The sequence below is a fragment of the Pleurodeles waltl genome, chromosome 8 (assembly GCF_031143425.1).
Source record: "Pleurodeles waltl isolate 20211129_DDA chromosome 8, aPleWal1.hap1.20221129, whole genome shotgun sequence".
Classification (NCBI taxonomy): Eukaryota; Metazoa; Chordata; class Amphibia; order Caudata; family Salamandridae; genus Pleurodeles; species Pleurodeles waltl.
The window spans coordinates 493,104,069-493,176,157 of record NC_090447.1 but is presented as its reverse complement, the minus strand read 5'-3'; positions in this window follow the sequence as shown (position 1 = coordinate 493,176,157).

The window sequence follows — 72,089 nt, the reverse complement described above, 5'->3', positions numbered from 1 at the left end:
CGCCAGGGTCAAAATGACCCCCATAGTGTTAGGTTAGAATAGGCTGTTAGTTTAGTTAGTAGTAGTGGGGGCATGGCGGTATCATACTTTTTATAACTGATTTTTATTATGTGTGTGTGTGGATGATGTTGGGGTTTTGGTGTTTTAAAAAAATATATATAATATAAAAATAAAAAAAAATATATATATATATTTGTTTTGTATAAGATAGTATGTGTTTAGGTTAGTATATGTTGTCCTCCATGTGTCCCGTCTTATAAGGGGGGTGGCGGGTTGATGTTTAGATCGTTTTGTTAAATGTGATAAGTAAGTTTAGCTTAGGTTAGTTAGGGCCAGTTGTGGGTAATGTATAGTCAGATTAGTTTAGGTTAGGTAAGGTGTTTCCCCTGGTTTTAGCTTCTGTTTTTACTGTTTAATAAATATCTAGGTAACCCTTTACAGTATGTGTCAAATGCTTGTAGATCCGGGCCTTGGCATGAGTGAACAGTGTCTTTTTTGTATTAGCTTTTGTGTCCCATTCTGCTACCAATTCCCAACTGAGCTGTTACATTGGCAGCTACACTAAAGCTACTTAGATGAGATTCGGCCATCCATTGCACCCACCACTCACGGTTACTATGGATCCCAAAGTGTGGTTAATTTGTAATGTATGTTTTCAATGTCACATACTTTGCTACCAGATTCGGTATTGAGGACATTGTGGTAAGTCTGCCTGCAGCCTGATATCCAAGCGAATCCTTATAAGGTTAGTGGTAGTATGCTCTCATGTAGTATGGAATACATAACTCACACCTATCATTTGTTACAATGTTCAGCCCGGTGACTTATCTGTAGGGAAACTCATACACAACCATTCATGCTGTATGGTGTGTGTTAGGTACAAATTGGGTCAAATGTCACATACGTAAGTTTTGGCTTGAAGAAAAAATTGAAGGCACTATTTTCTGGCTTGGACATCCCTTGAGGAAGCGTTATTGTTTCCAACACAGCATTATGGTGTATAGTTTCTATTTTCCTCAGAACTAACCCTCAGGAAGGGCAGATAATGGTACAATCCAGACCACTGTGCATAGTTATTAGCCAAGATTCGTTCAGGTCAGGCGTATTGACAATCAATAATCATTGACCTGAGGTAAACATCACTGATGGCCATTACGGTTGATGTGTCACATTACACAGAGACAAAGTAGTTGTGTAAGTGTTATTTATTTGAAAATGCTGTAGTGCTGTATGTACATTGTCCATGATCGTGAGTCTATTAGTGTGACATCTTCCATTGTGATCCTACACAAGTGCAAAAGAACATGTCATTGGACGTGCTTGGGTGAAGTGTCTGACAGTGCAGAGGGACAGGATTTGCAGGTAGTGAGAGACAATCACAGGGCAGGGTGACAAGATATACAGTGGGTTGAAGAACAGTGCTTGAGTACAGTTGCTGCAAAACTGGCATGTTACAAAGCACAGGACCTTGGTAATAGGAGGCCATGTGGCAGGGACTAGTGCTACCGGGTACTCTTACGGGTGAAGGTGATCTGTTCCATGTCTTCATCTTCTGATGTGTGTGTTGTCTCCTCTGCCCTTGGTGGTGGTGGTTGTGAAGGGGCAACACACACCTCAGTGTTTGAAGACGTGGAGTCAGACATCCCTATTAAGGGCAGTACTGCAGCAAGGAGGAGCTGCTGGTTCTTAAGAATAGCACCCACATCACGGTGGTAGGCAGCCATGTCAGCCCTGAGGGGTTCAATATTGCATTTGTGCACGAGTTGACAGGATTGTTGTTGTAGGTGTTGGGTCAACTCTATTACAGCTGTGCTGATTTCCTTCAACCTTTTTTCAAGTTCCTGCAATATTGTTGTTCGACCTTGCATGGCTGCTGCCTGTTCTTCAGTTGACATCATTGCACGAACGCACCGCCTCAAGGCTGGCTGACATAGTTTGCATCCCCATCTGCACATCCTTGGCCAGCTCCCGCTGTTCTCCAACTACAGTTCTCTCCAAGCTGGTGCCAGGGTCGTCAGAGTCCTCAGCTGTGTTGGAGCTGGCAGGTCATACAATTGGGGTGGTGGGTGGGTCCTCCGTGATGGCTGCTAGTTCGGGGCTCCTCCTTGTGACTGAAGGTGGGGTCTGGAGGGTTCAAAGGACATCTTGGAGAGTCTGCTGGCTGATGTTTGTCAGCTCATCATCCATGTCATCAGGGTAGTCCTGGACAGGCATATCCACAGGAGAGTCATTGTCCTCTGCAATGAGATATGGTACAATTAGTGTGTCTGTGTTGTGGCATTTGTATTGTGACATGCCTGCCTTCCGATTATTTTAACATTGTGATCTTGGTTCCTGTTCATTGTTCCTGTCTTTCATTTTAGCATTCTCCCAGGCCTATGCCCCACATGCATGTCACATGTATTGTGGTCAGTTTGTGGACTTGTCAGCATCACATCCTCTAGGTGTTGGTTCAGGCCAAAGTGTGAATTGCCACCTTCTTGTCCTACTCAACCCTCCATCTACTTCCATTCTCATGGTGAGGCCTTTCACTGGCTGTGGGTGTTCTGATGGCACTAGCACCACACTTAACAATCTGGAACTGCCCCAGTCTCTGATCTTTCACATCCACCTATATGTTGTTGAGATCTAGCATATACTATTTATAGCATTGTTATGGCACGATATGGATGTCAGCATTGGTAATGTGTACTGCTGATGTTGGGGAATGTGTGCTACATTGGATTGCACTGATTGTCCTAGCTGTGTTCCATTTCCTCCTCTGACTGTGCTGGTGTATCTCTGTAACCAGTTACAGGTGTCCTCCCCCTCAATGCTGTTGTCTGAGCTGTATGACTTTTGGGATGTTGCATTGTGACCCAGGCACAGGGTGGACCCTGACATATGCAGCATGGGTATGACATTAGTGCTGTGTACCTCCTAATGTTTATGACAATGGCTGATGTTTGTAGCAACTATGGACAATCACATTTGACAGGATTGGGACATTTGTATTGTTTCGGGGGATTGATAAAGTTGTCATCATGAACCCTCTAATTTGGGTTTGTTTGATCCATGGGGACGTTACTGCCATTAGCTACTTGACCTGCACAAACAGCCGAGGTGGTTGTGGCAACTGTTGTCAATGTTAAATTCTACTTGCAGATATGGCCAGAGGTTGTTAATTGGGCCCTAGTTAATGTAGGGAGAATACTGGCTGATGAGTGACGGGCTGCCAGTTTTACGTTGTACCCTACCCTCCTGGCCTGGCTTTGCCTTTCCAACATCCTTGGCATGGCAGCATACCCCTATGCAAAGGTTGTTGGTGTAGTGTACTATTGTGCCCCAGGTTTCCCCTGTACAGCCCATGCCCCCGTGCCGTGCCCCTTTAGCCATGCCACTCCTTGAATATAATGACTTCCATGCATTGTGTAGTAGGGATGCCCCCCCCCCCGGTTGCATTTAACAATTCGGCATTTCATTTCCCTATGCGACTTACCCTGTATCTGTGTTGTCTCCTGGTAGTCTGCGCTGTCCTGTCCTTGGGTCCCTGTGACGATCTCCTCAGGGATGACGCTGCCACCATCTCCTCCATGTGGTCCAGGGCCTCCTGCGGGGCTGGACTCCCACCTCCAGTCTGCAGTGCTGCCTTCCTGTTCCTGGTCATCTTTTCCTTGGTCCTGGGCTTGCAGTCATGCCAGCGTTTCTTGCACTCAATGACTGTTCTCCGTGCTTCTGCCACACTGTTGATCTTGTCAACAATTTGTTGCCATATTGCCTCTCTCCTACTAAATGGCAACTTTGAGGTGACAAACAGTTGGTGCTGGTGTTCTGTCACCTCTTTCACCATAATTTCCTGCTCCTCTGCACTGAAGCGACACTTTCTTTTCTTCTTCCCCCTGTCCTGGGCCTTGTGTGGGTCCTCCTGGCTGGTTCCTGGTCTGTTGTCATCTTCCTGGGGTCCGTGCAGGCATCTGGGATCCATTTTGGCTCTCCTTAGCACATTTTGCTGTGTTTGCGTGACTTTTTGATGCAATTGCGCCAAAAAACAGCGCGTATCCGGTTTGCAACATCATAAACTGGCTCACAGTAACTTTCGGCGCATTAACATCTTTTACCTTTACGACGTGATGCATTGGTTTGAATAAAAAAAAATGACTCACACATGTGGTTTGAGCCGCCGTGCGCCAAAGTATAAAATTGACGCCCGCACGGCAGAAAGAAATGGCGATAGCCGGCGGTAATATTTTGGACGCAAAACTGCATCGCGCAGTTTTGCGTCACAATGTATAAATATGGCCCTTAGTTCTTTTAAGAGAAGAATGCCTTGCTTATCCCTCCTGACGTTTTTGGGAACGACCCTCTGTAATATTCCAAAAATCTTGGAGCACAGGATATCCATCTATCTATCTATCTATCTATCTATCTATCTATCTATCTATCTATCTATCTATCTATCTATCTATCTATCTATCTATCTATCTATCTATCTATCTATCTATCTATCTATGCCCTTAGGTAACTATAACTTTCACCCTCACCATGCACTGCTAATTACTCCACAAATTAAGGCACTCATGACATAATTGATAACATTATTGATAATATCAAGGTAATATTTACAATAACAATTTTGACAAAAGACTGTGCCTCGCGATGAGATGAGTTATGGTTACCTTAGGACATGAGCTATAGTTACTGGAAATAACTGTAGCTATACCTAGTGAATTTCTGTGATATGATACTTTTAAAATGTGAGCCTATCTGTAGCATGCCTGTAAGCTTTGGTTTCCTAAGTGAATTTATAAGTTTTTTAAAAATTATTTTTCCTAACCATAACGTTCCCGGAACTAACGTGTATAAGTTTCATTACTATATGTTAATCCAACCACCACCGCACACGGCCTTAGGCCGTGTGTGGCGGCGGTTTGCCACAGTGAGTGAGTGCATGAGGGTGTCAGTGGGTCTGTGAGTGGGTGTGCAAGAGTCTGAGTGGGTCTATGAGTGGCTGCCTAAGAGTTTAAGTGCATGTGTGAGTGGGAGAAAGAGATTGAAGGAGAGAGAGAGAGAGAGAAAGAGAGAGAAAGAGAGTGAGAGAGAGAGCTAGAGAGTTTTTAGGCTTTGATGGATAATATACCTAGAATGAGATATTTCTGTACAAATTGAAAAGAAAACTGTGTATTTTTCAATTAAAAAGAGTAAGATCACCTTTCAGCATGAGCCTTAAACATTTGCAGTTGAAAAAAGAAATGAGGGAAATGACTACGGTTACACTTGGAGTCGAGCTCTCGCCTCTCAGTGTGAAGGTTTGTGACCGTCACCATTATGCTTCCTACATTTCTTTTAAATATTTTTTGCTGGCCTTTACAGGCTCTATGGGACTGCGGAAGACAGATGAAAACTCAGAAAACTGTCAGAAAACAGAGATATGTTTGCTGTGATTTGGCTGCAGCTGGAAAAGCTGTAGGCAAGCCACAGCAAACAGCTATGTCCCAGGTGTGGGGGATGGGTGCCCTCCACGTTACAAATAAACCTTGCCCCCGGGACTTGGCCTACCTGGGGGCTTGAAATAGAAAAAGCGCAGAAGCCCTTGCTTCATTTTTTAATGAATTTTCATTGGATCTGCCGTGAATTGTGGTGAAAATTTAAAAAAATGCTTTTTAGTCCTGGGGGTGTCCTTTTGGAATTCTAACACCAGAGCTAAGAGGTGAGGGTGTTCGTACTCTGGCCCCTTTTCTATTTTGTATTCCTTTTTTCTGGAACTCAGCTGAAGGCAAGTCCCAAGACGGCTGCTAACATTTCCTTGTTGAAGTGTTGGCAGCCAATCGAATCTCAACACGAGATCGGGAGGGATTGCGAATCCTTTGTATCCCTATAAATACAAATTTGGATTTTCTAAATTTTTCTCAAAAACTACTGAACAGATTTACACCAGATAACAAAACGTGCTCTTTCTGGACCAACAGCTACCTTCCTGCCAAATTTAGTTTAGTTCCATCCAGTACCTTTGGCACTATCGCTGTTCAAAATCCCTATAGAAAAATGAATGGAGAAAATGCATTTAGGGACCCCCCTTTTTCCGGGCCCGAGAGTGACGGATCACCCCAAAACTTTCCATACAGCAGTTGAAGTGAGCGTTGTATTTTCCAGGACTATTTTGTGAAGATTGATCAAACAACACTAAAGCTATTAGCAAAACAAAAAATGCACTTTCTATAGAAGCTAGGTCCTAACTATAACTAACTAGCGGTGACTGCCATTATGTATATATATTACCTAGTGGCGGTCGCCATATAAATAACATACTGGCAGTCGCCAGTAGGTAGTTATAGTTAGGACCATGTTTCCATAGAAAATGCATTTTTTGACTTGTCAATATCTTTGGTGCCGCTTGATGAAGCTTCACACAATTACCAGGACATATTTAAGAGCACCTTAGCGCCACTGGAACGTCACATTTTGTGATACTCCACTAGTGATAACCTCTGCTCAATATTTACAAGGAGGTGTAATGCCACTTTTTGTAGCGTTACGCCTCCTTCTGAGTATGGGCCCCTCCAATGCAGTTTTTTGTATTAGAGGGACATGCAATGGGTGTTGCTGTGGGCGTGCCACAGCAACACCCATAGCTTTTGACGATGCCTCAGATTTACGAGTTGTCGTAAACCTGAGGCAGCACCAAAATCTAATGCCACCCCAGGGGTGGCATTAGCAAGGCACAATGAGGAGGAATTCTTTTACTTCTCTTTGTTTTTTGCTTTTTCTATGCATGCTGCATTCTGCAGCATGCATAGAAAAAGCATAATGCCAGAAATTATTGTTTATGTGTGGGAAGGTGTCCCTTCCTTCCCATAAACAATCATTTGAAAATGACGCTTTGGCACTTTCTGCAGCACACACAGAAGTGCCAAATCGCCATTAGTGATTGTTTATGTGCAAGGAGGGACACCTTTCCGCACATAAACAATCACACCCCTCAAAGCAGACATCCTTGCACAATGGTGCAAGGTTGCCTGCGTTGGCAGCTAAATTATGTGCCAGTGCAGGGGACAACACAGCGGTGTGCCATATTCAATTAAACACGGCACATCCCTGCATTGTGAAAATGATGGAGCGCAGCGCAGCCAATTTGGGTGCAGAATCGCAGTCCGTCATTTTCCCTTATATATGGGCCTTACTATCGAAATCACCTACAATCAGTAGCCAAAGAGTTTTATTCTCTTTGTCTTTCTTGAATATATGATTGTTCTGGAAGATCAAAGTGAAACTAGGAGAGAATGTCCTTGACATTTGAGCTAGCATTGAAATGTAATCCTAAAACAATAGAGAAAATTATTTTCTGTCTGAATATTTTTAAATTTCCATTTAAATCAGGTGCAATTGATATTGCGATACCTCTTTTATGATTGATGTCCTCTACACGTCGGAATGGGTAGACAATTAAATGTAGAAGAGTCAGCTAAGAAACTGGCTGTAAGCCACGTTTCTTGTAGTCATATTATCGGCAAACTTTGTTATCTAAGGAAATGTAGTTTTCTTTTATCGTATCTTGCAATATTTTAGGAGAAAATAGAAATATTCCTGCTAAACTTCGCGTGAGCTCCAGGTAAACAGTTTATTATTGCTTAGCACCCTTGAGAGCCATGCCCATGAGATATCTTTCTTGGACCCTGGCCTAGTTGTTGCTGTTTTTGAGTTGTAACAGATCTGCCGAGTGTGCTCACTTTCACTGACGGCGCAAGGTTGCGCAAATGCAGTAGCTGGTCAGGAGGCAAATCATTTGAGCTAAATAAATCCATGAGAAAAGAAAGATTTGTATTATCACATTCCCCTCTAATGACAGTATGTGCTTCTATTGTGATTGGATATACATCATAGTTATTCATCCTAAAGAAATCAACAGATAAGCAAATAAAATCAGGATCCATACTAGACCAAAACTCCGCTCTTGTGTAACTAGGGTTAGCCTTATCAGGAAATGACACTCTTTTTATTTCAGGTGTGTGCTATATGGTGAACGAAAACGTTTTGCAGTTGAAAAAAGAAAGGAGGGTTATGACTACGGATACACCTTGTGTCGAACCCTTGGCTCTCAGTGTGAAGGGCTGGGACCTTCACCATTCTGCTACCTACATTTAAAAAAACAACTTTTTACTGCCCTTTACAGGCTATCTGGGACTGTGGATGGAAACTCTGCATGCAGGGAAGACAGATGAAAACTCCGCTTTCTGCCAGCGGGACCTGTTTGACAGGTCCCGCTGTCAGTAAGCGGAGTTATGTTTACCTTGATTTGGCTGCAGCTGTCAAAGCTGTCGCCAAGCCGCAGCAAACAGCTATGTCCCAGGTACACTGGGACATAGCAGGAGCCAGCCCTTGGGGGTGAAAGTCCCCAGGGCCATCAGTGGCTCCTTGATGGGGGGCTGCGTGGCCCCCCTCCAATATGGAAGAAGTCTCAGGGAGGTGGCGGTCCCCAGGCCTATAGGGTCAGAAATGGATCATTATTTTTAATAAAGCCCTGGCAGGTGATGGTCCCCTGTACTGTGGTGGGGAGGGGGGGCTGGGTGCCCCCATGGTTTCATTGTTTAAACTCCAGTAAGGTGATAGTCCCTGGGGCTGCGAGGGGAGCTGCGCAAAAATTTGTGATGACATTGCAAATTATCAGCAAATTTATAAAATAAAATGAATAAAATGGTGTAGAGGGTCCATTGGAAACTCCGTGGGAAAGAGATGAAACAATTGCTTTTGCAGGCAAGGAGTTGCATATTTAGCAGCTCCCTTTGTGAAAAAGCATGCCAGCTCCCGCAGGAGGCGGGGGGAGGGGAGCGGCCCCATTACTTAAAACAACTATAACTATAACTGTTGAATTTCTCTCGTTTTGTGCGATTGAATTCAGAAGCTAACTACAATGTCCCTGTAACCTTCTTTTTTTTACGTAAAAAATAAATATATATATATATATGAAGTCACCTACAATCAGTAGCCAGAAAGTAGAAAAAAAAATGTTCTCTATTGTTTTAAGATTACATTTCCATGACTGCTCAAATATCAAGGATATTCTCTCCTAGTTTTATTGTTGATGTCACTCTGAGCATCCGGAACAATCATACTCAAGGAGTTGAGTATATGATTGTTCTGGATGCTCAGAGTGACATCAACAATAAAACTAGGAGAGAATATCCATGACCGTTGAGTGGGCGTGGAAATGTAATCTTAAGACAATAGACTAAAATGTTTTCTCTAGTGTCTAAAGGGTAGACAATCAAGTGTATAAGAGCCAGCTAATCAATTGGCTGTAATCTACGTTTATTGTAGACATATTGGGCCCCATTATGACCCTGGCGACCGGCGGTAAGCTGGTGGTAACACCGCCAACAGGGTGGCGGTGTTCCGCCAGCTATTATGACCGTGGCGCAATAGCCACGGCCATACCGCCGGCCCCTGCAACATACCGCCAGGCTTCCACCTGGCGATCATAATCCCCAGGACAGCGGTGCAAGCACCGCTGCCCTGGGGATTATGAGTCCCCGACCGCCAGCCTGGCCACAGCGGTAAACACCGCCATGGAAAGGCAGGTGGCAAGGGGGACTTGGGGTGCCCCTGGGGGCCCCTGCACTACCCATGCACTTGGCATGGGCAGTGCAGGGGCCCCCAGGCATAGCCCCATCGCGCATTTCACTGCCCGAATTTCAGGCAGTGAAATGCGCGACGGGTGCTACTGCACTTGCTGCACATCAGCATTGCCACCTGCTCTATTATGAGCCGGCAGCAATGTTGATGTGACTTTTCCGCTTGGCCAGCGGATGGTAACACTGTTACCGTCCGCTGGCCCAGCGGAAAAGTCGTAATAGGGAGCCAGGAATTCTGGCTCCCGCAGCCTCAGCCGTCTTTTGTAATGAGGGCCACTATCTGCAAACTTTGTGATATAAGGAAATGTAGTGTTTTCTTTTATCGTACCTTGCCAAATTATAGGAGAAAAAAAATATTCTTGCTAAACTTTCCATGAGCTCCAGCTAAACAGTTTATTACTCCTTAGCACCCTTGGGAGCCATGCCCATGAGGTATCTTTCATGGAACCCTGGCTTAGTTGTTGCTGTTTTTGACTTGTAATCGATCTGCCAACTGTGCACACTTTCACTTTTACTTATGGCACAAGCTTGCACGAATGCATTAGCTGGTTTGGAGGCAAATCATGTGAGCTAAATGAATCCATAAGAAAAGATCGATTTGTATTATCACATTCCCCTCTATTGACAGTGTGTGCTTCTATTGTGATTAGATGTACATAATAGTTATCCTCCCTAAAGAAATCAACATATAAGCAAGTAATACCAGGAGCCAGACTAGACCAAATCTCTGCTCCTGTGTCACTAGGGTTACTCTTATCAGGAAATTAAACTCTTTTTATTTCAGCTGAGAGTTATGGGGTGAACGAAAACATTATCAAGACTCAAATATGAGAACGGAGACTCTTCTTGGCAATCTAAAGTCAGTATTTTCTAACTATCGCCACAGGGAGAACAAAACTACGGATTGCACCTCAGCCCTGCACAAGCTGCCACTACGGTTTTTCTCAAATGCCTGTTCACAGACAGACCTTTTAAAGCACATCAGAACATTACTTCATTACACATGATCAATAATAGACAACTTTCAAATTTACAGATTAGAATGGAAAAACACTGGAAAACCCGTGACCCCATAACCCCGAATTCCTAGGCTTAGTCATTACCCTCTCTTTATTATACGTTCAACAAAGGTTTATGATTGAGAATTCTGTAACCTACGAATGCGTACATGCTCTTTTGCAAAGTTAATTTATTTGAAGTGTGTGCTGACAGCATTGGGTGTCCAGGACTACTGAGTATTTGGAATTTGGTTTCTTCCCTGCACCAATTGTAAGTTGTGCACCTGGGTGCTTGGGGTTAATTCATTTATGTATCCATTGTCTAATCAGTCTGCAATCTGTTTGTAGTCACAGAGAGTGTCCCGGGGACTCATGTGCTGATGTCATAAATACTTGCAGGTTGGTTAGACATGAGTTGGCCTTTAACAGATGCCCCTTTCATTCCTTATTCCACTACATCCTTGAATGAACCTTTCACCTTGCTCCTGTCAGTGGGTGTGAGGCCTAAAGTAGTTTCTGATTGTGAATATTGGTGTAGTTTCTACTTGGGCCTGATGTTGCATGATGTTTTCACATTTCATATTTATGGTAGTGTGCTTATTTTTTATATTTCTTACAACATTCCCCCCTCTAGTTGATATTTCAACTACCTTAGCTATATCTTGGTCTGCCTTTGGTAGCAGATGATACATGTTGCCTTTGAATCCACTACTTGTGTTGGTGTCCTAATTGAAAACATTCCTCCTGCCTTAGTACTTATTCTCCTAACATATGCTAGTATTTCCTGCATTACACATTATATTAGAAGTAAGATCACAGTCATTGGTGACAGAGCCCCCAACTGTCTCAACATCCAGGATGGTAGTTTTGAAAACCAACCTCTGAACCATCTATCTGGGGCACCTCTTTCATCTGTCATTTTGGTTTGTAAATTATGCAGAGTCTGAATTGCTTCTGACAAAGCTCCATTCTCTGCATCATTTGCTGGAATAAACATGTAGCACAGGGTACCTATCATCTTACAAACACCCACTTGCATGGCCTTCATAAGATCCAGTACATAACGGTGTTGCAGCACATTTACTGTAGTGTGCTTATTTTTTACATTTTCTACAACATGAGGAAAGAGATGTTAACAGTGGAATCAAATGTGGCAAGCTTAGGATTTTATTTCTGTTCAACAGTGTTACTCCTGCTCTGAAAAGAGAACTAAATGGCTGTGGAGGTTTCAGTTACCGGTAGCGGTTTTGCTATCGTAGTTTAGCTTTCTTCTCTTCTTCTTTAGGAAGCAATAGATGAAGACCTAATTGTCTGGAAATTAACAGCCAGAAGATTAAGAATGGACCTTCTTTCAGATTGAGTTAATCCTGGCAGAGGTTACATACATGTTTTTCTTGCAAAAAAATACAAGAATGTTTAGCACAAGCTAGGTTTCCTTGATTTTCACATAGCGCTGGAATTCTAGCTCTGTTCTGCTTCTGTCTGTACATAGGGTCCGCTGATTCTTTTGTAGGAACTAATAAATCACACATAGGCATGTCATTGTTGTGTCCCCCCTCCTTTGAAGGGCAACTCTTACCCTACCCTCAATCCCGAACTCCGTACTCCCTCCACTCAGCTCACATTAACTAGTCACATATGAAAAAGAGAAAGGATCTGCCCAGCTTCTCAGGCAGCAAGGCCAACCTCTGAAACTCACCATCGCTTATGCCCATCCTTGTGACTGGGCAAATTCCAGGATGGGTCGATGTATGGGATCAAACCTAGGCATCAGGGAGAGATAGGGATGCTATTTGCCAGATGCGCTCCTGCTAGATGGGCCTGTGCATAGGTATGAGCACACACAGCTGCTTCCACGAGAAAATGAAGTAATTTCATCATTATTGCAGCCCAGACAGTTCCTCAGCTGTCTTCCACCTTCATTCAGCTCCCGATTTCCTCATAGCATTCCATCTATGACTGATTCCACCTATGAGTGATTTTTGCTGATGTGTGCTGTGGTAGGAAGAAGCAAAAAGTAAACGCCAGTTTAGCAAACCAATATATAAATACATTTGTCAAAACGTCCTTTTATTAATATATGTATGTATATTTTGCTTACATTTTTTCTTGAGGTGTCCAAGACATTGGCTAACCTGCAATACCTCAAGATGTTATTAGATGTTTGTCTTGAGATAGATCTCAATTCCTCTTTCTTTGTTTAACAAATCCCAGTATTTTTCTCTCAGAAAATGTTGTTAAATTAAGTAAAGCATCCCTCTAGGTGTCAGTACAGTGTAAACTAGAATGACAGCCTAGTGGATTTTTTGCACATGCCATAGACATGGGTGATCTTCAGTACAAAGAGAAAGTGCATGACTAGATTGTGCTTCCAGAAGTGCCTCGCTACTGGGGAGTGTGTCTGTCAGACTGAGTTTCATAGCATTGGTTTTCAAATCTGGGTTGGAGGATCACTAGATTACAGGAGCAGGCATTACTGACAAGGCTCAGAAGAGCTGTGGATGGTCAAGTCCTGAGCTGTCAGAGAGCTCAGCTGTGACTGATGTCAGAGCACTGGCAGTATTATAGAAAGCCTAGGGCAGACTTCTCCAACAAGCAGCTTGTGAGCTACTGGTAGCTTTCCAGCTACCTTTGTGTAGCTGTCCTATGTACAACCCAGCCTACTAAATTAGAAGCTTTTGTTTGGTTGAATTAATATTTTATAAAGCAAATTAAATAGTGCATATTTGACAAGACAGAAGTCCTCATCTTCAGCTCCACCCCCTCCACATGGGATGACTCCTGGTGGCCTACCACTCTCAGAGCCGCTCCGACTCCCACCGACCACGCATGCAACCTAAGATTCATCTTGGACTCCTCATTATGCATGACCCAGCAAGTTAACACCATCTCCTCCTCCTGCTTCAAAACCCTCTGCATGCTCCAAAAGATCAACAAATGGATACCCACCGAAACCAGAAGAACAGTCACCCAAGCCCTCGAAAGCAGCAAACTGGACTACGGCAATGCCCTCTACGCAGGAACCACGACCAAACTCCAGAAGAGGCTACAACGCATCCAGAACGCCTCCGCATGCCTCATCCTGTACATCCCCCACCACTGCCACATCACAGACCACCTGAGAAACCTGCACTAGCTCCCAGTCAACAAGAGAATCACATTAAAACTCCTCACCCACGCTCACAAAGCACTGCACAACACCAGACCAGAATACCTCAACAGACGGCTCTCATCTACACCGGACCCGACATCTCCGCTCCGCCGACCTCTCCCTCACAACCGTCCCATGCGTCTGCAGAACTACAACTGGTGGTAGATCATTCTACCTCACCACCAAAACGTGGAACACTCCTCCCACCCAACTGCACCAGACCAAAAACCTCCTTACCTTCAGGAAACGTCTCAAGACCTGGCTGTTTGAGCAGTAGCAGCACCTCACTCCCCTTCCCCCCCTCCTCTCAGTGCCTTGAGACCCTCACGGGTGAGTAGTGCGCTTTACAAATTCCTGATTGATTGATTGATATGAAAATGTGTGTAGCTTCAAAACCCATAATTTCCATAATTTATTTAAAGGAAACATCTAAATCATGATTCATGCAGCCTTGAGAGACTTATTATTGATAATATTACATTGGTGCCAGGTGGCATTGTAGCTGTGTCTATTATGTATTATTCCAAATTGAATAAGCCTTTTTTACATTACTGCTGGCAATACTGCACTCTGGTGATTACAGCTGGTAATCTTGCATTGGGCAGCCACTAATGTAATCTTGACTGATGTGATCAACACTAATATTAGTAGCTCAGGATGATTTTCACTGAACATACGTAGCTCTTGTAAGTGACAAGCTTGAAGAGCCCTGGCCTAGAGCAACAGGGTTAAAGAGATCTCCATAGTTCGGTTGAGTCCAACTGGCTGTGTGGTGTTCCCACCAACAGTTCAGCTAAGGCCCATATGTAGAGTTTGTGTTCAGATTTCTGAATTTTCTGGATTTTATATAAGCACAGGTGGTTAGGTTCAGCCTTGATAAAGAGGCTCAGACTTTTGCAGAGATTGGTTGAGTTTCCAGACATCTTCCACTATGTTCAATGCTCTGTTGCAACTGTTTGAAAGCTACTGAGCACAGGCCTCTAGCTGTGATACCATAATACGGTTTACAAGACAAATACATGCACTTGATATTATGGGCACCTAATAGTAGTTGCTGCTTTGTTCCCTCACTCAATAATTGATACCCTAGCTCCTAGGTGTCAAAAAGACAGTAGAAGGGACTGGTAGTAGGCAGTAATCTAAGAGCAACTTTGCCTATAGTTTTCATAGTTTGCCATCCCCCTTGCTTGAGCAGCAAACAGGAGAATAGTGTAGGGTTAACTATGAAAACAGATGTAAACTTCTTGATGTCACTAGCTGTGAAATGATGCATGCACTCGCTTCCACTACTATTTCTAGTGCTGCCACCTTTGCCTGAAAAGAATACTGCCAATTTTCCAGTGTTACTAACTTTAATGAGAATATTTCATTTATAGTTGGAATGCATCCTGCTCTTTTGGGATGCAGAGCACTGACACCCACTTAGTACATCAATAGATACATAGGCCCTGCACAGTTAAACAATTTTGGAAGCGTTGATTGCATTTTTATTTCAAGTAATGTTTATGCACATTTGGGGGCATTTTATGAGCCCCTATCGCCACCTTGCCCCACATTAGCGTAATTATTTTTCACCTTATTGTGGCTCAACGAGGCCGAAATCCCAGTGCTATATTTACAGAGTGGCACAATGCATGAATTGCGCCACTCTGTAACCCTTTGTGGTACATTATGCCTGCACCAGGCATAATGTATGTAAAGGGGGCGTTCCCTCGTTAGGGGGGGCAAATAAATGGTGCAAGGAAATCTATGAGATTTCCATGCACCATTTTTTTGCTGCACTTTTAATGCCTGCTCACAGCAGGCGTTAAAAAGGGGCTTCATTATTTAGAATGGGCCCCTTTGTACTCTGCATGAGTAGCGCCAACACTTTGAACATCAATAGCGTCACATTGAATGACGATATTGCCCCCTACCCTACGCCATGGTGCGCCGTATGCTAAATACGGTGGGCACAGGGTGGCGGTAGGGGGGCGCTACGGGGTGCAGGGAAATTGGTGCAGCACTCAGTGCAGCACCACTTTCCATAAATCTGCCCCATGGTGTACAAGGCTTGTGGTGCTTCCCTTATCTATCATCTGGTGCTCCCAACATGTCTCTTGTATGGAGTCTCCAAAATGCATTAAAAAGGCTTGTTGCATCGAGCTCCATTAACCATTATAGTTAATGCTTTTCCCACTCAGTAGTTTTAGTAATCTTAATGCCATACAATCTTCAATAAAATAAATAAAGCTTGAGCAAAATTATCCGGGTACTGTCCGCTGAACATAAATTGCAGAATACCTTTTGACAATTCCCTGTTTCTTTGGTGGAAAGAATCATGCACGTATAGTCTAGGCTCCCCACTTACCAGTCATTTGGCTTTGGCTGTTGGAATGAAGACTGATCTCAAAAGATTGTTCATTTTTAATGTAAGCATTTTCAATCCACCACCTAGAAAGTGGATATTGATCAGCTGCCCCCTGTAAAAGTACCGTGTAAAGGGTCTCAGACAAGCTAATCACAGTGTAGTGGGGCAAGAAAAATACTAGCAAACATATGGCTGATATTTAATCATTGCCAAAACTGGTTTAAAATCTGAAATTAGCAGTGGTGCTAGTAAAATACCAGCCAAGTGGTCATTCTTGCTAGTCGTAAGGGCATATTGATGAGAGGCTCGTGTCGGCATTGCATCACGTAGTGTGACGTAAGTCCGACGCAGGCAGTAAATCATATTTGAAAAACAACACATCTTCAAAAATGTGTCATTTTTTAAGGGTGGCGTGTGTCAAAAGCTGCGCTGTGTTCAGCTCTGTCACACATTACTTAATGTATGCAATATAACTGTTTCCCCTCAACATCTGACTCAAATGTAACATAGTAATATTCATGGGTTTAGCACTGTGTCATGCATTGTGTAAAAGTGTAACACAAAGCTATAAAAGTACCAGAATTACCAGGCTTAGGAAATGATGCAGGGGCTGTGGTATAAAAACATCAACATCACAAAACACTTTGGCAAGCTCAACTATGCCATGGAGGTTTACATACTACAACTTGTAGTAGCTAGTAGATTACCATCACTACCACCACCACGTAGGCAGCGAAGGAGGAGGGAGCATGTTTTCTGGCTGTGCATATCCCTCATTGAAGTCAGGAAGGAGGAGGTCCTACGGTTCTACAGACTCAAGCGGGAGTCCATCCTGGATCTGCTGGAGAAGATTGTGCCACATCTCCAGCCACCAACTGCAAGGTCCAATAACATTCCACCACATGTCTAATAGTTGACTGTGCTCCACATGTTGGCATCAGGTTCCTTCCAAGTCACAACAACCAGATTGTCAGGAATTTCACAGGGAGTATTTTCTGCCTTTCTACTCTCTGTTTTGGCTGCCATAATTAAACTCATTCCCCAGTACCTTCTCTTCCACAGCACAACACAGCAACAACTGAATAACAAACAAGGATTATATGCCATAGCTGCATTTCCAGTTGTTCCTGGTACTATTGATTGCACATATGGAACTGGTGCCCCCTGCTACAACACACCTTCTCCATCCATATCCAGGCCAAAATATCCTGGGAGCGCACATGATGCTTTCATCTTCAACCACAACACCATCAATGATCAGTTTCAGAATGGTAGATATGGGAACGCCCTCTTCATTTGTACAAAAAACACTAATATACATCATACTAACTAGGAAGTTGTAACGTATGCTATAATAGCTATCTTTGTGTTTGTGTATGGATCTCGTGTCAGGTGCACATAGTGGGATTAACTTACTCCAACATGTAGACAATGATGTACCATTTTGTCATGCTCTCACTAATCCGGCCATGGAAGTAGCAAAAAACAACTGTGTATGTTCAATGTTCTCTCTTGTCTTAGTAATTAGAGTTCCACTAAAATGACGGGTATTGATCAAATCATGTGGTCCTAAATAAATGTGACATTTCATAATTTTGTATGTTGAATGCCGACCAATGCATCAGAAGCACTTATGTTAGAAGAAGTTCTAAATTCTGTTTATATCATGCACTGTAAGTGTAGCTTTGGATCATGCGTAAATGATAAATCTAGGTTCATGTGTGATACTAAAAATACAAAGTACACATATGTCTCAGTCTTTCTACATTCTAACTCCAAACATCAATGTGATGGATGACCATTTTGGTGGCTCAAATTGCCTACATTTTTTGCTTCTCAGTCTACCAATGTAAAACTGACACAGTCAAATATTATGCTGCCAAATCTGTCATACACTAGTAAATAGCATATATAACGAAATGGAACAAAGGTAAGGTATCACAGTGTACTCAGGATCCTAAGCTGAACACTCTCTTGCCTCGTCAATGCTATCATAAAAAATGCATATAAGTGCTGAATCACCATCATTGTAAAAACGCATACATACATGTGGAATCTGAAAATGTTGTTTATAGATCTGTAGTAAAAGGTTTCCTTTACCTGCATCAGTTGATCCCATATAAAAACAGCCTACATTGCCATACTTATGTATCAATCTAAGTTCATCAGAACACCTTGATGTACAAAAAGCATTAGCTGTTTTTGACAAAAGAACTATATGAATATCCATGTCGCATGTTGGAAATTGATTACATTCACTAAGCAAATAGCCATGCTAAATTAAGTAAACAAATCAAAGGCTGTGCTAATGGCATGTAGGCAAGCAAGGGCATCATGGGTGACAAAAGGACACATATGTGTGAGTGTCAAACATATTGGCACTGTCACTCCTTATACAGGGCTGAATGTATGTAAGAGATTCTGATCATAGTTTTGTAAATGTGCAGACATACTGAGTGCAAACAACATAGAGCTGTTAAGAACATTCCAAAGTACTTATCATTTTAATCTACTGCCTAAACATGAAAGTCATCAGATAGAAGTGTCCTATGTCTCAGAATATGAACAATATGTGCAAAGACACATAGCCCTTGAAGAGACATGTGCAAAGCAATGTTCACCAGTACTTAATACATATCTGTTAAAAGTGAATGAAATGTGAATGAGTTTCCCAGCATACATAATACACATGGTCAGTTGTGTCTAAATAACAATGTACAATATAATATACTGTTGGTTTTTCCACTTTTTTTCGGATGACCAAAGATATGGCATGCAACTATGGCTCATAACCCCATTCAACAATCCTCAAAAGGAGGCAGAAAAACAATTTAACAGTGCTCTGACCAAAACAAGGAACATTGTTGAGTGTCTCTTTGGGGAGCAAAAGCCCCAGTTCTGCAACCTGGACATGTCAGACGGAAGACTATTCTACTCACCCCCAATGGTGTGTAAAATCATCCTTGTGTGAGAAATCTTGCACAATATCTGCTTAAAATCAAAACTGATGTGGGACTATGAGGCACAAAATCCAGAGGAACTGGAAGAGGATGGAGACGGTGATGGAGATATACAGTATGCAATGGCAGGTCGGCAAAGACAAGACCAAATAGTTGCCATTTTATTTTGCTCAATAAATTGCAATTGATAGCATTACTGACAGAATATATGTTAACTTCTCAACCAATAAATACTTTTTGGAACTCACACATTGTTTTGTGGATGTGCGAATGTCAATGTACAAATCTAGTTGCTCACATCTTCTCAACTAGATGTAGGCCTCCACATGTACAAATCATGCTGGCTAAGCTGTTTATCAACATGGGACCATAAATCCAAAAAATAAAAAGTCAATGTAGTAAGGCAATATAATGCAGTGCCCTATATGAAAGGAACAGGGCACGGTTAGCACATATCTAGATAGATTTGGGCAATTCCTATCCTCATGCACTGAAGCAGGGCAGTCCAGGACAACATCAAAGTGTGTGTCATAAGGTACTCATTTTATGAAGGATAACTAATCTCACAATATCAGTCCCTGGGGCATACTCCTAATTGTAGTGTGTATCACAGATAGATTAGCATACAGAATGCCAGTACATTGCAGGAGCAAATGTCACAGCAGATATATTCACAGATCATGAGTGACAGTTACATAGAAAAGGCCTAAACTCAGGTGCAGAAGTCAAAATGTCATTTGCAAAGAATGCATTAATGTATGTGTGGGGATCCATACAACAGTGCACCTTTCCTGGGCTAATTGAGGTAACTACCACATCTAGCCACAGTTCACACAATACACATTTGCCATGCTTTGCTCAGCTATGCAAGGAGGATCAAAGTAGCAATGTGTGGCATTAACCTGAGAAGTAAGACAAGGGAGATGTTTGCCAACCATCACTTCACGTCAGGAAGACAGAGATGGTTAATGTGTGAAGCGGGCATGTCAAATTTCCAGCACAAATGTATGTGTACCTACACAATTTCATTGAACATGGTGCAATGGAGGTCTAAGGTAGGACATTTCGCACACATGGTAAGAGTAGTTTACCTCTGGCCTGACTGCCCAACTGCATAGTTGTGTGGTTTACTAATTCTGGTCTATTCCCAAAGAGGGACATGGAATATGCATGTGTACCATGACATAGGCCTATGTCATGGATTGCAGCCTGGTTGGACCAGGAGGGCCACACAAATTCCCACCCTCATAGTTAATGTATGCTACTTCCTTCACCAGGAGTAAGGCTCGTGAAATGTGTCATTCCACTGGGATGTTCTTGTTCTAATTTTGTATTTTGTGTTTTAGCACCATTGACAGTGCAATTTATAAACTAGTGTCTTGTTGGTGGACATGTCCCTTTCACCCGTAGAGAGGTGGACAGCTATGGGACCCTAATGCGAGAAGTAGGTGTTATTAGTACATGGTAGTTTCTTTGTGACATTTGTGTGTGATCCGTGATGGTTGCAACAGTGTGAGATATCCATAACCTGCCAATTAAGGCCAATCAGTGTGCTAACACAACAGCCCGTGTCCACAGAATAATTTAGCATTGAGGGGGCTTGTGAAGGTGATTGTAGTGTCAATATGGGAAGGACCACTAGAGTTATGCAATTATGTGACTGTGTGAATTTCTGGATTTTTATAGACACATTTACAACATTAATCATCACCTGGCACAAAAACTGCACATTTCAACAATAATTTATTCACCTGGATTGGCATAATAATGCTAGCCTTGTGGCCAGCATTTCCCCTATGTGGTATTTCTATGATGCATTTATACAATGCAAGGTGTGAAGCAAAGTTGCTACACTGTGTAAAAGTCAAAATGCAGGAATGAAGAGTGATGCCAGGATATAGCTCATTACTGTGCTTTCCTCCTGGTGGTGGAGTACGTTTGCCTGGCTAGCACCAATGCAGGCCCCCTTGCATCATGGTGTAAGGCACCCTGTATTGCAGGCAAAATAGGGGTTTATTTAATAGCCCCTTGCGATATTTAGTGCTTCCTTAGAGTAATTTTTTTATGCTAAGGCGATGCTAAGGTGGCCTTTTCCCCGTGCCATATTTACAAAGTGGTGCAATGCATGCATTGAGCCACTCTGTAACCCTTTGTACCACATTATGTGTGTGCCATGCATAATGTATGCAAAGGGGGTGTTCCAGCGTAAGGGGGCCAGCAAAAATTGTGTATACACACACTCCTGAAATATGGTTGCCATTTTCTTGGTGCACTGATGACTGCACCACTGGGAGAATGAGTGTCCAGACAATATAAAAATCCAACGTTTTGCCTTGTGTTGGTGCAATGGTATACAGAATGCATTCTGTCACAATTTGAAGTGAATAAATGGTGCTAAATTGGTGAAGTGCTCAAAATGAATGTCTTGCAGCAGTGAGACACTCATCTTCCATTTATGGAGTAGCTCCCTGATGCAGAGGAAGGCAAGTCAGCAATGAGTCCTGCCTCGTGTAACTCCACATTCCTAAAAAAATGCAGAGTTACAGAAACTGAACTAGCTTACTTTAAAACGTTTCCTGTAGGTTTTGGGCAAACTTTGTCACATCCCTGCATGGCGCAAGAGTGACACCAAAAGTCACTATATCTGGACCATGTCTAGAGTTTGCCATTAGCACATGTGAATGAGGGTGAATCACTGATATGAGTGATATGCATGTAATCTAACTGTGACTACATAGAAATACTGCAAAACCACCACACGTGGGTAAGTTTGAAATATTGTGTTAGAAGATGTCATTGTACTGTAGGTATACCTTTGCAACTTGTGTTTACATTTTCTCCCCAGATAACATGACAGCAAAAATCATATGAGGGTTGATGGGCATGCTATGTCCACTCCAGGGAAATCATTAATGGATTCTTCAAAATGGCATGGATTTATGAAAGGGCAAGTTGAATATGGGGGTCGGGAAGGAGGTCCAGACACAGAAGACACCTGCTGAAACAATGAGCCAGGATGTCAGAGAACAACAGCCCACCACAGAGCTAACTCTGGGACCGTCAAGCAGATCAACCAGGTCAGTCACAGGGAGAAAGAGGGTTAGACCCACCATCCACCTTCAACTTCATCCTGGTGAAGATGATGCAACTTATGGACATGAGGATGGGTCGCTTAGAAAATGAAATGTCTAGGATCAGGGAGGTCCTGTTGACATGCCAGGAGGCACTAGAAAGGATTACAATGCAGATAGGACTGTCTCTCCCTCAGGCAATTGCATTCCTAGTTATTGTTGTAATGCTTGCTTTGTTCGCATCTCTAATCTGCTATGTCAGAATTTTCATTGATAATTACACTTTGAATCAAATCAGATGCTTTCCCTTAGGCACTGTATGCTCCGCTGGCCATTTCTCTTTTACTCACCAACCTTTCTCTCATGTCCAGGTATTCTCCCTGCTTTTGAATTACACTGGATGACAACCTTAGCTGGTGACCCTACTGTTCTACTGATATATTGGAAAATGGGTTATTAGTGGTGCAGGTAAGTACCTACACTTAGCAATAGGGCACTAACCTCCACTTAGGTCCAGTTAGGTCTAAAAAAATTAAACCCAGCTCAACCTTCGGTAGCTTGGCAACGAGCTACAAGGCTTAACTTAGGAGACAAATCGTGAATCATTCAAATATCACAAAACAGTAATTAAATAAAACACAGGAACAGTTTAAAATCCAAAACCAATTTATAAAAATAGGAAATATTTTAGCTTTAAAATGACACTAAAACGAATAAAAACAGATAAAGGGAATCAGAGAAATTAATTCTTAAAGAATTGATGCTTTTTAGCACTTAGAAACGAATAGTGCCAATCTGGTCATCTGGCCGCACCTTGACCCAGGCAACGTCAAAGTTTAAGGCTGACCACGATGGAGCCCTGCTCAGCTGGAGGCCTCAGTCAAAAGTTTCCTTCAGTGGGACAATGTTGTCAGTCTAATCTGACCTCCTGGAGCTCTTCCTCGGATATGCAACGTGGGAGCCCTCGGTGGAGATTTTTACCTTTGGACTTAGTAGTTTTTTCGAGATGAAAATCCTTCGACCGGGGGAAATCTGAATCTTGATCCGACATCCTTGGAACCCTCTTTGGATACACTGCCTTGGAGGTCCCAGTCAACTTTCTACGTTCGGATTTGGTAATTTTTTCAGAGATTTTCTTCACCGTGACAAACCTGCAAGTCAGGCCAGGTCATGGTTGAGGCAAGCCGGCTAGAATTGCCACCACGGATCGGTCCCTTTATGGAGCTTTTTTCAAAAAGTTCTCCAAATTTCTCCAAACTTCTGGATCTTCTCCCAGATGTTATTTTAAAGTTCTTTTGAGGTCCATAGTTCACCCCAAGGTTCCAGAAGCTCTGAGATGCCTCTTGAGGGTACAGACTACAACTCACATAATGCACCTGGCGCAAACTTTTATTTGGCCACTGGACAGTGGTCAGCTGGTCAGTTTCTCCAGGAGTTGGTATGGGGGACTCTGGTTAGCAATTTCTCACCTGTAGCAAAGAGGGAGTTCTTCCTTGAACCAGTTGAAGCCAGGCAAAGTCCTTCTTGTGGTGAAGCCCAAGTGTGCAGCTGGTGGAGTCCTCCAGAGTGCAGTGTCCAGGTGCAGGTCAGGGGTCCAGCAGGGCAGTCTCTCTTCTCCTGTAGTTCTTCCTTGGAGGGATTTGAGGTGTGGGTGCAGTTCTGCCAGTTTCATCCTTGCTCCTGGGTGAAAAACAGGGGGGGGGGGCTGGTTCTCCAATCAGGTGCAGGGTCCTTCTCCCTGTGATGACCCCAGGGAGCAACATTCCTCAAAAATCCATCATGGCTGAAACTGATTTTTAGAGGTTACATCTGGATGAGCCTAAACACACCCCTCTCCTGCCCCCTCCTAATCTAATCAAGGGGCACCTAATTGTCTGGGTTTTCAAGATTTGAGGAAGATGCTGGGATGCTCCAAATGTCCTTCCCTGCCTTTGAAGACCAGTTTGGCAGCCTCCCCCCTTCCTGCTTCTCCATCCTCTGAGGGAAGTTCTCCTTCCCCAGGAACATCTCTTTGTGTTCAGCCCAAACTACTTTACACCTCATTAAGGTAGCCTAGCCAGGCTGCCAGAGGCTGGCCAATCAGAGCAGAGCACTACAGGGCTGAAGTTGGCAACTCTTTAGGTAGAGTTTAAAACTCTTTACCTGACATGTTATATTAAATGCAACAATTGTAAGTTGTGGGATTTATTATAACAATTCATTTGATACCAAACTTGAGGTATCTGACACTTAAGGGGACTTTATAAATTAAAATAAAGTCTCCCCATTCTAGCCCATGGAGGCCATTCACTTCAATGAGGTGAACACAAATTTGGCTGTTTTACCTCACCAGGGCTTATAAAACTATTTTTATAAGGTCACTGCTTATAGTTACATGGCACCCAATCCGAGGGGCACATAGGGCACACCTTAGGGATGACTTATATGTACAAATAAGGTAGTTTAAGAGTTTGGAAGTACTTTTAATTCCAAAGTCGAATTTGCATGTAACTTTAGTTTAAAAGCAGCCAGCAAAGCAGGCATGCCTTTAAAATGACACTGGGCACCTCAGCAGTGCACCTATTAGGGCACTACCTATGCTGGGGTCCCTAAACCTACATGCCCTACCATATACTAGGGATTTATAGGTAGGTTAATATTGCCAATTATAATTAGCCTAATTTGCATATCCACTTTACGCAGAGCACTGGCCCTGGGACTGGTAAGCAGTACCCAGGCCACAGCCAAGAGTCAGTAACCACCAGTATCTGACCAAAAGGTTTGGGGGTGACCAGGGCAAAAAGGAGGAATTTCCTACACTTCCCCCCCAAAGAAAGGTGATGGATACTAACCTACACCCTAGTAGTCCTCATCAGCTAAGTGGAAAAACCTGGAAAGGCCATCCACGTTGGAATGGGCAGTCCCAGGTCTACGTTCCACTGTGAAGTCCATCCCCTGTAGGGAAATGGATCATTTACATCAACCATCTGAGAGGATTTTGGTCAGTGTGTACCTGGGAGTGAGTACCGAACAAGTATGCCCTCAACTTCTTTAGGGACCAGACCACAGCAAAGTCCTCCCTCTCAATGGCACTCCATCTTTTCTCTCTGGGGAGCAGTTGCCTGCTGATGAAGGCAACTGGCTGATCTTGGCCCTCTTCATTAATTTGTGCTAACACTGCCCCATTCTCTTCTTCCAAAACAACTGTTTGCACTATAAACTCTTTGCTGTAGTCAGGGGCCAGTAACACTGGTGCTGAACACATAGCCCGCTTCAGAGTGTCAAAGGCTTTTTGACACTCTGGGGTCCACATGACGTTCTTGGGCTGTTTCTTTGAGGTATGATCATTCAGAGGGGCCACTATGGCCCCATAATTCTGAACAAACCTCCTGTAGTACCCAGTCAGGCCAAGAAAGGCTCTGACCTGAGTCTGGGTTTTAGGAGCCTCCCAATCCAGGATAGCCTGGATCTTAGGCAGGAGAGGTTGTACATGGCCTCTACCAACAAGGTGGCCCAGGTACACACCTGAACTTTGCCCTATCTGCCACTTGCTTGCCTTGATAGTCAGGCATGTTTGAAGCTTCCTTCAGGTGGACCAGGTGGTCCCCCCAGGTGGAACTTGATACAGCTATAACGTCCTTATAAGCGGTACTGAAAGATTCCAACCCAGACAGGACTCTATTCACCAGCTGTTGGAAGGTGGCAGGAGCATTTTTCAGGCCAAAGAGAATCACCTTGAGCTGAACGTGGCCTTTTGTGTGGAAAATGATGACCTCTCCTTAGCTCCTGGACTTAAGGCAATCTGCCAGTATCCTAAGGTCAGATCAAATGTGCTTAGGACATTTTGCAGCCCCCAACCTATCAATGAGCTCATCAGCCCTAGGTATGGGGTGAGCATCATTCTCAGTGACTTCATTTAGACCTCTGTAGTCCACACAGTATCTCAATTCCTTTTTTCCAGGATTAGGTTTGGGTACCAGCACCACTGGACTGGACTAAGGACTGTCAGAGGGCTCAATTACCTTGAGCTCCAACATCTTAACCACTTTAGCTTTGATGTTTGCCTTGATCTGGTCAGACAGCCGTACAGCTTGTTCTTGACAGGTAAGCTGTCACCAGTGTCAATCTCATGGACACACCAATAGGTTAGTCCAGTGATCAAGGACAATAGACTAGCAAACTGCTCCAAAACATTTCTGCAGTCTTTTTGCTGCTGGTCTGTCAATTTGGGAGAGAGTAATGCTCCCTCCACTGACCCATCTTGTGCGTTTGTGGACAGGAGGTCTGGCAGAGGTTCACTCTCCTCCTCCTTCTCTGCATCAGTGACCATAAGCATGGTCATGTCTGCCCTGTCCTGGTGGGGTTTCAATCTGTTTACATGCAGGATCCTATGAGGATTCCTGGGGGCACCAAGGTCCACCAGGTAGGACACCTCACTCTTTTTCTCCACAATTGGATAGGGCTCAGACCATTTGGCCTGAATTGTGCAAGGAGCCAGAGGCTCCAAAACCCACACCAGCTGACCTAGGTGATACTCAGGCATGGTAGCCTTCTGGTCATGCTAGAGCTTCATGAGCTCTTGGCTTGCCTCCAGGTGTCTGCTTGCGTTCTTCATGTACTCAGCCATGCATGACCGCAGGTCCAGCACATAACGAATGAAAGATTTCTCCCAAGACTCTCTCACCAAGCATAATGGGCGTCCGATAGGGTGCCCAAACAGTAACTCAGAGGGGCTGAATCCAACCCCCTTCTGTGGCACCTCTCTGTATGCAAACAGCAGACATGAGAGGAGAACATCCCATCTCTTCCTGAGTTTGTCAGACAAACCCATGATCATGCCCTTCAGGATCTCATTAAATCTTTCCACCAGACCATTGGTCTGTTGATGATAGGGGTGGTGAACTTATAAGTAACACCACACTCATCCCACATTGTTTTCAGATAGGCAGACATAAAATGTGTTCCCCTATGCGAGACCACCTCCTTTGGAAATCCCACTTTGGTGAACACACCAAGTAGGGCCCTAGCCGCTGTGGGAGCAGTGACTGTTCTGGGGGGTATTGCCTCAGGGTATCTGGTGGCATGGTCCACAACCACCAAAATTTACCGGTTGCCTGAGGCAATTGGTGGGTTTAGGGGACCAACAATGTCAATCCCCACTCTCTCAAAGTGAGTCCCAACCACTGGCAGTGGTATCAAGGGAGCCTTTGGCTTGCCCCCTGCCTTGTCACTGGCCTGGCAGGTGACACCGGAGCTGCAAAACTCCCTGACTTTTTCTGACATTTGGGGCCAATACAAATGGTTGACCAGCCTGTTCCAGGTCTTGATCTGTCCCAAATGTCCAGCTAAGGGAATATCATGGCTTAAAGTCTGGTGGAATTCTCTATACTTCTGGGGGACCACCGCTCTCCAGGTTGCCCCTGGTTTGGGGTCCCTTGCCTCGGTGTTGAGAACTCCATCCTCCCAATAAACGTTGTGGGTTCCACTGGTATCCCTTTGTTCTTGCCTAGCAGCAGTCTGCCTTAGGCCCTCAAGAGTGGGACACTCTCTTTGTCCCTGGCACAATTCTTCTCTGGTGGGCCCACCTGCCCCTTGTAGTGCTGCCAAGTCAGGCAGAGTTTGCAGAAGAAGGGGCCCTCCCTCAGAGGTCAGATCCTCCCCCTCAGATTCCTCCTGACTCTCTGTACTTGTTGGGGCTGGAAAGCCAGACCCAGTGCCCTTTCTCTTTTTCTTGGAAGCTTGGCCCATTGTTCCATAGATTAGCATACAGAATGCCAGTACATTGCAGGAGCAAATGTCACAGCAGATATATTCACAGATCATGAGTGACAGTTACATAGAAAAGGCCTAAACTCAGGTGCAGAAGTCAAAATGTCATTTGCAAAGAATGCATTCATGTATGTGTGGGGATCCATACAACAGTGCACCTTTCCTGGGCTAATTGATGTAACTACCACATCTAGCCACAGTTCACACAATACACATTTGCCATGCTTTGCTCAGCTATGCAAGGAGGATCAAAGTAGCAATGTGTGGCATTAACCTGAGAAGTAAGACAAGGGAGATGTTTGCCAACCATCACTTCACGTCAGGAAGACAGAGATGGTTAATGTGTGAAGCGGGCATGTCAAATTTCCAGCACAAATGTATGTGTACCTACACAATTTCATTGAACATGGTGCAATGGAGGTCTAAGGTAGGACATTTCGCACACATGGGAAGAGTAGTTTACCTCTGGCCTGACTGCCCAACTGCATAGTTGTGTGGTTTACTAATTCTGGTCTATTCCCAAAGAGGGACATGGAATATGCATGTGTACCATGACATAGGCCTATGTCATGGATTGCAGCCTGGTTGGACCAGGAGGGCCACACAAATTCCCACCCTCATAGTTAATGTATGCTACTTCCTTCACCAGGAGTAAGGCTCGTGAAATGTGTCATTCCACTGGGATGTTCTTGTTCTAATTTTGTATTTTGTGTTTTAGCACCATTGACAGTGCAATTTATAAACTAGTGTCTTGTTGGTGGACATGTCCCTTTCACCCGTAGAGAGGTGGACAGCTATGGGACCCTAATGCGACAAGTAGGTGTTATTAGTACATGGTAGTTTCTTTGTGACATTTGTGTGTGATCCGTGATGGTTGCAACAGTGTGAGATATCCATAACCTGCCAATTAAGGCCAATCAGTGTGCTAACACAACAGCCCGTGTCCACAGAATCATTTAGCATTGAGGGGGCTTGTGAAGGTGATTGTAGTGTCAATATGGGAAGGACCACTAGAGTTATGCAATTATGTGACTGTGTGAATTTCTGGATTTTTGTAGACACATTTACAACATTAATCATCACCTGGCACAAAAACTGCACATTTCAACAATAATTTATTCACCTGGATTGGCATAATAATGCTAGCCTTGTGGCTAGCATTTCCCCTATGTGGTATTTCTATGATGCATTTATACAATGCAAGGTGTGAAGCAAAGTTGCTACACTGTGTAAAAGTCAAAATGCAGGAATGAAGAGTGATGCCAGGATATAGCTCATTACTGTGCTTTCCTCCTGGTGGTGGAGTACGTTTGCCTGGCTAGCACCAATGCAGGCCCCCTTGCATCATGGTGTAAGGCACCCTGTATTGCAGGCAAAATAGGGGTTTATTTAATAGCCCCTTGCGATATTTAGTGCTTCCTTAGAGTAATTTTTTTTATGCTAAGGCGATGCTAAGGTGGCCTTTTCCCCGTGCCATATTTACAAAGTGGTGCAATGCATGCATTGAGCCACTCTGTAACCCTTTGTACCACATTATGTGTGTGCCATGCATAATGTATGCAAAGGGGGTGTTCCAGCGTAAGGGGGCCAGCAAAAATTGTGTATACACACACTCCTGAAATATGGTTGCCATTTTCTTGGTGCACTGATGACTGCACCACTGGGAGAATGAGTGTCCAGACAATATAAAAATCCAACGTTTTGCCTTGTGTTGGTGCAATGGTATACAGAATGCATTCTGTCACAATTTGAAGTGAATAAATGGTGCTAAATTGGTGAAGTGCTCAAAATGAATGTCTTGCAGCAGTGAGACACTCATCTTCCATTTATGGAGTAGCTCCCTGATGCAGAGGAAGGCAAGTCAGCAATGAGTCCTGCCTCGTGTAACTCCACATTCCTAAAAAAATGCAGAGTTACAGAAACTGAACTAGCTTACTTTAAAACGTTTCCTGTAGGTTTTGGGCAAACTTTGTCCCATCCCTGCATGGCGCAAGAGTGACACCAAAAGTCACTATATCTGGACCATGTCTAGAGTTTGCCATTAGCACATGTGAATGAGGGTGAATCACTGATATGAGTGATATGCATGTAATCTAACTGTGACTACATAGAAATACTGCAAAACCACCTCACGTGGGTAAGTTTGAAATATTGTGTTAGAAGATGTCATTGTACTGTAGGTATACCTTTGCAACTTGTGTTTACATTTTCTCCCCAGATAACATGACAGCAAAAATCATATGAGGGTTGATGGGCATGCTATGTCCACTCCAGGGAAACCATTAATGGATTCTTCAAAATGGCATGGATTTATGAAAGGGCAAGTTGAATATGGGGGTCGAAAAGGAGGTCCAGACACAGAAGACACCTGCTGAAACAATGAGCCAGGATGTCAGAGAACAACAGCCCACCACAGAGCTAACTCTGGGACCGTCAAGCAGATCAACCAGGCCAGTCACAGGGAGAAAGAGGGTTAGACCCACCATCCACCTTCAACTTCATCCTGGTGAAGATGATGCAACTTATGGACATGAGGATGGGTCGCTTAGAAAATGAAATGTCTAGGATCAGGGAGGTCCTGTTGACATGCCAGGAGGCACTAGAAAGGATTACAATGCAGATAGGACTGTCTCTCCCTCAGGCAATTGCATTCCTAGTTATTGTTGTAATGCTTGCTTTGTTTGCATCTCTAATCTGCTATGTCAGAATTTTCATTGATAATTACACTTTGAATCAAATCAGATGCTTTCCCTTAGGCACTGTATGCTCCGCTGGCCATTTCTCTTTTACTCACCAACCTTTCTCTCATGTCCAGGTATTCTCCCTGCTTTTGAATTACACTGGATGACAACCTTAGCTGGTGACCCTACTGTTCTACTGATATATTGGAAAATGGGTTATTAGTGGTGCAGGTAAGTACCTACACTTAGCAATAGGGCACTAACCTCCACTTAGGTCCAGTTAGGTCTAAAAAAATTAAACCCAGCTCAACCTTCGGTAGCTTGGCAACGAGCTACAAGGCTTAACTTAGGAGACAAATCGTGAATCATTCAAATATCACAAAACAGTAATTAAATAAAACACAGGAACAGTTTAAAATCCAAAACCAATTTATAAAAATAGGAAATATTTTAGCTTTAAAATGACACTAAAACGAATAAAAACAGATAAAGGGAATCAGAGAAATTAATTCTTAAAGAATTGATGCTTTTTAGCACTTAGAAACGAATAGTGCCAATCTGGTCATCTGGCCGCACCTTGACCCAGGCAACGTCAAAGTTTAAGGCTGACCACGATGGAGCCCTGCTCAGCTGGAGGCCTCAGTCAAAAGTTTCCTTCAGTGGGACAATGTTGTCAGTCTAATCTGACCTCCTGGAGCTCTTCATCGGATATGCAACGTGGGAGCCCTCGGTGGAGATTTTTACCTTTGGACTTAGTAGTTTTTTCGAGATGAAAATCCTTCGACCGGGGGAAATCTGAATCTTGATCCGACATCCTTGGAACCCTCTTTGGATACACTGCCTTGGAGGTCCCAGTCAACTTTCTACGTTCGGATTTGGTAATTTTTTCAGAGATTTTCTTCACCGTGACAAACCTGCAAGTCAGGCCAGGTCATGGTTGAGGCAAGCCGGCTAGAATTGCCATCGCGGATCGGTCCCTTTATGGAGCTTTTTTCAAAAAGTTCTCCAAATTTCTCCAAACTTCTGGATCTTCTCCCAGATGTTATTTTAAAGTTCTTTTGAGGTCCATAGTTCACCCCAAGGTTCCAGAAGCTCTGAGATGCCTCTTGAGGGTACAGACTACAACTCACATAATGCACCTGGCGCAAACTTTTATTTGGCCACTGGACAGTGGTCAGCTGGTCAGTTTCTCCAGGAGTTGGTATGGGGGACTCTGGTTAGCAATTTCTCACCTGTAGCAAAGAGGGAGTTCTTCCTTGAACCAGTTGAAGCCAGGCAAAGTCCTTCTTGTGGTGAAGCCCAAGTGTGCAGCTGGTGGAGTCCTCCAGAGTGCAGTGTCCAGGTGCAGGTCAGGGGTCCAGCAGGGCAGTCTCTCTTCTCCTGTAGTTCTTCCTTGGAGGGATTTGAGGTGTGGGTGCAGTTCTGCCAGTTTCATCCTTGCTCCTGGGTGAAAAACAGGGGGGGGGGGCTGGTTCTCCAATCAGGTGCAGGGTCCTTCTCCCTGTGATGACCCCAGGGAGCAACATTCCTCAAAAATCCATTATGGCTGAAACTGATTTTTAGAGGTTACATCTGGATGAGCCTAAACACACCCCTCTCCTGCCCCCTCCTAATCTAATCAAGGGGCACCTAATTGTCTGGGTTTTCAAGATTTGAGGAAGATGCTGGGATGCTCCAAATGTCCTTCCCTGCCTTTGAAGACCAGTTTGGCAGCCTCCCCCCTTCCTGCTTCTCCATCCTCTGAGGGAAGTTCTCCTTCCCCAGGAACATCTCTTTGTGTTCAGCCCAAACTACTTTACACCTCATTAAGGTAGCCTAGCCAGGCTGCCAGAGGCTGGCCAATCAGAGCAGAGCACTACAGGGCTGAAGTTGGCAACTCTTTAGGTAGAGTTTAAAACTCTTTACCTGACATGTTATATTAAATGCAACAATTGTAAGTTGTGGGATTTATTATAACAATTCATTTGATACCAAACTTGAGGTATCTGACACTTAAGGGGACTTTATAAATTAAAATAAAGTCTCCCCATTCTAGCCCATGGAGGCCATTCACTTCAATGAGGTGAAAACAAATTTGGCTGTTTTACCTCACCAGGGCTTATAAAACTATTTTTATAAGGTCACTGCTTATAGTTACATGGCACCCAATCCGAGGGGCACATAGGGCACACCTTAGGGATGACTTATATGTACAAATAAGGTAGTTTAAGAGTTTGGAAGTACTTTTAATTCCAAAGTCGAATTTGCATGTAACTTTAGTTTAAAAGCAGCCAGCAAAGCAGGCATGCCTTTAAAATGACACTGGGCACCTCAGCAGTGCACTTATTAGGGCACTACCTATGCTGGGGTCCCTAAACCTACATGCCCTACCATATACTAGGGATTTATAGGTAGGTTAATATTGCCAATTATAATTAGCCTAATTTGCATATCCACTTTACGCAGAGCACAGGCCCTGGGACTGGTAAGCAGTACCCAGGCCACAGCCAAGAGTCAGTAACCACCAGTATCTGACCAAAAGGTTTGGGGGTGACCAGGGCAAAAAGGAGGAATTTCCTACACTGCCCCCCCAAAGAAAGGTGATGGATACTAACCTACACCCTAGTAGTCCTCATCAGCTAAGTGGAAAAACCTGGAAAGGCCATCCACGTTGGAATGGGCAGTCCCAGGTCTACGTTCCACTGTGAAGTCCATCCCCTGTAGGGAAATGGATCATTTAAATCAACCATCTGAGAGGATTTTGGTCAGTGTGTACCTGGGAGTGAGTACCGAACAAGTATGCCCTCAACTTCTTTAGGGACCAGACCACAGCAAAGTCCTCCCTCTCAATGGCACTCCATCTTTTCTCTCTGGGGAGCAGTTGCCTGCTGATGAAGGCAACTGGCTGATCTTGGCCCTCTTCATTAATTTGTGCTAACACTGCCCCATTCTCTTCTTCCAAAACAACTGTTTGCACTATAAACTCTTTGCTGTAGTCAGGGGCCAGTAACACTGGTGCTGAACACATAGCCCGCTTCAGAGTGTCAAAGGCTTTTTGACACTCTGGGGTCCACGTGACGTTCTTGGGCTGTTTCTTTGAGGTATGATCATTCAGAGGGGCCACTATGGCCCCATAATTCTGAACAAACCTCCTGTAGTACCCAGTCAGGCCAAGAAAGGCCCTGACCTGAGTCTGGGTTTTAGGAGCCTCCCAATCCAGGATAGCCTGGATCTTAGGCAGGAGAGGTTGTACATGGCCTCTACCAACAAGGTGGCCCAGGTACACACCTGAACTTTGCCCTATCTGCCACTTGCTTGCCTTGATAGTCAGGCATGTTTGAAGCTTCCTTCAGGTGGACCAGGTGGTCCCCCCAGGTGGAACTTGATACAGCTATAACGTCCTTATAAGCAGCACTGAAAGATTCCAACCCAGACAGGACTCTATTCACCAGCTGTTGGAAGGTGGCAGGAGCATTTTTCAGGCCAAAGAGAATCACCTTGAGCTGAACGTGGCCTTTTGTGTGGAAAATGATGACCTCTCCTTAGCTCCTGGACTTAAGGCAATCTGCCAGTATCCTGAGGTCAGATCAAATGTGCTTAGGACATTTTGCAGCCCCCAACCTATCAATGAGCTCATCAGCCCTAGGTATGGGGTGAGCATCATTCTCAGTGACTTCATTTAGACCTCTGTAGTCCACACAGTATCTCAATTCCTTTTTTCCAGGATTAGGTTTGGGTACCAGCACCACTGGACTGGACTAAGGACTGTCAGAGGGCTCAATTACCTTGAGCTCCAACATCTTAACCACTTTAGCTTTGATGTTTGCCTTGATCTGGTCAGACAGCCGTACAGCTTGTTCTTGACAGGTAAGCTGTCACCAGTGTCAATCTCATGGACACACCAATAGGTGAGTCCAGTGATCAAGGACAATAGACTAGCAAACTGCTCCAAAACATTTCTGCAGTCTTTTTGCTGCTGGTCTGTCAATTTGGGAGAGAGTAATGCTCCCTCCACTGACCCATCTTGTGCGTTTGTGGACAGGAGGTCTGGCAGAGGTTCACTCTCCTCCTCCTTCCCTGCATCAGTGACCATAAGCATGGTCATGTCTGCCCTGTCCTGGTGGGGTTTCAATCTGTTTACATGCAGGATCCTATGAGGATTCCTGGGGGCACCAAGGCACACCAGGTAGGACACCTCGCTCTTTTTCTCCACAATTGGATAGGGCTCAGTCCATTTGTCCTGAATTGTGCTAGGAGCCAGAGGCTCCAAAACCCACACCAGCTGACCTAGGTGATACTCAGGCATGGTAGCCTTCTGGTCATGCTAGAGCTTCATGAGCTCTTGGCTTGCCTCCAGGTGTCTGCTTGCATTCTTCATGTACTCAGCCATGCATGACCGCAGGTCCAGCACATAATGAATGAAAGATTTCTCCCAAGACTCTCTCACCAAGCATAATGGGCGTCCGATAGGGTGCCCAAACAGTAACTCAGAGGGGCTGAATCCAACCCCCTTCTGTGGCACCTCTCTGTAGGCAAACAGCAGGCATGAGAGGAGAACATCCCATCTCTTCCTGAGTTTGTCAGACAAACCCATGATCATGCCCTTCAGGATCTCATTAAATCTTTCCACCAGACCATTGGTCTGTTGATGATAGGGGTGGTGAACTTATAAGTAACACCACACTCATCCCACATTGTTTTCAGATAGGCAGACATAAAATGTGTTCCCCTATGCGAGACCACCTCCTTTGGAAATCCCACTTTGGTGAACACACCAAGTAGGGCCCTAGCCGCTGTGGGAGCAGTGACTGTTCTGGGGGGTATTGCCTCAGGGTATCTGGTGGCATGGTCCACAACCACCAAAATGTACCGGTTGCCTGAGGCAATTGGTGGGTTTAGGGGACCAACAATGTCAATCCCCACTCTCTCAAAGTGAGTCCCAACCACTGGCAGTGGTATCAAGGGAGCCTTTGGCTTGCCCCCTGCCTTGTCACTGGCCTGGCAGGTGACACCAGAGCTGCACAACTCCCTGACTTTTTCTGACATTTGGGGCCAATATAAATGGTTGACCAGCCTGTTCCAGGTCTTGATCTGTCCCAAATGTCCAGCTAAGGGAATATCATGGCTTAAAGTCTGGTGGAATTCTCTATACTTCTGGGGGACCACCGCTCTCCAGGTTGCCCCTGGTTTGGGGTCCCTTGCCTCGGTGTTGAGAACTCCATCCTCCCAATAAACGTTGTGGGTTCCACTGGTATCCCTTTGTTCTTGCCTAGCAGCAGTCTGCCGTAGGCCCTCAAGAGTGGGACACTCTCTTTGTCCCTGGCACAATTCTTCTCTGGTGGGCCCACCTGCCCCTTGTAGTGCTGCCAAGTCAGGCAGAGTTTGCAGAAGAAGGGGCCCTCCCTCAGAGGTCAGATCCTCCCCCTCAGATTCCTCCTGACTCTCTGTACTTGTTGGGGCTGGAAAGCCAGACCCAGTGCCCTTTCTCTTTTTCTTGGAAGCTTGGCCCATTGTTCCATAGATTAGCATACAGAATGCCAGTACATTGCAGGAGCAAATGTCACAGCAGATATATTCACAGATCATGAGTGACAGTTACATAGAAAAGGCCTAAACTCAGGTGCAGAAGTCAAAATGTCATTTGCAAAGAATGCATTCATGTATGTGTGGGGATCCATACAACAGTGCACCTTTCCTGGGCTAATTGATGTAACTACCACATCTAGCCACAGTTCACACAATACACATTTGCCATGCTTTGCTCAGCTATGCAAGGAGGATCAAAGTAGCAATGTGTGGCATTAACCTGAGAAGTAAGACAAGGGAGATGTTTGCCAACCATCACTTCACGTCAGGAAGACAGAGATGGTTAATGTATGAAGCGGGCATGTCAAATTTCCAGCACAAATGTATGTGTACCTACACAATTTCATTGAACATGGTGCAATGGAGGTCTAAGGTAGGACATTTCGCACACATGGTAAGAGTAGTTTACCTCTGGCCTGACTGTCCGACTGCATAGTTGTGTGGTTTACTAATTCTGGTCTATTCCCAAAGAGGGACATGGAATATGCATGTGTACCATGACATAGGCCTATGTCATGGATTGCAGCCTGGTTGGACCAGGAGGGCCACACAAATTCCCACCCTCATAGTTAATGTATGCTACTTCCTTCACCAGGAGTAAGGCTCGTGAAATGTGTCATTCCATTGGGATGTTCTTGTTCTAATTTTGTATTTTGTGTTTTAGCACCATTGACAGTGCAATTTATAAACTAGTGTCTTGTTGGTGGACATGTCCCTTTCACCCGTAGAGAGGTGGACAGCTATGGGACCCTAATGCGACAAGTAGGTGTTATTAGTACATGGTAGTTTCTTTGTGACATTTGTGTGTGATCCGTGATGGTTGCAACAGTGTGAGATATCCATAACCTGCCAATTAAGGCCAATCAGTGTGCTAACACAACAGCCCGTGTCCACAGAATCATTTAGCATTGAGGGGGCTTGTGAAGGTGATTGTAGTGTCAATATGGGAAGGACCACTAGAGTTATGCAATTATGTGACTGTGTGAATTTCTGGATTTTTATAGACACATTTACAACATTAATCATCACCTGGCACAAAAACTGCACATTTCAACAATAATTTATTCACCTGGATTGGCATAATAATGCTAGCCTTGTGGCTAGCATTTCCCCTATGTGGTATTTCTATGATGCATTTATACAATGCAAGGTGTGAAGCAAAGTTGCTACACTGTGTAAAAGTCAAAATGCAGGAATGAAGAGTGATGCCAGGATATAGCTCATTACTGTGCTTTCCTCCTGGTGGTGGAGTACGTTTGCCTGGCTAGCACCAATGCAGGCCCCCTTGCATCATGGTGTAAGGCACCCTGTATTGCAGGCAAAATAGGGGTTTATTTAATAGCCCCTTGCGATATTTAGTGCTTCCTTAGAGTAATTTTTTTTATGCTAAGGCGATGCTAAGGTGGCCTTTTCCCCGTGCCATATTTACAAAGTGGTGCAATGCATGCATTGAGCCACTCTGTAACCCTTTGTACCACATTATGTGTGTGCCATGCATAATGTATGCAAAGGGGGTGTTCCAGCGTAAGGGGGCCAGCAAAAATTGTGTATACACACACTCCTGAAATATGGTTGCCATTTTCTTGGTGCACTGATGACTGCACCACTGGGAGAATGAGTGTCCAGACAATATAAAAATCCAACGTTTTGCCTTGTGTTGGTGCAATGGTATACAGAATGCATTCTGTCACAATTTGAAGTGAATAAATGGTGCTAAATTGGTGAAGTGCTCAAAATGAATGTCTTGCAGCAGTGAGACACTCATCTTCCATTTATGGAGTAGCTCCCTGATGCAGAGGAAGGCAAGTCAGCAATGAGTCCTGCCTCGTGTAACTCCACATTCCTAAAAAAATGCAGAGTTACAGAAACTGAACTAGCTTACTTTAAAACGTTTCCTGTAGGTTTTGGGCAAACTTTGTCCCATCCCTGCATGGCGCAAGAGTGACACCAAAAGTCACTATATCTGGACCATGTCTAGAGTTTGCCATTAGCACATGTGAATGAGGGTGAATCACTGATATGAGTGATATGCATGTAATCTAACTGTGACTACATAGAAATACTGCAAAACCACCTCACGTGGGTAAGTTTGAAATATTGTGTTAGAAGATGTCATTGTACTGTAGGTATACCTTTGCAACTTGTGTTTACATTTTCTCCCCAGATAACATGACAGCAAAAATCATATGAGGGTTGATGGGCATGCTATATCCACTCCAGGGAAATCATTAATGGATTCTTCAAAATGGCATGGATTTATGAAAGGGCAAGTTGAATATGGGGGTCGAAAAGGAGGTCCAGACACAGAAGACACCTGCTGAAACAATGAGCCAGGATGTCAGAGAACAACAGCCCACCACAGAGCTAACTCTGGGACCGTCAAGCAGATCAACCAGGCCAGTCACAGGGAGAAAGAGGGTTAGACCCACCATCCACCTTCAACTTCATCCTGGTGAAGATGATGCAACTTATGGACATGAGGATGGGTTGCTTAGAAAATGAAATGTCTAGGATCAGGGAGGTCCTGTTGACATGCCAGGAGGCACTAGAAAGGATTACAATGCAGATAGGACTGTCTCTCCCTCAGGCAATTGCATTCCTAGTTATTGTTGTAATGCTTGCTTTGTTCGCATCTCTAATCTGCTATGTCAGAATTTTCATTGATAATTACACTTTGAATCAAATCAGATGCTTTCCCTTAGGCACTGTATGCTCCGCTGGCCATTTCTCTTTTACTCACCAACCTTTCTCTCATGTCCAGGTATTCTCCCTGCTTTTGAATTACACTGGATGACAACCTTAGCTGGTGACCCTACTGTTCTACTGATATATTGGAAAATGGGTTATTAGTGGTGCAGGTAAGTACCTACACTTAGCAATAGGGCACTAACCTCCACTTAGGTCCAGTTAGGTCTAAAAAAAATAAACCCAGCTCAACCTTCGGTAGCTTGGCAACGAGCTACAAGGCTTAACTTAGGAGACAAATCGTGAATCATTCAAATATCACAAAACAGTAATTAAATAAAACACAGGAACAGTTTAAAATCCAAAACCAATTTATAAAAATAGGAAATATTTTAGCTTTAAAATGACACTAAAACGAATAAAAACAGATAAAGGGAATCAGAGAAATTAATTCTTAAAGAATTGATGCTTTTTAGCACTTAGAAACGAATAGTGCCAATCTGGTCACCTGGCCGCACCTTGACCCAGGCAATGTCAAAGTTTAAGGCTGACCACGATGGAGCCCTGCTCAGCTGGAGGCCTCAGTCAAAAGTTTCCTTCAGTGGGACAATGTTGTCAGTCTAATCTGACCTCCTGGAGCTCTTCCTCGGATATGCAACGTGGGAGCCCTCGGTGGAGATTTTTACCTTTGGACTTAGTAGTTTTTTCGAGATGAAAATCCTTCGACCGGGGGAAATCTGAATCTTGATCCGACATCCTTGGAACCCTCTTTGGATACACTGCCTTGGAGGTCCCAGTCAACTTTCTACGTTCGGATTTGGTAATTTTTTCAGAGATTTTCTTCACCGTGACAAACCTGCAAGTCAGGCAGGGTCATGGTTGAGGCAAGCCGGCTAGAATTGCCACCGCGGATCGGTCCCTTTATGGAGCTTTTTCAAAAAGTTCTCCAAATTTCTCCAAACTTCTGGTTCTTCTCCCAGATGTTATTTTAAAGTTCTTTTGAGGTCCATAGTTCACCCCAAGGTTCCAGAAGCTCTGAGATGCCTCTTGAGGGTACAGACTACAACTTACATAATGCACCTGGCGCAAACTTTTATTTGGCCACTGGACAGTGGTCAGCTGGTCAGTTTCTCCAGGAGTTGGTATGGGGGACTCTGGTTAGCAATTTCTCACCTGTAGCAAAGAGGGAGTTCTTCCTTGAACCAGTTGAAGCCAGGCAAAGTCCTTCTTGTGGTGAAGCCCAAGTGTGCAGCTGGTGGAGTCCTACAGAGTGCAGTGTCCAGGTGCAGGTCAGGGGTCCAGCAGGGCAGTCCTTCTTCTCCTGTAGTTCTTCCTTGGAGGGATTTGAGGTGTGGGTGCAGTTCTGCCAGTTTCATCCTTGCTTCTGGGTGAAAAACAGGGGGGGGGGCTGGTTCTCCAATCAGGTGCAGGGTCCTTCTCCCTGTGATGACCCCAGGGAGCAACATTCCTCAAAAATCCATCATGGCTGAAACTGATTTTTAGAGGTTACATCTGCATGAGCCTAAACACACCCCTCTCCTGCCCCCTCCTAATCTAATCAAGGGGCACCTAATTGTCTGGGTTTTCAAGATTTGAGGAAGATGCTGGGATGCTCCAAATGTCCTTCCCTGCCTTTGAAGACCAGTTTGGCAGCCTCCCCCCTTCCTGCTTCTCCATCCTCTGAGGGAAGTTCTCCTTCCCCAGGAACATCTCTTTGTGTTCAGCCCAAACTACTTTACACCTCATTAAGGTAGCCTAGCCAGGCTGCCAGAGGCTGGCCAATCAGAGCAGAGCACTACAGGGCTGAAGTTGGCAACTCTTTAGGTAGAGTTTAAAACTCTTTTCCTGACATGTTATATTAAATGCAACAATTGTAAGTTGTGGGATTTATTATAACAATTCATTTGATACCAAACTTGAGGTATCTGACACTTAAGGGGACTTTATAAGTTAAAATAAAGTCTCCCCATTCTAGCCCATGGAGGCCATTCACTTCAATGAGGTGAAAACAAATTTGGCTGTTTTACCTCACCAGGGCTTATAAAACTATTTTTATAAGGTCACTGCTTATAGTTACATGGCACCCAATCCGAGGGGCACATAGGGCACACCTTAGGGATGACTTATATGTACAAATAAGGTAGTTTAAGAGTTTGGAAGTACTTTTAATTCCAAAGTCGAATTTGCATGTAACTTTAGTTTAAAAGCAGCCAGCAAAGCAGGCATGCCTTTAAAATGACACTGGGCACCTCAGCAGTGCACCTATTAGGGCACTACCTATGCTGGGGTCCCTAAACCTACATGCCCTACCATATACTAGGGATTTATAGGTAGGTTAATATTGCCAATTATAATTAGCCTAATTTGCATATCCACTTTACGCAGAGCACTGGCCCTGGGACTGGTAAGCAGTACCCAGGCCACAGCCAAGAGTCAGTAACAACCAGTATCTGACCAAAAGGTTTGGGGGTGACCAGGGCAAAAAAGAGGAATTTCCTACACTGCCCCCCCAAAGAAAGGTGATGGATACTAACCTACACCCTAGTAGTCCTCATCAGCTAAGTGGAAAAAGCTGGAAAGGCCATCCACGTTGGAATGGGCAGTCCCAGGTCTACGTTCCACTGTGAAGTCCATCCCCTGTAGGGAAATTGATCATTTACATCAACCATCTGAGAGGATTTTGGTCAGTGTGTACCTGGGAGTGAGTACCGAACAAGTATGCCCTCAACTTCTTTAGGGACCAGACCACAGCAAAGTCCTCCCTCTCAATGGCACTCCATCTTTTCTCTCTGGGGAGCAGTTGCCTGCTGATGAAGGCAACTGGCTGATCTTGGCCCTCTTCATTAATTTGTGCTAACACTGCCCCATTCTCTTCTTCCAAAACAACTGTTTGCACTATAAACTCTTTGCTGTAGTCAGGGGCCAGTAACACTGGTGCTGAACACATAGCCCGCTTCAGAGTGTCAAAGGCTTTTTGACACTCTGGGGTCCACGTGACGTTCTTGGGCTGTTTCTTTGAGGTATGATCATTCAGAGGGGCCACTATGGCCCCATAATTCTGAACAAACCTCCTGTAGTACCCAGTCAGGCCAAGAAAGGCCCTGACCTGAGTCTGGGTTTTAGGAGCCTCCCAATCCAGGATAGCCTGGATCTTAGGCAGGAGAGGTTGTACATGGCCTCTACCAACAAGGTGGCCCAGGTACACACCTGAACTTTGCCCTATCTGCCACTTGCTTGCCTTGATAGTCAGGCATGTTTGAAGCTTCCTTCAGGTGGACCAGGTGGTCCCCCCAGGTGGAACTTGATACAGCTATAACGTCCTTATAAGCGGCACTGAAAGATTCCAACCCAGACAGGACTCTATTCACCAGCTGTTGGAAGGTGGCAGGAGCATTTTTCAGGCCAAAGAGAATCACCTTGAGCTGAACGTGGCCCTTTGTGTGGAAAATGATGACCTCTCCTTAGCTCCTGGACTTAAGGCAATCTGCCAGTATCCTGAGGTCAGATCAAATGTGCTTAGGACATTTTGCAGCCCCCAACCTATCAATGAGCTCATCAGCCCTAGGTATGGGGTGAGCATCATTCTCAGTGACTTCATTTAGACCTCTGTAGTCCACACAGTATCTCAATTCCTTTTTTCCAGGATTAGGTTTGGGTACCAGCACCACTGGACTGGACTAAGGACTGTCAGAGGGCTCAATTACCTTGAGCTCCAACATCTTAACCACTTTAGCTTTGATGTTTGCCTTGATCTGGTCAGACAGCCGTACAGCTTGTTCTTGACAGGTAAGCTGTCACCAGTGTCAATCTCATGGACACACCAATAGGTGAGTCCAGTGATCAAGGACAATAGACTAGCAAACTGCTCCAAAACATTTCTGCAGTCTTTTTGCTGCTGGTCTGTCAATTTGGGAGAGAGTAATGCTCCCTCCACTGACCCATCTTGTGCGTTTGTGGACAGGAGGTCTGGCAGAGGTTCACTCTCCTCCTCCTTCCCTGCATCAGTGACCATAAGCATGGTCATGTCTGCCCTGTCCTGGTGGGGTTTCAATCTGTTTACATGCAGGATCCTATGAGGATTCCTGGGGGCACCAAGGTCCACCAGGTAGGACACCTCACTCTTTTTCTCCACAATTGGATAGGGCTCAGTCCATTTGGCCTGAATTGTGCTAGGAGCCAGAGGCTCCAAAACCCACACCAGCTGACCTAGGTGATACTCAGGCATGGTAGCCTTCTGGTCATGCTAGAGCTTCATGAGCTCTTGGCTTGCCTCCAGGTGTCTGCTTGCGTTCTTCATGTACTCAGCCATGCATGACCGCAGGTCCAGCACATAATGAATGAAAGATTTCTCCCAAGACTCTCTCACCAAGCATAATGGGCGTCCGATAGGGTGCCCAAACAGTAACTCAGAGGGGCTGAATCCAACCCCCTTCTGTGGCACCTCTCTGTAGGCAAACAGCAGGCATGAGAGGAGAACATCCCATCTCTTCCTGAGTTTGTCAGACAAACCCATGATCATGCCCTTCAGGATCTCATTAAATCTTTCCACCAGACCATTGGTCTGGTGATGATAGGGGAGGTGAACTTATAAGTAACACCACACTCATCCCACATTGTGTTCAGATAGGCAGACATAACATGTGTTCCCCTGTGCAAGACCACCTCCTTTGGAAATCCCACTTTGGTGAACACACCAAGTAGGGCCCTAGCCGCTGTGGGAGCAGTGACTGTTCTGGGGGGTATTGCCTCAGGGTATCTGGTGGCATGGTCCACAACCACCAAAATTTACCGGTTGCCTGAGGCAATTGGTGGGTTTAGGGGACCAACAATGTCAATCCCCACTCTCTCAAAGTGAGTCCCAACCACTGGCAGTGGTATCAAGGGAGCCTTTGGCTTGCCCCCTGCCTTGTCACTGGCCTGGCAGGTGACACCGGAGCTGCAAAACTCCCTGACTTTTTCTGACATTTGGGGCCAATACAAATGGTTGACCAGCCTGTTCCAGGTCTTGATCTGTCCCAAATGTCCAGCTAAGGGAATATCATGGCTTAAAGTCTGGTGGAATTCTCTATACTTCTGGGGGACCACCGCTCTCCAGGTTGCCCCTGGTTTGGGGTCCCTTGCCTCGGTGTTGAGAACTCCATCCTCCCAATAAACGTTGTGGGTTCCACTGGTATCCCTTTGTTCTTGCCTAGCAGCAGTCTGCCTTAGGCCCTCAAGAGTGGGACACTCTCTTTGTCCCTGGCACAATTCTTCTCTGGTGGGCCCACCTGCCCCTTGTAGTGCTGCCAAGTCAGGCAGAGTTTGCAGAAGAAGGGGCCCTCCCTCAGATGTCAGATCCTCCCCCTCAGATTCCTCCTGACTCTCTGTACTTGTTGGGGCTGGAAAGCCAGACCCAGTGCCCTTTCTCTTTTTCTTGGAAGCTTGGCCCATTGTTCCAGGGTCCAAGTGCCCAGTACTTCCCTGTTGTCCTGCCTGTGACCTAGTCACAGCACACACCCATTCAGGGAGGTCCAGCATCTGTACATGGACCCTTCTTTCCACCTCTGGCCATTCAGATGCTTCCAGATCATTTTCCAGCAGACACTCTACTAGGAGGGCAGGAGGTAAAGCTGACTTCTTAGGGCCAGTCGCACCTCCCCATTCCAGGCTCACCATGGCCATGGGATGGAGTTTGGTTCTGCTATCTGCATATGTTACTTGGTTCAAAACACCAGGTAAGACCTGTTCTGGAGAAACCAGCTTCTCTGAGACCATTGTCACACTGGCTCCTGTATCTCTCAGAGCGTCCCCCTCAGTCCCATTGACTTTAGGCCTCTGCCTATACCTCTCAATGCTGGGAGGTAAGGTGGTCATAGTTGCAATGTCCACCCCACCCACGGACACTGAGGTGACCTCTGTGTACCCTGATCCCAGCCCAGGGCCAACTTCCACCCCCATCCTTACACTAGCAATCCCATGGGATTGGCCACCAGTGGGGTGCTTCTTGTAGCATATAGCATCTCCTCTTTTGTTTCCAGGTTGATGACACGCAAAGCACTTGCCGGCCTTAGCAAGCTCCTGAAACCTCCTGCCTTAACAGGATCATAATGCGTCCCCTGATACCCCTTCCTCTTAGAAGTGGCATGGCTCGGGCTCCCCCACCCTGAGAGGTTTTTGGGGACTCTTGTGAGGACTCTTTGGACTTTTTATCATCTTTCCCTTGGTTCTTCCCCTGAGAAGAACCATGTCCTCCCTTCTGATCACCCCCCTAGGGGTTTCTGGTTAACCCTAGTTCTTAACCAGTCATCTGCTGACTCCCCCAGCTCTTTGGGGTTGGTCAACTTAGAGTCAACTAGATGCTGGCAGAGTTTCTCTTGGACACAATCAGTTAGAAGATGCTCCCTCATAATCAAATTGTAAAGCCCTTCAAAGGTACTCACCCTGTTTCCCAGGGCAAAAGGAGGACTTTAATACACAATACTTATGTACTCTATCATCCAGCCACACATGCTTGCGCCAGATGATAGCCTTAGATATGGCTGGACTATATTTCTCATGACAAGCGCAGTATCAAATAATTTGATACTGGTTTGTGTATGACAGTTGTCTTTTTAGATAATATACTTTTGAGTACTTCATCTTTCATTTAATCCTTAACTCCCAATGTGGTGCTCCTTTGTGCTGGCTAGTACACATTTGCCTTAATATTTTTCAAAACTGGTAATTTATGTCTTCTTGCTACCTTTTCCCTGTGGGACATGTTCTATGGATTTGGTTTGTATATTTTCACACCCTACCTGCGGCATCCAATATAGTGGCTACTGCTTGATAATTGGACCTCATTTGCACATACCATGCCTTATTTCCTCAACCAGCAGTTACCATTGCTATAAACAGTGAGGCTTTCTGTCATGGTTTATGGACCTTACACGGACAACGTAGTTGTATCACCATCTCAGACCACGTAGGATCACCAAGAATTTCTCAGAAGTAACTTCAGACCTCCTTCTTGTGCACTTTCAACAGGGGTTTATTCTCACCTCCTTATATCCTGCCCTCTAGAGCTTACCATGAAATCTCCGGTTAAGTTGATAATTTTCTGGTGACCGATGCAGACTACTGTGCCCTTGCATGTGTCTTTTAGCCTGTTAAGAATTTTGGTGTTGACTGTTTTGATTCCGTGCCTTTTTGTCATTAGTTTGTACCACACCTTTCTTACAGCACACTGCTTTCCACATTCACATGCCCTCCTATTCTCCATGCACCTTGGATTGCTTCACTAGCACTACCTTCTCTGCTGCTTAGGGCTCAGCATAATTAGGAATGCATGTCCATCCACCATATTTCTTTATGCTGATCTCCTTAATTCCTAGTCCCTATTACGTCATCCTGGATACGTACATATTGGCTCTGCTGGTCACCCTTCACCATCACTCCGCTAACACAATGGAAACACCGGGCACACCCCTATTATGAGATACCCCTCTCAGAGTTCTCGGTATAACACATTCCTTTTATTTACTTTTATTTTTAGTGATCATTTTGGCAACTACGTCTTGACTTCAAGATATCTCTGACACTTGCTGCCTGCCGGTTCTTGTATGTCATGTTTTTATTTTTCAATTAATGATGTTTTGATATTTGTAATATGCTACTCTACTGAACTCTGATTTGACATGCACATTCATTGGACTCTGGATATAAAAATTGCTGTACATGTATATTAAATATTAATAATGAAGAGATTTAACTATGATAATGTGCCATACCATAATAACTGAACTACTATATGACAATGTCTGGAAGAGAAGTAAAATACATTTGATTTGTGTGCTGTTCACAATATACCTTTCCTTACTTTTAAATTGAAAATTCCTTATTTTGGGTTGGGTCTATCGATACTCATACTTCTTTTAGTTGAATTTTTCAATGGTTGCCAACTCCTGAAATGGCTGACCAGGCAGACATTTCTAAATACTGTATGATTTCCTTACCTTTTTGTATGCTATTTCAACCTTCAGAAAGCCCCCAGGCCTGCATGCCGGGAAGAGGCAAAACACATGTTGGCTGATTATTCTCCTTTAGGTTCACTTCTTGTTCAATTTCATAGAATAAACATTATCCTTTACGAATTCAAGACAACAAAACTCATTAACTTATTTGAACCACGAGTCAGTGTATGATACAATCACTCAGTTTAGTCCTTCAACTCTTTATGGCCTCATTGCATCTAAGTGTTTAGGAGCTGTGAATGCTTAACTAATACATTTTAGTGCAGTGATGTAGCTATCAGCACTAAAATGCATCAATTTAACCCCTGATGCACGGCACTTGGCAGGGCTGAAATGTTAGTTGAACAAAGTAATTCTTAGAAGCATGTATATATTATATATATGTATAATGTATGTATTTTTTTTGTTCACTAAAAAACTGAAGGGTACACAGACGTTATAGATAGGTTCAGATTTTACACACACAAAACCACAGAAATTCAGTCAGTCAGTCAAGTAACTTTAATTTAGGTTAAAAATCATTAAAAGCACAATTAGTGTTAGTTCATCTATAAAATGCAAACTCCATGACTATCAACACAGTGCATACATAAAAATCTTCCTACCATTTACACACCATGACGTTAAAAAAGAAAATAATTGATAAAATATGAGGTAAAACATACAATAAATTTCAACCCCCTCTTCTTCCACACTAGCCCTAATGCAAATAAATATCTGCTTGGGCTGAAACCTATGGGACACAGTTAAGAAAAGTGGTGCTGCACTCAAAGCAGTGCCACTTTCCTTTTGCTCCTTAGTGCCCCCCTACCGCCACCATGTGTGCGCCGTATTAAAAATATGATGCATCATGGTGCAGGGTAGCATGCAATAGTGTCAGAATTCCTGACACTATAGATGCACTCTTCAGCTGTAGTGCCAAAATTGTGGCACTAGTCCTGCAGAGTACATAGGGGCCCATTGTATTCAATGGCATGCCCCCTTTTAACGCCTGCTCGGATTTCCTTGCACTATTCTTTTGGCCCCCCCAATGGGGGTACGCCCCCCCTTGCATTCATTATGCCTGGTGCAGGCAGAATGTGGTGCAAGGTTCTACAAAGTGGTGCATTGCAATGGTAATATTTAAATAGATGGGGTTCCCATATCTCAGCTTCTTATACCCAACTGTGTGAGGAGCTGAGGTTCTATTTCCCTCTAAAGTTGGCATAAACCAGGCAAAAAAAATATGAGCAATGATAAAGGTTTTCTTTGACATTCAAAGTACATAAGGTGCAATTAGTTCCTTCAGTAGCATCATTATCAGCTTTTGACCTCACTGTAAAAAAATTAATTTAAAAAATGACAAATCAATAATCCACGTAGAGCATTTTTGCCTATTGAGGTTGGACAACATGCCAGTACTGTACAGTTAAAAATATGAGCTCAGTTTAAGTTAAAAACTGCACAGACAGCCTTCCCAATCTCGAATTTTGGGAAAGCGTATTCAAGACATAGGCCCTCATTACGACCCTGGTGGTCGATGATAAAGTGGCGATAATACCGCCAACAGTCTGGTGGTAAGTACCGCCAAATTATGACCATGGCGGTTAGATCTCTGAAAGACAGCCAATGTACCATACTGACCACCAGGTCAGAAACAACAGTCACCACGGCGGTAGCCGCCTACAGCCAGGCAGAAAACAAAGTTCCACCCACCATATTATGACATATCAACCCACCACCTTTTCCGGGGTGGTACCAACGCCATCAAAAGCCTGGCGGAAACGCTGCACAGAAGTGAAAGGACTCACCATTGGAGACACAGGGAAGAACCATGCCGCCATGGAACCCAAACTGCAAGTATTTCCGATGATCTTCTACGTCATGCTCCACCACGAACACCAACGCTGGCGAAGACGATGACGGTGAGTACAGCCGCTTAGCACACAAGGGAGGAGGGGAGAAAAACGAGAGTGACACACACACGCACAACACACACCCAATACACACACACCACACACACAACCAGCTGCACAAGAAAACAATTTATCTCTGTAAATTGGCTGAATAATGCAAGGACAACAGGAATTGACTAAAGTGATTGTAATAAGATCAACACAAAATCAATAATACATTTTGCCAATGCAACAGATATGTACAAATGTACAAAAAAGGGACACTGCCCAGTCCTCAGTTCACAGGGGCCACATGGCCACAGGGCAAAGTCCAAGGCCTCACTTGTTACCTGCACCAATACGGAGAGAACACTGCAGGGGCATCAGTTGGCAAATAGGCAGGCACCTCAGGGGGAGGGGGGCACCTCAGCCAGATGCACAAACAAGACCACTGGTTCTGGAGGGGGTAACATGCCATGTGCTTGGTCCTGGGGAGTGCAAGGCCACAGTTTCTCAAGTTGGTGTCTCCCACACTGGTTCTGGAGGGGGGAAAAAACCCTGTGCTTGGTCCTGGGGAGTGCAAGGCCACAGTCTTGCAGGGCGATGGCTGCACTGTGGTGGTGGTGGTAGTAGTGGGAGGCTCCTGCTCAGCTCCTGCACCCTGCGATGGCTGCACTGTGGTGGAGGTGGTAGTAGTGGGAGGCTCCTGTCAGCTCCTGCACCCAACGATGGCTGCACTGTGGTGGTGGTGGTAGTAGTGGGAGGCTTCTGCTCAGCCCCTGCACCCTGTGATGCCTGCACTGTGGTGGTGGTGGTAGTAGTGGGAGGCTCCGGCTCAGCCCCTGCACCCTGCGATGGCTGCACTATGGTGGTGGAGGTAGTAGTGGGAGGCTCCTGCTCAGTCCCTTCACTCACTGATGGCTGCACAACCACAGCTGGCAGTGTGGGCTCTGTGACAGCTGCTGGTGCAGGCTCCTTCCCCTTCTTGCTTGCTGGTGCAGGCTCCTTCCCCTTCTTGCTTGCTGGTGCAGGCTCTTTCCCCTTCTTGCTTGCTGGTGCAAGCTCCTTCCCCTTTTTGTTTGCTGGTGCAGGCTCCTTGCACTTCCTGCTTGCTGGTGAAGGCTCCTTCCCCTTCAGTATTTGTGGCCTGGAATCCTTTCCACCACAAGTAGGTGCTGATGGAACTGGGCCCGTGGACTGTTTGGCAGAGGTGCTGGACTGGGTTCTTGATACCCTGGCCATACGTGCAGGACCGGGGGTAGGAGTAGGGAAGAGGTCAATGGTGGAAAGGAAAATCTTTTTAGGGACATTGGGGTGGGAAGAGGGAGAAGTAATGGGAGTGGAGGTTGAGGGAGTGGTTGTTGGAGGTTGTTTGTCTGCTGGATTTGGGTGCAGGTGCCTGGGTTGTATGCTGTTGTGAGGTGGATGGCTGTTGGGTGTCTGAATGCTTGCGTTTGTGTACTTCAGGAGGGGGGAAAGACACGGTAGGAGAGGACACAGGGGACGTGTGCATAGCTGTTGTGGAGGTGTCTGCCAGTGAGGTGTGTGTTCTGCTTGGTGTGGTGATGATGCAGGTAGTGGATGATGATGTAGTGCATGCAGGTGTGAGTGGGGACGTAACTGGGTGGGAGGTGAAGGAGGAGGTGGAGGGGAGACAGTGGACATAGTGGATGTTGTTGTGTCTGCAACTGGATGGTGTTTGTGTGAGTGCCTGTGGGATGAAGTGTGGTGCTTGTGTTTGCCTCTGACACTCTTGGGTGTTGTCTTGTGTGTATGCTCGTCTGGCTGTGTGTTTGGGATGGGTTGGGGTTAAGGAGAATGGGACTGGGAAGAGGAAGATGGAGGGGGACAGTTGAAACAGGGACAATGGCTGCCATCAGAGAGGAGGCCAGAGCCTGGCTCGATCTCTGTTGGTCCGCCAATCCACCATGAATGCCCTCCAAGAATGCATTAGATTGTTGCATCTGGGCTGCCAGCCCCTGGATGGCATTCACAATAGTTGACTGCCCTACAGAGATGGATCTCAGGAGGTCAATAGCCTCCTCACTCAGGGTAGCAGGGCCTGAGGTGCCTGGGACGAAGGACATTCCTACCCTCCTGGGTGAGCGGGCACGGGCAACTCGCTGAGGGGCTGCTGGGAGGGTGGTGCTGGTATGGGCTCTGCAGCTGCACCTGCAGCTGGGGTGGTCACAGAGGTGTCTGCCACCACCAGGGACCTCCCATCGGAGGAGGTATCTGAGTCTGTATTGTCCCCTCCAGTCTCTGCCGTGGTGCTCACCTCGCCCTCCGTCCCACTGGTGCCCTCAGCATCTGTGTACTCTGCCTCCAGGGTCCTGTAGGATGCACCTCCCTCCGTCACCAGTGCCTCTGCTCCTCTGCCAGATGATGCTAATGCACATAAGGACAGGATGACAAAACAAGAAAGGAGGGGAGAGAGATAAAGGATACACTGGGTCAATGACTGCACCAATACCACAGATGGCAAACACAGCACCCTCACACACTGGGTACAGGCCTACGCACTATGCATTGCACTACCAGTTATATTGCTAGCCACCAAGGCATGAGGAGGAGCACACACCGCCAACTGCAGCACATCTGGGACCCACGCAGCCCTGACCAGTAGTGCATGCTAACAAGCTTGGTAGGCAGTATTTCCCCTTCAGACCCTTAGCCACAAGAGGACCTACGCTGCTATGTCTGGCCTGGCCTAGGGGCACCCACTGACACACAACCACCACCTAGATACCACCCCACCAGGCGTAAGTTGTAATGATAGCCACTGTATTCACCCCTTTGTGGCTGCTCTGTTGCCATCAAGCACCCATCCAGCTCTGGATAGGCCACCGCCAGTATGCGAGCCATCGGGGGGGTCAGGGTTCAACGGGCACCCCTTCCCCATTGGGAGGCCATCCCCAGCTGGGCCTCTGCAGACTTCCGTGCCCAGCGTCTCAGGTCCTCCCACCGTTTGCGACAGTGGGTGCTCTTCCAGCCATAGACCCTCAGGGTCCTCATCTCCTTGGCAATGGCATGCCAAATACCCTTCTTTTGATGGGTGCTGATCTGCAGAGGCAATACAGACAGGAGAACACCATAAGACAAACAGTCGAGCCAGTTATACAAATGGCCCACCATACCCGTTTACAGCACTATTGGCATACACATAGCCCACACTCAACGTGTACCCAGCCAGGAGGACATCCGTCCCCCCTTACATGACGCCTTTACACACACCTCCATACATGCATGCCACATGCATCGTGCCCACAGTATACTCACCTGTGGTATGGAGGCACATACAGCAGTCCGTACTGGGGTAGGACCCCATCCACCAGTCTCTCCACCTCCTCCAAAGTGAAGGCTGGGGCCCTTTCCCCGGTCACACGGGCCATGGTAGGTTCCAGACACAAGTCACAGCAGCACATGCAGTGTAGGTCTTCCCCTACGGAGGGTCACGAAACAAGTGAGGAATATGATAGAAAATGGCGGTCACGTCCGGGGTGGTGCATACCGTCACCACCAGCGTAGATCACCATTGGCCACTGTACCCCATAGGGCCCAATTTTAACCAATGAGGGATTGCATGGCGGTTCCCAACCGCCTACTGCCACAGCGCACAACGTCAGCGAGATTACCTCACTTCCACCTGTCTCTCCACACAGGACAGGCGGACATCATTTCGGTGGGGGGGGAACAGGCCTATGGAATAATGCTACCTCACAGGAGAAATAGGCACATACTGTACAGATCACACTGACCCATTTCATGTATACAGATTGCAAATTCCTGGTGTGGCTCCATTGTTCAGTTTGTGACAGGCTCCTAACTCTTTTGTCCCTTAGATTCCTTCCGCTGTGGCTGAATAGGAGATGGAGACACACCCCTGTGTACAGACCCCTGGTGGACTGGGCTATACTGGAGGACAGGCAAATAATACTCACCTATAGACTGGACAGGGCCACAATCACAGAGCTGTGTGCACAGTTGGAGCCAGACCTGATCTCTGCTATCCGTCACCCCACTGAGATACCCCCTCTTGTGCAAGTTCTATCAGTGCTCCATTTCCTGACAACTGATTCTCTCCAAGTGAATTGGGGTTGGCAGCTGGAATGTCACAGCCAATGTTCTCAATAGTGCTGACAAGAGTGTTGTTTGCCCTGATAAAACACATGTGCAGCTGCATTGCATTCCCCCAGGTTGAGGATTTGGCCACTGTGAAGGCCAAGTTTTATGCAAGGGGACATATCCCCAAAATAATTGGAGCGATTGACGGAACACATACCGCATTTGTCTCCCCCGCCAGAATGAACAGGTGTTCAGGAATCGTAAATGTTTCCACTCTGTGAATGTGCAGATGGTGTGCTTGGCGGACCAGTACATCTCTCACGTCAATGCTAAGTTTCCTGGGTCAGTGCATGATGCCTTTGTCCTGAGGAATAGCAGCATCCCAAATGTGATGGCCCTAATACAAAGGCACAGCGTGTGGCTAATAGATGAGCCTTGGTTCCCACCCAGTATATGATGGCTGCTAACCCCTGTGAGAAATGCCAGGACAAGGGCAGAAGAATGTTATAATGAGGCACATGGGCGGACCAGAAAGATAATTGAGAGAACCTTTGGCCTTCTGAAGGCCAGGTTCCGGTGCCTCCATCTAACAGGTGGATCCCTGTGCTACTCACCCAAGAAGGTCTGCCAGATAGTAGTGGCATGTTGCATGTTGCACAAGCTGGCCCTCAGACACCTTGTCCCTTTTCTGCAGGAGGAGGAGACTGGAGATGGCCCTGTGGAAACAGTTGACCCTGTGGACAGTGAGGATGAGTGGCAGAGGATGAGGATGAGGACAACAGAAAAACTGTAATCCGTCAGTACTTCCAATGACACACAGGTGAGACAGTGTAACTTTACATTTCAATGACTTTGGTTGTATTCTGTGTGGCATTGGCATGCTGGTATTTCCCAATTCTATGCCCACTTACTCTTCCCTATGGCTATTCATTTTGCAGATGTTGGTGATATGACAAATACTACTGGTGTGATCACAACAGCCAGCTACAGATCATTAATTCTATGCTCATTCTATGTACAGTTCATTTGCACTGGTTGTACCTGTTTCAATCAATACATATTTGAAATACATGACATACTCGAAATCAATTTTTATCAAAAGGTGTTTATTTAAGTGCTAACATATAGGGGGAAGTGCAATAGGATGGGGTGATGAAGGAGGAAAGTTCCATGTATTGTTCCAGTCTGTTTGTAGCACAGGTGCATTGTCCAAGGGACATAGGAAGGGGAGAAATGGCAGTTCAAGGTGGACAGGGTGATTGTGTGGGACACAAGGGGGACAATCAGTAGAGTCTCTTTCCCTGGTGGGGGTCTTGACAAGTGCCTGTGGCTTCTGTCTGGATCGCAGGGAACATTTGCGGGGTGGTTCACCTTCTGCAGGGGGAAGGATGATGGTGGCCTGTGAGTCCTGTAGTGGGCCTCCTGGTCACTAACGACAGTGGAAGTGGAAGGCTGTTGAGATGACTGGCTAGTGGCATGGGCCCACTGGTGTGAGACTGCCTCTCTCATACTGTTGGCCATGTCTGCCAGCACCCCTGCTATAGAGATCAGGGTGTTGTTGATGGCTTGCAAGTCCTCCCTGATCCCCTGGTACTGTCCCTCCAGGGAGCCGCCTGTTCTCCTGCATGTTGTCCAGGATCTGGCCCATCGTGTCCTGGGAATGTTGGTAGGCTCCCAGGATCTCAGAGAGTGCCTCCTGGAGAGTCGGTTCTCTGGACCTGTCCTCCACCTGGCATGCAGCAGTCCTCCCAGTGTCCCTGTTTGCCTGTGCCTCTGTCTCCTGAACCGTGTGCCCACTGCCACTGACCCCAGGTCCCTGATTGTCTTGGGTGCGAATTGTAGCCTGGGGTCCCTGTACAGGTGGGCACACTGCTGATTGACGTGTTTTGGGGAGAGAGGTTTAGGGATGCTGGGTTGGTGCTGTGGTGTTGTTTCCTGATGGGGGAGGCTATGTGGTGGTCTGTGACTGGGCTTGGGTAACCGGCTGTCTAGTGGTCCCTGATGGGCCATGTAGATCGTTCTGATCCTGAAGACCAGAGTTACTGTCATCACTGTGGGCCTCTTCAGTTGGGGGACAGGATAGTGCTGGCACCTCATCTCCAGTGACATTGGCTGGGATACTTGTGGGGATGTAAATGATGTGTTATGGTTAATGTGGTTATGGTTAATGTGTAGGGCATATTGTACATCCATGGCTTCCCTTCCATGGTTGTTGTTGCCCTGCCAGCTTTTACTTGTGTATGTCGGTGTATGGTGGGGTTGTTAGTTCTCTCTGCTAGGCATGCTTTAGTGATGGGTGTCCATGCAGGGCTGTGAGGGGTGTCCATGTATTGGTACAGCATGCAGGGCTTGGCATTGGGATTGAAGAGATGTGATGGTGGAGCGTGTGGGATGGAGTGGAGTAATGGGAGTGAAGGTGAGAGTATGTGATGGCATGCAGGTGTGGGGAATGATAATTGTTGAAAGTTGACTTACCAGAGTGCAGTCCTCCTCCGACTCCGGCCAGGCCCTCAGGATGCAGTATTGCCAAGACTTGCTCCTCCCATGCTGTGCGTTGTGGGGGTCTACTGCTAGTCCTCTGTATAGCGAGCTGGTGTCTTGCTGCTATGCAACGTACCTTCCCCCATAGGTCGTTCCACCTCTTCCTGATGTAGTCCCTTGTTATTGGGTGCTGTCCCACGGCATTGACCCTGTCCACAATTCTCCGCATAGCTCCATCTTCCTTGCAGTGGATATCTGCTGCACCTGTGCTCCAAAAAGCTGTGGCTCTACCCTGACAATTTCCTCCACCATGACCCTTAACTCATCCTCTGTGAAACAAGGGTGCTTTTGTGGTGCCATGGGTGTTATGTGAGGTGTGTGGGTGAGGGTGTGTTGGGTAATGTTTTGTGGTGTGTGATGTGTAGTGCGTGAGTGGTGTATGTGTGTGAGTGGTGTGTGGCTCTAGTTGGCTAGGTGGTCTTGGTGTCAGACTTGTGCCAATGAATTGTACTCATAAAGGGTTGTGGGTAATGTGTGTGTGTGTTTTATAGTGGTGTGGGTGTGTGTATGGGTGTCAGGCATGTGTTGTTTGAATTGTCCAATGTGGTGTTGTTTTGTCTGTGGGTGTTCATTGTGAGCGCGCCGGTATACACCGCCAATGGTTTATAGCCGTTGAATGTCCGCCGTGGTGATTCGTGGGTCATAATGTGGTGGGCGTTGTTCTGTTGGCGTACGATGTGGGTTTTGATACCGCCACTTTATCACTGATCTTTGGTCTAGTGGATTTGTGTCTCTGGCTGTATTCTGTTGGATTGGTGTGTGTGTGTCATAATATGGTGAACGGACATCCGCTGTGGCTGCAGTAAGTTGGCGGCCGTCAGCATGGTGGTAAGCGGGATTTACCGCCAATGTCATAATGAGATCCATAATCCCAATAGATCTACTGCAGATGCCTCTTGGAGTGAACTGTCAGTGATTAGTAGAAATTCAAAATTTATAGTTCAAGTTATCTCAAGTAACTATAACTCATGCCCTAAGGTAACTATAACATACACCACTGTCATGCAGTTTTTTCATCAATAATTTCACTACAAATGTCGCAGTGATATTATCAATGATGTCATAGGAGATGTCATGAGTGATGTGATATGTGGGGTAATTAACAGTGCATGGCAAGAGTGTAAGTTATAGTAACTTTAGGACACAAATTATAGCTACTTGAGATGACAATTTCTATTCCTGATGAATTTATATGCGTTTGTGTGTGCAAAATCTGAACCCAAATATAACTTCTCTGGAACCTTTGCTTTTTTCAGTGAATTTCTAGGGGTTTTTAACTTTTATTTCCTAACTATAATGTCCCTGTAACCTGGCTGTGTGAGTGGTTGTGTAGGTGTGTGAGTGTGTAGTGGGTGTGTGAGTGCATGTGTGACTGGCTGTGAATGGGTAAAGAAGTGGCTGTGTGGGTGTATGAGTAGGTGTCTGAGTGGCCATGTGGTTATGTGAGTGGTTTTGTGGGTCTGTGAGTCAGTATGTGACTGGCTGTATGGATGTGTGAATGGTAGTGTTAGTGATTGTTTGGGTGTGTAAGTGGGTGTATGAGTAGGTGTGTGAACAGCTGTGTGGGTCTGGAACTAGGTATGTGAGTGGTTTTATGGGTCTATGACGGGGGTGTGAGAGCGGCTGTATTGGTATGTGAGTGGGTGTGAGTGGCTATGTGAGTGTGTCAATGGTTGTGTGTGTGTGTGTCAGTTCTTTGTGGGTCTGTGAGTGAGTGTGTGAGTGGTTGTGTGGGTCTGGATCTGCTGATCCACCAGAAAGTACCCAAATGCAGGAGGACCTGGATTGATCTTGAGATCCTCACATGCTTAAAAAAAACTTTTTAGACAGTTTCTTACCCCTTGAGGGGTCCCTCACAGACCCCATCATCAGTTCAATGGTGTTAGGTTACCTCTACCTGTCCCATCACTTTTAAATGGTATTTTACAATGTGAGAACTGAGTCCAGATGAACAAATTGAAGCCACAACTTTACTCTCAGGTTGTGGCCATTCAATCACAGCATTACTGTTGGCATGATTAGCCACAAATCCACCTGGATCCACAGAGGATCCATGGCAGATAAGTGTTTCTAAATATACACATACATTTTTTTTCTTTAATAACTCCAAAACTACTGAACAGTTTTGCACCCAATTACAGAAAGACATCTTTCTGGGACAAGATCTAGTTTTCTGCCAAATAGGCGTCATTTTATTCAGTGGTAGGAATGTAGTCGTGTCTCAAATCCTGAAGGAATCCCGATGGAAAATGTGTTTTGGGACTCCTCCTTTTTCATTGGCCCCCACTTGACAAATCACCTCAAAAATTTTCAGACAGCAGATGAAGTGAATGCCACACTAGTTTTGAAAATGTCGTGAAGACTCCTCTAATGATGCCAAAGTTATTAGCAAAACAAAAAAATATTTTTCTGTGGAAACTAGGTCCTAACTATAACCACCTACGGGCAACCGCCAGTAGGTAATAACAGAGTAGCGGTAGCCACTTTGTAGTTATAGTTAGTGTGACCACAAATAGGAATTTTTCGGATTTTTGTCCCTTAATAGCTTTGCACCTATTTGGTGAATGTCTGTGAAAGATTGCAGACCTGCTGTCTCTGTTTCATTGTCAGAGTAATTAAAGTTTTTTGATGGTTAGTCAAGTAGTGCAAAGAAAAAATGGAGGGTCCCGAAATGGGCTTAAAATTCAATGCATTTTACATAGACCATTGAATTTCATGTAGCTTAAAAACAACCAGTTTATTTTGTTGAAAGTTGGCAGCATTAGATATTAGGGTGTACAGATGATTCCTTTGGTTACAGCAGGTAAGTAAAATTAACTTAGTAATATCTTGTAACACAATACTTCTCAATGTAGCAAGGTAGGCCAAAAATGAATTAGACTGCGTATGTAATGTTTCAGATTTACTACATCAACGACTGAAAAACCCATGTATTGGCACATGCTAATGGAAACCTATAGATAAATTAATAACAAATATAATACACCTTAACCCCTTCACCGCCATGGATGTAGTGGTTACATCCGGTGGCCCGGGGCTGAGGCGCCACGGACGGAACCACAATGTCCTGGTATAGGGCAACGGGGAAGCGCTGGCGCTCCCCCGAGGGCCTTCCCCCACCCCCTAGGGCAGGGCTGGAGAGGGAATCGCTACCCCTTCCACCCCTGTTTTCCCCGACCCCCCCAGTGATGTCTGATGACGTCAACACATGATCGTGTGCTGACTTCATCAGAGGTCACCTCCCATTGCGCTAGAAGCATGCTTCCAGCGCGATGCAGAAGAGAAATGCTCAGCATTTCTCTTCCACTCAGGACGAGGGGGTAGGCAGAGGCATGAAAGGAAAGGAAAGGCCTTTCCTTTCCTGTCTCCGCAAGCATTTCTGCTTTTTGTTTTTTGACACTTCCTCATAAGGCGAGTGTCCCCTTGGGCAAGGGGCACTCCCCAAGGGGCCAAATTATTTTTAGGCCATTTCTGCCTCCCCTGGGGCCCATCAGCCTAATATATTTAGGCCGATCTGCCACCAGGAAGGGCAGAAACCACTAGACATCAGGGATGTTTTCTTTTTTTTATACTTGAGCATAAGAGGAATGGCCCACGGGCAAGGGCCGCTCCCCCGGGGGAGGTAAAATATTTTTAGGCCTTTCCTGCCCCCCCGGGGGCAGATCGGCCTATTATAATTAGGTCAATCTGCCCCTAGGGGGGGCAGAAACCACTAGAAACCAGGGATATATTTTTGTTTATGTTTACTTTTGTTTTTTATAGATGGGGCTTGTCCCTAAGGCAAGGTTCTCTCCCCTGGCGGACAAATTGTATTTAGGCCATTTCTGCCCCCCTTAGGGGCAGATCGACCTATTTTTGTTAGGCCAATCTGCCCCCAAGAGGGGCAGAAACCACTAGGCACCAGGGATTTTTTTCTTTTTTTGCATCAATTTCACACAAGGGGAGCAACCCCTTAGGCAAGGGTAATTTCCCGGGGGGGGGGGAATTTATTTTAGGCCATATCTGCCCCCTTGGGTGCAGATCGGGTTATTTTTATTAGGCCGATCTGCCCCCAGGAGGGGCAGAAACCATTAGGCACCTGGGATTTTTTTTTTGCAATTCACCAATTTCACGCAAGGGGAGTGACCCCATAGGCAAGGGTCACTCCCCTGAGGGGGCAAATTTATTTTACGCGATTTCTGCTCCCTTTGGGGGCAGATCAGCCTATTTCTATTAGGCAGATCGGCCCCCGGGTGCAGAAACCACTTGGGCACCAGGGATTGGTGTGTGTGTTTTATTTGGGGGGGGAGCCCCTTGGGTAAGGGGGCACATTACTGTTGGCCATATCTGCCCCCCATGGGGGCATATCAGCCTATTTTTGGAAGGAAAAGCCACCAGAGACCAGGGAATATTATTTTTTCAAAATACCCTCACCCCAAATAAATGGGGCCAAATTTGTTCTGCCCACCAGTGGGCAGATGGGGCAATTACCCCCGATCCACACCCCAGGGGGCAGAAAGTCTACTAGATGCCAGGGAACTAAAAAAAAAAAATAGAAATAGTTGGATGGTGGCTACCAACCAGTATGGGCCTGGTTGTTACCCCACCCCAACTGAAGGAGGTAACAGTCTTTTAGGTCTTCCCTTGCACACTAAAATATCTTATCCCATGGCGAGCAAGAGGACATTTGATTATTTTGGGTTTTGGTTTTACATTTGGGCCATGAGAGCTTGGCTAACTCTCAAAATCGTCCCACTTGGAATGGTGAGGGCTGCACATGTTGGCTTTGGGACGCTGTCATTTAGAAAAATCCACAAGACCCAGAAACATCTGAAACCTAAACATCTGGGTGATTCCCGTGTGGTGTGCTTCACATGCACTGCACCATTTTCTTACCCACAATAACCAGCAAGCCTTCAACTTTGCTGGAAATCACACATTTTTCCCACATTTTTGTGATGGAACCTTCCGGAATCTGCAGGAATCCACAAAATTCCTACCACCCAGCATTGTCTGATTTATACCGATAAAATTTCTGCTGCACTTGTCAACCTAAAAATTTTTTTTTTCAAACTGCCCTCCTGTACCCGCTTTGGTTCCCACTCAATTTCGACATGTTTTTGGCTCTTCCTTGTCACGGGCACTTGGCCCACCTACACAAGTGAGGTATAATTTTTACCGGGAGACTGAGGGGAACATTGGGTGGTAGGAAATTTGTCCCGGTGCGGTGATCCCACACAGAAATGTGGGAATATTTTGATTTTTTTAGCTAAATTTGAGGTTTGCTGAGGATTCTGGGTAAGAAAACATTGGGGGATCCACGCAAGTCACCCCTCCCTGGACTTCCTTGGGTGTCTAGTTTTCAGAAAAGTCTGGGTTTGGTAGGTTTCCCTAGATGGCTGCTGAGCCAGGACCAAAAACACAGGTGCCCCCCTCGCAAAAACAGGTAGTTTTGGATTTGATAATTTTGATGTGTCCAGATAGTGTTTTGGATCATTTCCTTTTGCGGGCACTAGGCCTACACACACAAAGGAGGTATCATTTTTATCAGAAGACTTGGGGAAAAGCTGGGTGGAAGGAAATTTGTGGCTCCTCTCAGATTCCAGAACTTTTGGTCACCGAAATGAGAGGAAAAAGTGTTTTTTGGCCAGATTTTGAGGTTTGCAAAGGATTCTGGGTAACAGAACCTGGTGAGAGCCCCACAAGTCACCCCATCTTGGATTCCCCTAGGTGCCTAGTTTTAAAAACGCACAGGTATGGTAGGTCTCCCTAGGTGCAGGCTGAGCTAGAGGCCAAAATCCACAGCTAGGAACTTTTCAAAAACAGCTCTATTTTGGGGGGGGGAATGTGATGTGTCCACATTGTGTTTTGGGGCATTTCCTGTTGCGGGCGCGAGGCCTACTAACACAAGTGTGGTACCATTTTTATCGGGAGACTTGGGGGAATGCTGGTTGGAAGGAAATTAGTGGCTCCTCTCAGATTCCAGACTTTTCCGTCACCGAAATTTGAGGAAAAAGTGTTTATTTGGCCAAATTTTGAGGTTTGCAAAGGATTCTGGGTAACAGAACCTGGTGAGAGCCCCACAAGTCACCCCATCTTGGATTTCCCTAGGTGTTTAGTTTAAAAAAATGCACAGTAGGTTTCCCTAGGTGCCAGTTGAGCTAGAGGCCAAAATCTACAGCTAGGCACTTTGTAAGAAACACGTCAGATTTCAATGTAAAAATGTGATGTGTCCATGTTGCGTTTCCTATCGCGAGCATTAGGCCTAGCCACACAAGTGAGGTACCATTTTTATCAGGATACTTGGGGAAACACAGAATAGCAAAATCAGTGTTATTGCTCCTTGTCTTTCTTTACATTTTGTCCTTCCAAATGTAAAACAGTGTGTAAAAAAGAAGTCTATTTGAGAAATGCCCTGTAATTCACATGCTAGTATGGGAATCCCGGAATTCAGAGATGTGCAAATAACTACTGCTTCTCAACACCTTATCTTGTGGTTATTTTGGAAATACTAAGGTTTTCTTGATACCTATTTTTCACTCTTTATATTTCAGCAAATTAATTGCTGTATACCCGGTATAGAATGAAAACCCAGTGCAAGGTGCAGCTCATTTATTGGCTCTGGGTACCTATGGTTCTTGATGAACCTACAAGCCCTATATATCCCTGCAACCAGTAAAATGTGGAGAAAAATGGCAGTTTTGTCACCTCAATTTCAATATTTTCTTTCATTTCAGCTGTTATTTTCAGTCGGAAACCCTTGAAGGATCTACACAAATTACCCTTTGCTGAATTTAGAAATTTGTCTACTTTTCAGAAATGTTTAGCTTTCTGGGATCCAGCATTGGTTTCACACCCATTTATGTCACTAACTGGAAGGAGGCTGAAAGCACAAAAAATAGTAAAAATGGGGTATGTCCCAGTAAAATGCCACAATTGTGTTGAAAAATTGGGTTTTCTGATTCAAGTCTGCCTGTTCCTGAAAGCTAGGAAGATGGTGATTTTACCACTGCAAACCCTTTGTTGATGCCATTTTCAGGGAAAAAAACACAAGCCTTCTTCTGCAGCCCTTTTTTCCAATTTGTTTTAAAAAAAACTAAATGTTCGCTGTATTTTGGCTAATTTCTTGGTCTCCTTCCGGGGGGCCTCACAAAGTCTGGGTACCCATGGAATCCCTAGGATGTTGGAAAAAAAGGACGCAAATTTGGCATGGATAGTTTAGGTGAACAAAAAGTTATGAAGGCCTATGCGCGAACTGCCCCAAACAGCCAAAAAAAGACTTGGGACCTGAGGGAGAAAAGGCCTGTCAGCGAAAGGGTTAATCTACATATGTTTTCTTTGCATGCCCTCTGGCTAACAAAATAATACTGGCCCAATGAAAACCATCTTTCTTATGCACCCTGTGCAATAAAGGTCAAAATGGCCTAGCAGTGAGCCACACAAAGTACTATCTGAAGGACATGATAATTGGCTACTAGGAAAATAATAATAATCACAATTTTCATGACAAAAACAATGATTGCCTTTCATTCACTTTGGCCTTCATATATAGCACAATCATACTAAATGTAGCAAGGAAGCCCAAAAAATAAACTAGATAGACTGCATATGTAAAGTTTCAGAACTACTACATGAACAACTGAATGGTCCAGTTATGGTCACAAGCTAATTGAAATGTATAAACAAATGCATAAGTAATAGAATACGTCTTAATCTACATTAGTTTTCTTTGCATGCTCTCTGGCTCCCCAACTAAAACTGTACCCAACAACCCCCCAAAAAATCTTCCTTCTGTGCTTCTGTGCAGCAACATGGAAAAGTGATCCAGCAGTGAGTTATACAAACTACTACACGGAGGACATGATAATTGGTCATTAGGAAAGAAAATAATAATCTTAACTTTTATAAGAACAATGATTGGCTTTCATTCACTTTGGGCTTTATGTGAGGCACAATCCTACTGAAATCACAAGGAAGCCCAAAAAAATAAACTAGACTGCATATGTAAGGTTCCATAATTACTACATTAACAACTAAAAGACACATTTATGATCACATGATTATGTAAAGCAATAAACAAATACATAACAAATACAATAGAAATAAATCACATTAAGTCTGAGTGCCACTCTGTAGTTATTGTTAGATCTCCCAAAGATAGGAATTCCTCAGACATTACCGCCCTAATAGCTTTGCACTAGTCCTGGACAACGTGCACAGAGTCGTGATACGTGGAACTCCGCAAGGTGGATAAAAAACTCTGCTGTGCTACAAGGAGTTCCGCAAGCAGGTGGAGTTCTCCTTTGCACACATTCATGTTGCATTTGAACTCAAACGCAATGCAAAGCACATACTCATGTTCAAAATCACATGTGAACGGCAACTTGCAGCTGTGTTTGACTTTTGATTTGAAAGAAATCAAATTAAATCTGATTGCTACTCTGTAGTTATAGTTAGTGCTCCCAAAGATAGGAATTCCTCAGATATTGGCTCCCTAATAGCTTTGCACTAAGCCTGAGCAGAGTGAGCAGAGTTGCACTATGCAGAACTCTGCAAAGTGGCTAAAAGACTCCACCGTGCTACGTGGAGTTCTGCAAGAGGGTGGAGTTCTCCGTTGTACCCATTCGTGTTGCGTTTAACTTCAAACTGAACGTGAAGCACGTACTTGTGTTCAAAATTGTGTGTAAACGGCACCATACGGTTTGCATGGGCACGGCCATCTTGTTTTGTACTCTGTTTATGTGCCAGGCCTTCAACTTTCAATCCGACCCCAATCTTTGTAATACTCCACCGTTACACTTGATCTACCCCTATTTTTCATTTACTGTATTAGTGTGTCTTTTTGAGTTTCATTATTTTTACGTTGTTTTATTTTTGTGTGTGTTTTTTGTGACTTTTTGTATTTGTTTATTTTTCCCTTATTTCTTCCTTCCTTTTTGTTCTGTTTCTTTTCTTCTCTTCTTCACCCAACCCCAGTACCCCACCTAGCACCATGGCAGAGCAAGGCAACAGCAGCCGCCTGCTTTGTGTGCGACCCTGCCATCAAGGAGTGCAATATTGGGCATTCTTCAGTGATGACGAGGTGGCAGCACTGGTTTTTAATGAGCAGTGCCACCTACCCTCCATTCTGGCAGCATGTGTCACCCCCTGCGGGAACATTGACAGCACTGGGCTAGGGTTCTGATGGTTGGTCAGGGCCAGCACCCAGGTCCAGCACACCACCCAGCAGCTGACGCACCGCTGGGTGGATATAATCGACCACGAGCAGGACCTGCTTGAATTGTTAGCATCGAGATCCCGGGGCTTGGTGAGTGTTATATTTTTATTGTGTTTGTGTTCTACAATGCTAACTTTTTTTCCGAGTAGCATGCGGCTTCCATCCAGAGGTAAGTTAAGTTTACGTTAGGATATTATTTATTATGTGATCCAGTAAGAGCTAGGCAGGTGCCCAGCGCTACATCATCGTACTCATAAGTAGGCACTCACTTTGGCTGATTATTTAAGAAGCCATTGCAATACAGACTCCTCTGTCCTTCTAACTCCATAGTGAATTAGTGATATCAATGAGTTAGCGTTTTCTGTGACTTTATGTATCTCGTACAGTCGCAAGCAATTTTACAGTGATGCAACTATGCATGCATTGAAAAAAAAGGAGACTGAGTTGATCCATCAAGGAGCTTGAAAAATGAGAATAGAATGAAAGATCATTAATTGCAATGCATTAGTTCCAAATGTAGTTTTTGTTCAGGAAATTTTGAATAGGGATTTTAGGAGTATAGCTAAGTCAACAATAGTTGATCATACTAGTATAGTACCATAAGCAATCTGTTTTAACTACAATGTTATTGCATTTGTCTGTTATATAATAATTGTGAGGATATTAATGGTACCACTAGTGCATTTCTTTTATCTTCCTTTTTTCGAATCTTACTTCAGCACCCAAGGGCAAGAAGAGGGGCACTGCACCGCTGGGTCCGGCAGGAGCCAGGGAGGCGCCCACCACCAGCACCAATGCTGATGGCTCTGCTCAGCCCAGTATATCCTATTATTTAATATTATTATTATTTCCCTAACTTTTACCTCTCCCCATTTTTATACTACTTTTAATTTTGCCTAGTTTACTTTTTTATATTGTCTCCCTTTATTCCAACTCCCCATCCATTTATTTTCTGTTATCCCTGCATTATCTTTTTTCTGTCTTTCACTGACCATTTTGTAGTTCCACCCCTTCTTTGCTCTTCAATAATATTGAGTCATGGTCAGTCATAGGCTATAGCTCTGCCCCTCTATTACGTGAAGCTTTTGGTTGGCTTGACTACCTGGCTTTTCTATATCTGATATTTTTGACAGAAGATACTGCAGTGGTAACCAAACTGTAACAATTGCGGTTGCATTTTTTCTAATTGAAAGATTAAGAATGGGAGGTGTACCTGGCATCTAAATACTGTATACTGTTTTTTTATGGCCACACCAACTAGTGGAACCGGCTCAAGTTTGACCGCTACAGGAGCAGATGGAGCAGGGGGAGAAGTGGAAGCAGGGACAAGAGATGGTAAGTCACATTTCTTGGTTATTGACAATTACTCTTACTCAATAGTTACAAGGGTGTTGCTATGATCGGATTCATGCATTACAGCTGCATCAGTGGTTGGGTTACTTAAGGCCTTTTCAATCTGCAACTCAGCAAAAATACACATAATGTACACTAAAAATGATGGCTTGATGGAAACGTGAAAGAACGGATGAATAAAAGAAAGGATGTGTGGATGGATGAAAAAGGAGGCATGGGTGGATGAATATCATTTTTTTCTGAGCTATAGTGGGGAGCTATAAAACTAAACTTAGGAAATGAACTCATGGAGTAAGGAGAAGTGGGCTCAGACTCAAGAGTGTTTGGACCAGGTTAGGCATTTACGGAAGGAATGAATGAAAATGTTGATGGGGCTAGTGTTGGATATTGCTCAGGTAATGGAATGTAGAAAGTCATGCAATGAGTTGGTGTTGCTTTCACCATATCTTCCCCAGCAAGTGTGTGATTCATTTATGGTGTATAATTAGGTCACACCTCAATAAAACACACAGCTCATGGGAAAAGGGTTAGGGGCTCAATGAAGGGATGGAAAAAGGGATTTGGGGAAAGGTGTGACAAAGGCAAACACTACACAAAAGAAACCATGACAATATTCGTTGGCGCGCTGAGCAGCACACCATCATCAATCTGTTGTGGAAGGAAACAAAGGTATAAGTAAGTATGACACAGTTCAGAAAATGAATTGAAAACAGTCCTTTTGCCCCAGAGAGACCCCAGACAGTATATCCTAAGTGTTATGTTTTCTAGTTTTGAAATATGGAAGATTTAATGTAACCCATCCAGTTCTAAAAACTATGATTGTTAAAAGGAAAATGATACTGTATTGCTAAATTGGGTGATGCATCTCCATTCTTCTTGGAATGTCCATCACTCTGATGCCTGTCTGAACTTGTCCGGTAGGTAAGCTGGAGTCTTGAGCTTTCCAAGTTTTGTTCATGCAGGAGAGGACTAGGTGAAGGCCTGTGTATTGAAAGAAATGGTAGTTGTATTACAGAGTAAAGCAAGAGGACAAAAGAAAGCAAGGTAAGCTTCACAAGGAGTCAGGAGTGTACCAAGAAAACTCAGAAGCAGAGCAAGAACATAAGGGAGTTTCATGTTTGATCTAGCAATGCAGCAAACACATACTCAGCAGCATTTCCAAATCAATGCACCTCTCTCCAGTTCACAGAGCTGAGTGAGCACTAGGCCTCAGAGACTTTGCCCTCATCATGGGTTCTCTTTGAAGCCTATAACTTTCTCCTTTCTAGCTGTTGAGGTAGTCCCACCTTGAGTCCTCCCGTCTTCCTTCTCCAGATTCAGAACAACTCTCCCCCACTCCTAAACCGAGCAAGGTAGACCTGTGAAGTGCACTACTGTTGAAAAACAAATAGAGAAAAAGAACTGGAATAATGTTGTGTATAGATTTGTGTTTGGTAACTGAAGTGGCAGGTTTGTTATAAGGAACCAGAAAAAGAGTAGACCCTGCAGGTAAATTTCACTACTTTTGAAAGGCCAATCACTCTCAGGAAAAAAATTATCCCCCATCAGCCCCAAACATTGCAAATCATTAGAAACAGGTTTACAAATATTTTCAATTCCCCCCTCACTGTCAGCTACCACATACATCAGTCCTCCCTCACATATTCACAATCACAATCAATCAATATATCACACTCATTGGTGTCATAGTTACTTAGGGCCACATGTACGAAGCATTTTGCACATTGCAAACAGCGAATTGGGCCATTTGCGACATTCAAAATGCGATTTGGGATGTACAGACCCATTTTTGCGATTCGGTAATCTATTTACCGAAATGCAAAAAGGGTTTGCGAGTCGCAATTAGGAAGGGGTGTTCCTTTCCTAATTGCGAGTCGCAGTCCCATGGATGATTGTATTGTGACCACGAATGCAGTCGCAAAACAATCGCAGTTAGCACCAGTTTCAAACTGGTGCTAACCCATTCGCAAACGGGAAGGGGTCCCCATGGGACCCCTTCCCCTTTGTGAATGGCAGTGAAAATATTTCTTCAGAGAAAATATTTCTTCTGAAAAAATTAAAAAAAAACTTTTTTTTTTAAATGCATCTTGTTTTCCTTTAAGGAAAACTGGCTGCTTTTCAAAAAAAAAAACTGCTTTATTTAAAAGCAGTTACAGACATGGTGGTCTGCTGTCTCCAGCAGCCCACCATCCCTGTGAGGGCGGCCATTCCCACTGGGGTTGCAAATTGCGACCTACTTCATGAATATTCATGAGGTAGGTCATTTGCGACCCCCTTGCGAATCGCAAATAGTGTCATTGACACTGTTGTACATAAGGTTTTGCGACTCGTAATTTGCGAGTTGCAAAACCTGTATTTCGTACATGTGGCCCTCAATTACCTCTTCCAATCCAAGCACAGTGGTTGAACAAAATATCTCCACTTTGATAGTATTCACACATTGAATTAGGCATTAGAACTGGCTGTCATTTAATCAATAATCTTCAAGGGCAGCCCTGCTAGGTGATGTAAAAATAGGATAGGCAATGACATGTGAGGGCAGTAGGCATCATCACCAACTTCCTGAAGGTTATACTGGGGCTTCTTAACTGCACACATGTCCAACGCCAATCCAGGCTTATATGTGACTATAAAATCAATGGTGGGGAAGCATAAATCTGACACAAACATCATGTTGCACTAGCATATTTTTCTTTTTTTATGCAAAGAAAAAAAAAGAAAAGGAAGCTGTATGAGAAATAATTGAAGAGTTCTATGCTGGCACTTGCTTACAGAATCTGGGAAGTAGAGTTCATCCTCAAACTCTGGTGTTTCTCCCAGAAGTTGGTCGGCTAACTCACTTGATTCTGACAAACCATCCTCTTCCTCCTTCTGTGGTGTTTTTGGAATGGTGTAATCAGGTGATTAAAATGGTAATTCATTTTGATCATAGTCAATCTCTCCATGTTTTGAGGCAAGAGACTCGTCCTTCTCACTGTAACAACTGCAGCAGCTGCACTGAATGCACGCTCAGTAGACACACTGGCTACAGGACAAACCAGAACCTATGTTGCCAGCCTGCTGAGCTCCTGCCATTGGCTCATCTTACCATACCAATACACCAAAGGGTTTTGATCTACATACACTTATTTTGGGTCATCCAGATACTCCTGGAACATCCTCTGAATGGCCATTGGTGCTACACCTGCTGGAGTACTTTTCCCTTTGCCTCTTGTAGGAAGTTGGCTCTGTATATACTATTTCAAAGTAAGAATAGAGGTGAGATAGTGGCAAAATTAGATAATTCTAATGCTCTATTTTGTGGTAGTGTGGTCGAGCAGTAGAATTAGTGTTAAGCATTTGTTGTACACACACAGGCAATAAATGAGAAACACACACTCAAAGACTTACTCCAGGCCAATAGGTTTTTATATTGAAAAATATATTTTCTTAGTTTATTTTAAGAACCACAGGTTCAAGATTTACATTAAACACTTTAAATGTAAGGTACTTCACTTAGATACTTTAGGAACTTTGAATAAAAGCAATATCATATACAGTCTTTGTTAAAATGGCAATAAGCTATTTTCAAAGTGGACACAGTGCAAAAATCAACAGTTCCTGGGGGAGGTAAGTAAAGGTTAGATTAGGAGGTAAGTAAAACACTTACAAGTCTCAGTTCTGGGGCATAGGCAGCCCACCGTTGGGGGTTCAAGGCAACCCCAAAGTTACCACACCAGCAGCTCAGGGCCGGTCAGGTGCAGAGGTCAAAGAGGTGCCCAAAACACAAAAGCGCCTATTGAGAACAGGGGTGCTCCGGTTCCAGTCTACCAGCAGGTAAGTACCTGTGTCCTCGGGGGCAGACCAGGGGGGTTTTGTAGAGCACTGGTGGGGACACAAGGAGGCACACAAAACACACCCTCACCGGCACATGGGCGGCCAGGTACAGTGTGCAAAGCAGGCGTCAGGTTTCAGGTAGGAAACAATGGAGGGACCCGGGGTCACTCTAGCGGTGCAGGCAGGCACGGGGGCTTCTCGGGACAGCTACCACCTGGGCAAGGCAGAGGGTTGCCTGGTGGTCACTCCTGCACTGAGGTTCGGTTACTTCAGGTCCTGGGGGCTGCTCGTGCAATGTTGCTTCCAGGCGTCGGGTCCCTTGTTACAAGCAGTCGCGGTCAGGGGGAGCCTCTGGATTCTCTCTGCAGGCGTCGGTGTGGGGGCTCAGGGAGGTCGGCTCTGGTTACTCACGGGCTCGCAGTCTCCGGGGAGTCCTCCCTGAGGTGTTTGTTCTCTGGATCTCAAGCCGGGGCATCGGGTGCAGAGGGTGAGGTCTCACGCTTCCGGCGGGAAACGTGCAGTCTTTGAAAGTTGCTTCTTTGATGCAAAGAAGTAGCTGGTTTTGAACCGGGCCACTGTTCACGGGAGTTTCTTGGTCCTTTAGTCCAGGGCAGTCCTCTGAGGCTTCAGAGGTCACTGGTCTCTGTCGAATGCGTCATGGAGCAGGTTTCGAAGTTGGACACAGGCTGGTAGGGCTGGGGCCAAAGCAGTTGTCGTCTTCCTCCTTCTCTGCAGGCTTGTAGGTCAGCAGTCCTTCTTGTTTCTTCAGGTTGCAGGACTCTGATTTCCTGGGTTCAGGGTCGCCCCTAAATACTCAATTGAGGGGTGTGTTTAGGTCTGGGGGGCAGTAGCCAATGGCTACTGTCCTTGAGGGTGGCTACACCCTCCTTGTGCCTCCTCCCTGAGGGGAGGGGGACACATCCCTATTCCTATTGGGGGAATCCTCCAAAATCAAGATGAAGGATTTCTAAAGGCAGGGGTCACCTTAGCTCAGGAGACCTTAGGGGCTAACCTGACTGGTGGGTGACTCCTCCTTGTTTTTCTCAATATCTCCCCTGGACTTGCTGGTGAGGGGGCGGGCATCTCCACTAGCTGGAATGCCCTGAGGCATTGTAACACGAAGCCTGAGCCTTTGAGGCTCACTGCTAGGTGTTACAGTTCCTGAAGGGGGGAGGTGGGAAGCACCTCCACCCAGAGAAGGCTTTGTTTCTGTCCTCAGAGAGCACAAAGGCTCTCACCCCAGGGGGGCAGAAACTCGTCTCAGTGGCAGCAGGCTGGCACAGACCAGTCAGTCTTGCACTGAAGGATTGGGTAAAATACAGGGGGCATCTCTAGGATGCCCTCTGTGTGCATTTGTTAAAAAATCCAACACTGGCATCAGTGTGGGTTTATTATTCTGAGACGTTTGATACCAAACTTCCCAGTATTCGGTGTAGTCATTATGGAGCTGTGGAGTTCATTTTTGACAAACTCCCAGGCCATATACTTAATATGGCCACACTGTACTTATAATGTCTAAGAATAGACTTAGACACTGTAGGGGGCATATTGCTCATGCAGCTATGCCCTCACCTGTGGTATAGTGCACCCTGCCTTAGGGCTGTAAGGCCTGCTAGAGGGGTGACTTGCCTATGTCACAGGCAATATTTTGTGGGCATGGCATCCTGTGGGGGATGCCTTGTCGACTTTGCCTTTTTCTCCCCACCAACACACACAATCTACAATGGCAGTGTGCATGTGTTAGGTGAGGGGTCCCTTAGGCACAACATATGCTGCTGCCCTTAGGGACCTTCCCTGGTCACAGGGCCCTTGGTACCACTGGTACCTTTTACAAGGGACTTATCTGTGTGCCGGGGTGTGCCAATTGTGGAAACAATGGTACATTTTAAGTGAAAGAACCCCTGGTGCTGGGGCCTGGTTAGCAGGGTCCCAGCACACTTTTAGTCAAGCCAGCATCAATATCAGGCAAAAAGTGGGGTGTAACTGCAACAGGGAACCATTTTCCTAATCAAGCACCCCCCAGCCCAGAGGCCAGGAGACTCAGCCAAAGCTGGGAGAGTCTTCCTAGTCTGTCAGGCGAGGAGGAGTAGGGAAAACATGCTGGTTTGTTGCAGGGCCTACTCTGCCTTACATCCTCCTGTTCAAGTCATTCCCTCTGAGGAACTGACCTACTTCCACAGTGATAGAGCCTAGTCTGAATTGCCTCTTGCCTGTGTTTTTCATGTCTTCACCCATTCTCTCTATTTTGGGGTTAGAGGTATTCACCTCTGATAATCCTATCTTAGCCAGGGTCACCCCTAGCTTACCCAAAAAGGTTACCCAGAGCTGGAGTAACCCCACCATGACCAACAGGCTCAGGGGGCCTAACTTGCTATTTGGCATGGGGGCAGACCACCATGTCAAGGATAGTGCAGCCATAAAGGCTAACACCCAGCAGAG